The following is a 50,610-nucleotide window of genomic DNA, read 5'->3' as shown; positions in this document are numbered from 1 at the left end:
TGTAGTTTTATATGGACTCAGAATCCCTCCATAAAAGGTGCGATGATTGTGGCATAGCTCTAATACACTGAGATTCTCATTCATTTCTTCTTCCATACCATTATTCAAACCCTCTCTCTGACTTTAGTATTGGAGAGCCAGGTCGGAGCCAACTCCATTAAGTTCTTTGATCTATTACTATTCTGTAGATCGACAGAGACGATCCACATTAGTAATTCGAAGATCCAAGTTTTCACCATAGCAATTTGCGCTTTGAGAAAGAGGGAAACATGAGGAAAGAGGGAGAAAATAAAAGCATGATAAAGGAGGCATATCCTTCTCTCTTTAGGTGAAGGTTCAGTGTCAAGTGGTTTATAATAGTGTGGTACTGGGATAATGCCTTATTGTTGAGTTGGATGAATGATGAGACATGTTTGTAAAGTATTTTTCGGATTCACAGTATCTGGTGATCCATCATCTTCGTGAAAGTGCATGGCTTTCCTTTTTTTTTTTTTCTCTCCTAGGTGAACGATAGAAAGGGGTGGAGAAGTGGATAGACTAAATGGTTTAAACGGCGTTTCTGTTCTTTTTCTTTTTGGATAAATGAATGAACCGATGTGTTGTTAACCGCAGTTTTGGTAGCTTCCATTAAAGTCTATACAATGGTTATGACCTGCCATTATATTGAGATTTTATTTGGCCAATCATCGTCAAGCCTTTTCTATATATTTCTTTTATTTATTTACAGGGAATTATGTAGTAATAAAGGTATTGAGAGTCTGTTAAAATAGCTGCCATTTACAATCATGCTGCTGGGTGCTAGGGAACCAGGGACAAACTCGTTGCTGTTGATGTATCTTTGGAAATTTGCTAGTGTGAGAACTAATGCGGTAGATGAAGGCAGGAACATTTCTACTTGTTTCTTTTAACATGTTTGACAAAATTTCTTTTTGGGAGCAGCTAATTATATTGGTTCTGCTGACTCGAGCTTTACAGAACTACCTTAGGGACATTTGATGATTCAAAATTTAGATAGCTCCTGGGGACTGCAAGCTCCCTAGACAGGGATATCATTGATTGGTTCAAGTGTTCATCTTAGTGTTCGTTGATTGGTGACCATCATCACATGACTTAAGAAGGCAACATAATAATATTCCTCACTCCACATTAGTTTTCATCACTGCTGTTGTAGGTGGGTTGCCACTTGATGGATACCTAGAACCTGTCTTTTTCTGTGGAAGTATAGTGCCCGCTAACATTAATGACAACTAAAAAGTTCTGTGACATATAAATCAGATAATACGTGGGAATAAAGCTAAGATTCCCACAGGTCTTGTATGTCAAAATGAAAGGCCAGAGTTTGTACTACAATACTTTGTACCTCTCCGGTGATTATTGACTTAGGGGTACACATTCGAGTTCGATCTCCAATTCACCACGTTCGACATTTTGAAGTTTGAGGGTGATCTCCTGCTTTACCTTGCCATTATCAAGTGAAATGATACTATCCTTGACTAATGTATTATCATCACTGACCAGGCATTTCCCAAGCTGCATGGACTCGGAAATAGTAGAATTTTCATAAGCTTTGGCTGCTGAGACCAGTGGTTGGATATCTATTTCAGCCTCCCCCATCCGATCATCGGTTGAGAATGTATCCTTGTCATACACTTGCTGCCAAAAGATATACAGAAGATAAGCAATTTTATGCTTTGTTAGATCCATGTAATTGCTAAACACATTGTATGGCATGGACAAATTCCATACCAGCTTGGATTCAGAAAACTAATTTATCCTGATAATAAAAAGGAAATTGATGGTATTTTGTGGCAGATTTCCATAATTTGTGTTTTAATTTTTATTTAATTTACAATAATCTGGTTGATATCAATATACTATCATATTTAGTTTTTTAATTAAAAAATTTATCAACATTTTCTTGTGCCACAACACTGAGCAAGATCTCTGGATAGAGAGAGAGAGAGAGAGAGAGAGAGAGAGAGAGAGAGAGAGAGAGAGAGTTCCCTGATCGTCTGTGTTCCAAGATGCACTTGGAACAACCAAAAACATGACTTCAGAATTGGATTGAGATTATATATTCTACAGCCATGAGAATTCAATTAAGATTACATAACAAATGTACCGGAGAAGACAATTCAACCTCTTCTAGTTTCACGTAGAAGTGACACTTCTACTTTTGTAGAAAAAGACACCTGCGTTCTCCATTTCGTTTGGGCTCCCAAGAATGGGGCATTAATGAACAACCAACATTCTGGTACAAGGTAGATTCAACAACCAAGTAGAAGGGCAAATTAATTAATTTGAATTATTTGGATAATGGTAAAACTACGAAATTAGGATTTATATTATCTCAAATTCACATCAAGTGGTACAGAATTCACCCAAATAGGATTGCTTCGTAAACAGTTGATTGCAACAAAAAATGCTTTCCCTTTCAGCAAGTTAGGCACCAAGAAAATCTTGCAGCTGAGGTCCTTATAAGGGGGAAAAAGTCGACTAGTCTTTTGCAAGATAATTAAATGATGTACTTTAAATGCAAGTGTGGCTTTACTAATTTTATGATAAAGCGATGTCAAACCTGAACCAAGAAGCATCTAGAACATGCCAGAAATAGTGGTACTAGTTTATGGTAAAAAGGCAATATAGACTATAAATGCATATGAATGACTCAAAGCTAAAGCATTATGGAACTGTTTTGAGAAGCATTCAAGCTTCCAAGGTAAGGAATTCAGATAAATGTTGAACTTCTAAAAGCTGGTCCATAACTGCTTATCTTTGACATAATCCACTAAAAATGATTACAATATTGCAGACTGCCCACCATCTTACTTCCTACACTACCACAAATTCACATGAGCAATGAAAATGACAGTACTATGTAAATAGGTGGTTGGCCACTGACCAATTGGACACTCATTTCTGTTTCCTCTTTCTTATATTTGAATTTGTTATTGCATCGAATGATTATATTTTCAACTACTTGATGAACGACAATAACTATACTTTAATAGCAAGGAAAAGAGTGACAAAATAAATGCGGTATATTCATCTGACATTCAGAACTATTTATAAGAAGCCAAGAGGTCGCCCATCATTAGGATCTTTATTTTCAGCGCTCTCTGGTGTAATTTTAGCATCCCAACACTACATTATACCATTTGCACAAGGTCCAGTGGGTAACACTATAGGTCAATTATACCTCTCCCTCCCTCCCTCCCTCCCTCCCTCTATCTTCCCTGTGTGCTTGAGGTAGAATCCTATCCGTAGAGTTCTATCTCATATTTTATTAATGGAAAATCAGTGTAAGGCTATGTCAAAAAGAAAACTAATGAAACTAAAACATGATTTATAACATAGAAAATGCCTATAAGTTAAAACCTACATTATTTATACTTTATAGGTTTTCCCCCTCTCCATCAAGAAAAGGTCCTATGTGCGAGTTTATATTGTAGCTTATGAGAATTCAGCCACTAAATTCTAGTTTTATGTGTGTATATATACAGAGAGAGGAGAATAAGGCTCAGGCTGGCTGGATTTGATGCCTGATCCAATCACCTCCAACCATACGATGAAGCATAGATCTCAATGCACTGATCTACAGTTAATCTCTTTCGCCGTTTACTACAGCGAAAAAATGAAAACGTTGTCACCTCAAAAGGTGCACCTCTCTCCCTCTCCACATTACCTCAAAAGGTTCGCACCGGTTCCACGCGGAATCGGCCAGTTCGGACCGAGTCTGTGTGGTTCGGGATTAGTTCCAACTGGTTCCGGCTGGTTCCGATCGGTTGGGAACCAGTTTTGGTCGGTTCGGACTTGATTCCGAAAAAATGAGTGAATCGACCCGGTCCCCTGCTGGGTCAGCTTGGTATGGGCCGAATCGGGTGGTTCGGGACGATTCAACAAACCATGCTTCTAGAACTAGGTCACTTTGTCCGAATATTTAGTGTCAGCAAAAAAATGCAGGGATATTTTAAGTCAGCGGAAACATTTTCTTTGAAGCACGTGATTTGTTGGTTTAGGCCATGTGGCTGTTAACCACAAGGTTGAAGGTTTAAGCCCTTGCTCCTGTGTTTCTTGGGAAAAAAAGTACCGGTATGGTCCTGAGCATTAAATGCATGCATTAATATGCATTTCCTATGAGGACAAGGACTAACCAAATTTGTCAGTGAGACACAAATAGAACTTCTGATAATATTATAGAGGGCTTATCTAAGAAGATAAATAAAAAATCTGGGAGTACTTGAGCATACAAAATGAAAACTGAACATTCCGATTATAAACATGTCAAAGAACTATCAGTCCAAATATGTAAAGTGAACAAGAAAACTATATAAAAGTGTGGAAACTACAGAATCATGCTTCAGAACATAAGCCTTTGTGCTAGAGTTGTTGAGAAATGACTGATGTCAATTTTGGTCCCAATTACAGCACTCTCTGTTCCTGCAACAGTAAAAAAACTTACCAGCTTCAGAGGTGGGATAGGATCTGGGATTGACAACATCAGTCTTTCATTCCATATGGGATTCAAATTGCTCTTTATTACCTGTGTTTTCATTGACTGCCACCGTAAATAGAAAAGTTTATCATTTCAGACATGAATGATATATAAAAATTCAGCATGGTAAGGGCTTGATCATGTTAAAAGTTCTCTCACTTGGTGTCCCAAATTGAGGATGACATAAGGATCACTAGTCATCACATCTCGAACAGCTAAATTGGTACCTCTTATAATGTTGACCTTGATCAAACCAACAAATTCAACCATACCCATCTACAAAATTAATTTTGATTAAAAGACTCAAGAGGAAGTTGATTAGCAGATTCTGTAGTCGTAAATAAATGCAAATTAGGTGATTTGAGCCAAGCCAAATTCTGTAAGTTTGATAAATTTGGATCATGTGAATCACACCGTTTTTTTAATCGCCTTCTGCTCAGACTCCTTCCTTCTCCAGCTATTTCGGAATGCATGACCTAGTCCATGACGAAGGCCAGTGGGTTGTTTCTCAAAGCTTTTAATGGAAACATTGTTCTGTAAAGTTGTGCTCAAACTACCAGGTGTTGTAGATATAATCAACCCATTAGAGTTTGCAAACTGTTGCAGCTCATATTTTCTCCTGAATATTCAAGAAACGAAATTATAATTTAGAATATGAAATGAATATTGTAGACAAATATGAAAACTGCAGCACTAGAATGTACTTGATAAAATCAGAGCGTTCCTCTATAGAAGAATCTGGTCTTGGCTTTTTGAAATTTTCAGGCAAGAAAGCTTCATATCTCATATTTACCACAGCATTACCACCCCCAGCAGACAAAGAATCAACCTGTTCATCTGTCCACTCATCTAGCTTCACTGATAAGACCTGAAGCAGAAAGCAAATAAACTTGATTTCTATGGAATGTAAAATGTGCCCAAGTCAGCAACATACTTAAATATTTCTAAACAGAGCTGGCTACTCTGGGAACCTCTATGGCTTTGAAGTTCTTGTTTAAATAGGGATGGGCAAGGTTTGCCAGACCGGGCTGAATCGATCGGTTCGGCCTGTACCAAGCCGACCTAGTGGGGGACTGGGTCGGTTCACTTCTTTTTTCGTAACCAGCTCTGAACCGGCCGGAACCGGTTTTGAGATAGAAACCGGCTAGAACTGGTCGGAACTGACCAGAACCGGTCGTGAACCACCCGGACTTAGTCCGATGCCGGATGCTTCGCATCGAGTCGGACTAGTTCCAAACCGGCCCCTCCCCCTCTCTTTCTTTTGCTTTAAAAGATGATTGGGAAGGCCTAAGAAATTTTTCAGGCCTTCCCAACCTATCAATATACTCCCCCCCATTCCCAACGGCAAAAAATACACTGATTCAGCATGATTGAAGGAGTATCCGGCCCTAAATAAGGTATGCTTCCTCTCTCCTATCTCATTTTCTCTCTCTCTTTTTTAATGCCAAAAGATACCTTAAAAATTTGCAAAATAAGAGGGGATCATACCAAAATTTTTGATTTTGGCTTGATTTTATGATATGTTGTAGATCTATGGATGATCTAGTAGAGCCCGCGAGGATACGATTGCATATAGGAGACGGACTCCTCGAAGTCATTCAGGAAGACACGATGCAGTTGCAGAGGACCTTGCACGTGGAGCAGGACCCATAGATATAACAGGTTCTAGGTCGTATACTGGATCCTATTATCCGCAGCCACAAGCAGCCTATGACCCTTATAAATACAGATATGGATATGGTGCATCTGATGCATCATCTTCTAGTGGCACTACCCTACATAGCCCGAAACATCTTACAGATCGGATTTTGCTTCCGGCATATTCGGATAGGCCCCTCCACAGCCGTATTATCAGCCAGAGGACCTCTCAGAGCCAGAACTTCAGTGAGAGATCCGAGAGTGCTTATAACCCAGAGCGCGTTCCTTATGGAATGAACATACAAGACTACAATACCATTTGATTAGAGGGGTGGGTTGATGTACCTCCTAACTATGTTAATGATGCGGATATCTTTGAGTGGCATTGCCACTCAGCAAGATTTTGGATATTGGTATGTTGTACTTTAAATATATATAATTGATCATATTATTTTATATTTTTCACCTCACTAGTAGATTTTAGAATATTTCATGTTGCTTCTTGTAGTATACAATATCTCACTAATTATTTTATGTTTTGTATCACTTTAAAATAACAAGATGCATCATTTAGGTTAAACCGGGATCATAGAAGTATCAAAAAATATCAAAAAAATATCAAATTATACTTAAAATCATTGAAAAAGTTGAAAAATTGATTACCAATTAATCAAACTTGAAAAACTTTTTTAAAAAAATTAAGCATGGTAATTCGGAACTGAACTGCACGCCCAAGCATATCGTGTGTCAGTATGGTACCAAACAAGTACCGTACTGACTCGCCTGCCGACTAGTATGGGGCCCGATAACGATTCGGCAAACCTTGGAGACTGCCACTTTAAAATGCGTAATATGTTGGGAATTATATCCTAAATGTCAATCGTCAGCATATTGATGATTGAATTTTGTAAATAAATTGACAAATTAATAAAGTATTATTTGGCATTATTCATCATTTCATCTTCAAATGAACTCTTATATGATGAAGTTCTTAGGACTTATGTTATGATAAAGGAGGATTTATCTTTGAGTCCTTAAACTTGTTTCCGACCAAATAATATGTTGTTACTAGGACGACAACATTATCGAGATTAGATCGTTGTGTGACATATACGTTGGTTGTCCTCTTAACCAAGGAGTGTGAAGACACTGGTATGCCATACAGGTGAAGTGATGGAGTACATTTCACTGAACGTGACCAATTCCGGAACGCTCTACTGTCGAGAGATGTTCCGAGTGGATATGCGTATAAGTTTGGCCCTCTGACCTGAGACCGCAACCTGTGACTAGCAAGCAACTCACTGTACTTTGGTACCGGACTACCTGAATTTCTAATTCAGTGACGGAAGGTCACTGGGTGCAGTCAAGTACTTGCGTAGTCAGTTGTGAGTCAAGATGGAATTGACCCCTCCTGGAAACAGGAATAATGTCTTGTGATTAATTTAGCAAAACCTTGGCCAGGATAATCCCAGTGAGGAGTCACGGGATATCTAAAGTTAATCACATAATGGATGTACTAATTATAGGGTTGACAGTGAGCTCTAAGTCATCCTGGCATTAAGAGTCAAAGGGATTGAATTATACAGTAACCATAGTTCAGGGTTCCAGAATATTTGCTTCGCATATATTCGGCCTATTCGGACGTCGGGTACCATTGCTAGATGGTCACATCGATTAGTGTAGGAAGTCGTTCCTATACTACCGGCTTAGGTTCGAACCTATGAGGTCACACGCATAGAAGATTCCTGATTGATCAAGAAGGCTGATGAATGATTAAGAATCATTCAGGAATAATTTGGTCAATTCGATTGGCAAATTATCTTATAAAATAATTAAAATAATTATCGAAGGATTAATTAGTAATTAGATTGCTAATGAACTCAATTGGATTGAGTAATTAGACTAAGGATGAGCCAAATTGAATTAGATTCAATTCTGGGCTCAATCAGGGTTTTTGACCTGATTGGATTAGGTCTGAATCAAGAGGACTTAGGTTGATCAAATTAAATTAGATTAAATTTATGCTTAATTAGGGATTGACCTAATTGGATTAGGTTCAACCCATGGTAATTGGATCATTCTAATTATTAGGATTTAATTAAATTAAATGGGTTTGATCTGAAACTGTTCGGATCTTGAAATCCACTTGTCACATATCCATGCATGGCGCCATAAATTGATTTTTAATATGATTAAAAATTAATTTAATTTATTTAATGGTGCCATGGGATACTTGGCAACATCAGGGACCTCTTTCATCATTAGATGGGTCGAAATGGAGAGATAAATTCATGAAAAGAATTGGATAAGATCAAATTCTCTCTCTTCATGACATATGTAATCCTTATCTTTATCTCACTTCTAATTAAGGTTGAATTTCGAATTTAATCATCACAAAATCACCACGTGACCCTCTAATCTGTTTGGGGGCATGGAAATTTCGAAATTGAAAGAGGAAAGTGGCAACATGATGAATGGTTTAGATTAGATCAAGCTTCATCATGTAATGGCACATGAACTTGAATTTTGAATTCAAAATTCAAAACCCCACAAAATCCTCCACAAATATGGGATGGTTGGCATGAAGTTAGGTAGGAGAGCAACATTAAAAGGACCTCCATCATCTGGTGGTCGAATTCAAGAAAAAAAGAGAGAAAAAGAAGAAGAAAAAAGGGAAAAGAAAAGAGAGGAACCCTAGTTCATGCATGGAAAAATTCTGCATTCAATCTAGCTGACTTCTTCCTCCTCTAAGTCCATCGCGCCATTAGTGTTAGGGGTCCCTGATAAGAGTCTTTAGATCAGATCTAAGTCCTCTTCAATCCCTGTAAACCTTCCCTCCAAGTTCTTCCAAGAAGGCAGATCAAAAGTTGATAGCGTTTGGAAGATCAAATTTCAGCCTCAAGAAATTCTGCGCAAGCTAGCACTTCCGCAGGATTGGATCTCTTCAGGAACTTCGCGTGGACTTCTCGTAGAGGCCATTCGTGTGCGTGGCTGCGAAGTCGAGGATCAGATCCACAAGTTTCATCCATCATAAAAGGTATTAATCCTACATTAATCTTTTATTATGGTGTCAAGATCTAGGTCTGATTCCCCGAGGTTTTACCCTCTTTTGGGGCTCCTCACGGAGATATCTTCAGAATCCATTCAATGGATATTCGGAGATTAATCGGAATAGAGTTCTTAAGTTTCAGATCTGATAGTTAATCATGCATGAAAGTTTTAACATAATTGTTTAAACGATTCCGGCATAATCCTATGTGTTCTTAAGGTGCTGATTTCTAGATTTGATCTTGTAAGCATGCATGAATTAAATTGTTTGATTCGATTTTTCCGCTGCGTTTTAAAACTTAAAAAGAACTACGTATGGCTTGATCTCCCTTATGAAGGGGTACGTAGGCAACCCGATCAGGTTCAGCTATAGTTTTTAAAAAAAAAAATCAGCATGCTTAACACCGAAGAACCTAGGATTCACTTTCATAATATCCATTGTACCACCTTATTATGAGGGACCTTGGTTCTGTATTTTGTCATATGTTCTTTCTTACCTTAATAATCTTCTCATTGCTGTTACAAAGTAGGTATGAAGAACATGTATATAAAAGGCTATAACAAAGTGTAACAATATAGTGCTTTCCCTAGTTTAAACTCCAAACTAGATTGATGAATAATAAAACTATTGATGGGAACTCTAGACTTACATAGAAGACGATTTGCAACTCTTACTAGCAAAAAATTCCTCTTTAATAGACTGGTTATATTGTACCAAATAATGTATAACATTATGTCATCATTTGCTCATTCTTTCTAGATTCATTCATATCACGTACATGTATTACTAAGAAATTATTTAAATTTCACACAGAATTCTCCTAGATATATGTTTTTTCTAGTCCAGTAACATCTTTGTTTTGAGTTGTTTGATGGTTGCAGTTTGACATTTGCATTCCTTAAGCTCAAACAACAAATAATAATCATTTGCATGAGAAATTCTTGAGACCTTCCAAAGAGAAATGCAACAAATTGAAACAATTGTACGCTTTTAGATCCTGCCATGTACTTCTCTTCTACCTAACAATAGTAATAATGAACATTAACTGAAGGGTGTTCCAATAAACGAGGCACCTACCCTTGCAAGGTCCAGGGAGACTTATATACACATCCTTATCCCTGCGTGAGGAGAGGCTCTTTTCATGTTTTGAACCCATGATACCCAGATCATGATAGAGCAACCTTACCATTGTGCCAAGGCCGAGCCTTAACAATAACAAACATTAATTAAAATAAAATAAAAAATAATCAAGCAGAATGTTTTTGATGAGTCACATCACAAACTTTATAGATCTGATACCTTTGATATATGCACTCCAAGGCTTCTATGAACTCCAGAACACTTGATACAAATAAATACTCCAAGACTCAACGATCTGGTTAGAGTAATTTGATCTAGTGAGATGCATACTTGTTGAATGAAATATAAAGCACCAAAAATCATCAAGAAATACAAATAATGTATTGAGAATGTAAGAGGCATCTTATCATCCTTGAATAAAGATGAAAATAATTTCACACAGCATAGTGTAAGAATATTAAGCCAATTTTCAAATTAAACTGCTATGGAGTCCCAAATTATCTGGTAAGTTACAAGTCAGGTACTATCTTACTGATGTGATGTCCTAATTACAATATGAGCAGAGAAATAGCAAACTGAAATATAAGTTCCCATCACGTTGATAGGTTTATGAAGACATTCTTATTAAATTATTTGATAATTCAATTACATCCATGCTTTTCAACAAGGAAAATGGGTATCTAAAAGATGGTAACAAACATAGAAAGGAACAAAACTTTTCCAAAAATAGAAAATCCAAATGAATGCATTTTTTTATGGATGATAAAATGTCCGATCAGAAATCCAAATGCTACATCTAACTACTCTTCTATGATTTACTTTCTGGATTCTTCTAAAGATCAACCGTCACACCCCAAATTCGGGATATAACATGGCCATGCTACTGTGAGGTACCGCCCACGATAACACGAAGCCAACAATAGTAAACCTGTATGAAAATGCATCTCAAATAAAATATAACAAAAAAAGTAGTCCACCAATTCCCATCAATTAAGTAAAACAAGTGCCGGTATAGAGCTTCTAAATCTAAATTTAAATGTTCAAAAACCCATAACCTCAAAATCTATAAAATTATCAACTAAAAGTCCACAATCAAGTATTAAACTAAAAATTCTGTGACAAAGTCTCCTAGCACGAAATTCGAGCTTGATCCTTTCCCATTTCCAATGATCTTATTTATTTGTAAAGTCAAAAGAAGAGTAAGCTACATAGCTCCGTAAGTAAATCTTATGCTATCTTATTTGATTGAGCATAAACTTTTTACATGAATCAACGCATCATTTAGAGAAACTTTCATTACAAAATACAATAATTTATAGTATAGTATGATAAAACAAGTCATGAAACCAATCATGTATGCATAAATCATAAACATTTCACAAATATGGCTCCAAGTATATAGCATAAATAAATCCATAAATTATTTTGCCATTTAGCTATGTCACAATACTCTTAGACTAATGCTAAGATCATTTTGTACTTGTGATAGAGCCGTAATCGACAAAATACCAACTACTATTATCTGTTGCTAAGGCCTGTACGTCAACTACTATTACCCTCCGGTAAGATCGTATGCCAACTATTGTTATCCGTTGGTAGGGTTATATGCCAACTACTATTACGTGCTGGTAGGGTTGTTTGGAACTAGCTATACATAGCTATCTAAGAGCCTTTAGCTATATCTATGTAAAACAAAATTTTCTTCAGTTATACTTTCTTAGAACATATTTTTTTAAATCATAAATAAATAAATAAGTTGAAAGACACTAAATGGCTTTGCATAACAAAATGCAAATTTCATAATTTAGAGTTCATTGTTCATAGACAAGCCATTAATATTAAAAAATTCATGGAACCATTCTTTTCATAATACATATGCTTGATCCTTAAATTAAGAAATATATGAAATCATCAATGTTAAATATCATTTTCACATTTTCACAAATCATACGCATTGAAAACAAGTGGTAATTTGAAAGCTAATAAGCAGTGTATGGACTACTTATAAATTCGAAAACAAGGAGCATAAGAATTACTTACCTCTTTCACGTTGAATCCTCACACTAAACCTATTCGAAGCCATTAAAATCTATAATCAACAACCTTGAAACTCAAATATATAATAGAAAACCCAAGAGAACCAAAAACGGGTTAAAATTGGGCAAAACGATCTAATTTGGGGTACTGCAAGTTATGTGGCTTCATGTCAGAACCAAGATGAGGAAAGGATAGGGCTAGCTAGGTGGCAGTGCCTGATGGTTTGGATCAATATGATTAGAGTGAACTCAACTGGTCAAAATTGGCTAAGATTTAGGTGACTCATTAGAGGTTGATAGTGACTAGATTCTAGAGGTACCTGGCAAGGGCTGAGATCGGGGCCAACATGTTGCTTGGCAGCCAACGGACAAAACCCCTTACTATGGTCAACTAATGTTGTAGGGGGTCCCATTGGTAGGGCCCATGAGTCATGAAGAGGGGCAAGAGAGGAAAGGAAGAGAGAGAAAGGATCACAAGAGATAGGATCCATTCTCTTCCTTTTCTTTTCTTTTTTTCTTTAGTAACAAAATAAAGGAGGTGGTCCTATGGTCATAGGGCTGGTCAACGTCGGAGGGCTAGCAACCGAAGTTTCAACAGGGGATGGTGGCCGACAAAATTGGGCGGCCGATGAAGAAACGAGTGAAATAGGGTTGGACAGGGTTAAAAACAAGGGGGGTTTTGGCCCATTCGAATCCAGGCTCCAATTTGCTCCCTGACGGCTGGGGATTCAGCAAAGACTAGGGGTTGATGTGGGGGAGAGGCCAAGGGCCTCAGTGATGAACGCCAGCAACGGGATGACCCCAAAAAAAAAGGATAAAGGAGAACATGGGCAGAACAGTGGAGGGTTTTTCGCCAAAATCCGATTCTCTTCTTAGAAGATTTCGTCTGATGACGGTGGCATTAGGACTGAGGAAAGTGAGGAAGGGAGGTATTGGTCTATCACCTCAAGTCTGGTGAGGTCTCGAGGCCAGCCTGGTGAGGAATTCAACGGCAAAAACTACGAGTATTTGATGATGACATCGATAGTGGAACTAAAGGTGATCGACGATGAGTGTGCCTAGAAGGGTGAGGGTCTTCTTTAATAGATGAACCCTAGGGCCCTTTTCCTATTCTGCTGGCCCTATGTTTTCTACGCCCGCTGGAAGTCGTCGAAGGAGACTTCCATCTAGAGTCTTCCACGGCCCCAACATGTGCTGCCCAGCCTGCAAGCTGGGTTATTCTAGTCCTGGTTGGCCAATGGGCCGAGCCAGCTCAACGCGAGGCCAAGCCTCACATCACCAATATTTGAAGCTCATAGGTCATGAAACTCCTTCAACATCTATTTCCCATCACCCATTTTTGCATATGAAATATTGGCACTTCATGCAAAGATATTGTATACTTTGGATGAGGCGTCAACAGTTCAAGTACTACTTTGTTACATTGAAAGAACAGATTAGAACTCTTCAATCATTGTACTTGAACTATCATTGAAGAGTAAGAGAGAGAAATGACAAGCATAATCAATAGTTGTAGCCGCATAGATGAACTTCCAAATGAAGCAGACATAAAAAAAATTAGCCTTAGTTTTTCATATCATCACAACCATCACAAGAATATTTACCACTAGGGTTCATGAGGAGGGCTTGTGATGATTGATGGAATCTAATTAGATGAGAACATGGGTGGGTGAATGATATTAATATAATGAAAAGAAAAACATCAGGAGATATGGGCCAAGAAATATACAGACATTAAGGAAGCATATAGTATGCAATTTTAGTGAGAATAAATAATGGTGGGATATATTGATGGCCAACATCCCCCCCCCCCCCAAAAAAAAAAAAAACCACAAATCAATTAGAAAGAAAAAGATGCATGCATTTCCCAGAAAACTGGAGAAGTATGAAGGGGATATGTGCTTAGCATTAGGTGATTGATGACATGGGCTTGGTTGGAATTTAGATGAAACAACTGAAAGGTTGGCAATGCAATCTAGCTTAGAATGTTGGCCAACCTAAAAGAGTCTAAGCTTATGAGATGAGTGTTGTCATTATGATAATGATAAAGTAAGTGCAAGACAAAGCTAGAAAAAGATTCTGTCAGAAATGAGAACTTAAGAAAGATGAGAAATTGCACCAAAAAATGACAAAGTGATGGAAAAGTAGTTGAGATAGCAAAAGCATTTGAAACAAAGAAACTAGTAGGTCCTAGAAAGGAAAGGGGAAAAGATATGTGAGAAATTTGGGCATTGGAAACTCAGTTGGAATCTGGGAGAAAGTAAATACGAGCTTGGATTAGAAAATATGTAACTGTTAATATATATGGTTATGGGTTAGCTATAACCCTGTCAAACCCTTCCACACAGACTGCTTAACCTTTAGGCTGGGGCAGTGGAGGGTGGGCCTTCTTTAGTCCTCCCGCTAATATGGTCTGGGTAGAGGCAGAATGTTTGTGACATCATCATAGCTGTTCAGTGTCCTCTACCTGTCTCTCTATAGGAGGAGAACTAAGTTTTCTACATTACTCCCCCCACCCCCCACCTCTCTTGTGCAACCTTTACATATATAGCTATCTTATTTTCTATTAATATTTTTATTTATTTACTCAAACCTTAACATATTAATATATAAAAATATCTTTCACTTGTTTCAAGAATATAAGGCAAAAAAGAAGACAAACATCTTCACCAAATAATCTGCTAAACTTTGATATGGTATTCATAAAACTGCTGAAAAGCATTAGGTACTGTGACTATAAGATCAAGATTTGCTGTTTATGGTACATATTACATATATAATATGGTTTAAATTCTTTTTACTGAATAAATAATATTTGGGTTTGATCTAGTCATGTGCCATCTACCACTATATTCATTCCAATTATAATTCTTAAGGAATTGATCAACTTGTTCACTTTTTGATCCCCCTCATTGAGGTCACTGTGACTTGACTTTCTTCATTACATCACACATCATATTGAAATATGATCTATTTAATTTAGAAGGATAATTATTTTAACTTTCATATTTATTTCCTGGTGCAAAAATACAAAAATAATAACAATTAAGAACTTATGCTTTCAATATATAGGAGTATACATGTGTCTTAGACTAAGTTCGAAACTAGGCATTGCCGCAGCAAACACCCGTCCTCCTAAGAAAGTAAACGAGAGGAAGGGGAGTCTTCATTATACAGGATGGCGAATCGATAGACCTAAAAAGGAGGTCTCATTTCAAGTCTTGGTTGGTTGAACCCCTAGCATACTAAGTTGATTGATCAAAAATACTGTCTAGAAGAAATTATATTTTATCCAACTTTTTCCTAGCAACTCAGCATGTTCAATGCATGTAAGAAAAAGATATAACTAGCAAAAACATTGAATTATAAATTCATAAAATAAACAATTAGATCCAAAAAGATAAAATAAAGATTTAGAATACAAAAAAAGTAAAATTGAAAATCATATTGTATAAAATAAAAAACATAAGAACAATGAAAAGCAAACAAAAAGTAAACAAATTTTAAATAAGATAAACATACAGAACAAGAATAAAATTAAAAAAAATGTTTTTTCATGACGATCAACATCATCAAGGTCATAGCCCACTATTGTCAGATCCCACCGTTGTTAATTATCAGGAGATCATATTGTGACTGCTATTTCCTTACCGACTCCCTCACTTTTAGAGATTAAAAGTATAATTTGTTGGGAAAGAGCTAAAAGAAGAGAATGGCTGGTATTATGGACTGATTATTTAAAAATAAATATGGAGACATTTGTTTCCAAATGAGTTTTTCTTTTTTTTGAAAATTGCAAGGGTACTTCATAATTAACTGAAAGCATTTTGCTTAGAAAAGCTAATAAACAGAGTCCTATAGGGAATACTCCAAAAATAAAAACTTCCTTTAGTGTAACAAAGTTCCAGGAAGAAAAAGGTTCTGTGCATCCAGACCAAGAATAGAAACAGTTAAAATGCCAAATTGCTGAAGTACCCTATAATTTCCTACCATGATGTGTCCACATATGCAAAAGTCTCCAGAATCCAGAAAACTTAAAAGATAGAGGAGTTTGGACACAACTGCTTCCCAACAACTTTCTTCATTCCCAAATTTTTAATTCATATTGTACAAATTTTTTCTAGAAGGAACCTCCATAAATTTTTGTACCAACAACCTTGGGACACTTGTGCCTGTTTCCACACACTCAATCATTTTAGATATGGTTTACTTCATCGGAAGTCATTATAATATGATTCAATTACCCAGAACAAAAGTTGGCCATAGAAAATTCTTCCAAGACCACCTCTAAAACTATATCTAAGCAGCCAAATGGCATGATAGTAATAAATGTGCATTATCACATCTATTTGGAGCTACCTTATACTTCATTACTATTAAAAAAAATTTTGGCCAGGTCATTTATCGTTGCTGTTTTCTATAATCGTTTTATAGAAAAGATGATAACAGCATAAATACTCAAACACAGACAATCTTCCACTGGAAATTTCACTCATGTAATTTGTACACATTCACAGTTCAAGAGCAAAATATTCCAAATAGCCAGAAATTGATATAGCTTAAGTGTATCACCACAGCTTGAGATTTGAATAGAGCCTGTGATAACAGCAAGCATTAGATACAATATTTCTTCTGCTTGAACAGGGCAATTACCATGAAGTGGAGAGCATCAATGCAACCGAACTTCATTGGAAAAAGTTAGCGCACTAAAGGGAACTCAGATATAAGAATTATACCATAATGAGGCACCAAATCAAATTGGTATGTAGTATGTTGAATAATATGTTTAGCTGTGTGACTAAAAAGAAGTTTTCATGACACACAAACCATAGCAAAGATTCAAAACATAACTAAAAGAATCTAAGATTGTTATCAGATCTAGATCATGCTAGATTTTGCCAATGAATTCTTCAAGCCAAATATGGTTCACCAATGAAAGCACAGATCAACCTTTAAAGAGCAGATGAAGTTTTATGTACAGTTATGGAAAATGACACTTAAACTGAAAAGATGATAGATACATTACTATATGAGTATTTACATGGTATTATGGTATGTACATAGAGCATGGAGTTCAATGTAAGATAAGTGCATAATGTCAGTAACTATCTAACAAAACAGAACTTCAAAATTAACTTTAGAACTTTATTAAGAATACCAAATCTGAACATGACAAAAGATTAACAGGTAGCACGAAAAAATAAGTAATAATAAATTAAGATGAAAATTGATACATAAGGAAATCTAATACAACTAGAAAGCCAAGACAAAGTGCTCTACTTAGTCAAAGACATACACCCATTTTGGATCTGGAGAGCCGCAATCAGCGCAAAATCTATTGGCCGGTTGACTCAACAGATTTTCCAGCCTTTTCCATGGACTCAAGGGACCTACAAAATAAAAAACAAACAAAGTTAGAAATAGTTTTAAGTTATAGACAACTAAACTCACTGCATCATGTATACATGTTCTTATCTTGCAGATTTTCACAATCATACACAACAAGATAAAAGCATTCCAAAAAGGGCATCTTAGTTCATGAGGCTCCTGCACTGCCACTGCAGGATCCAAGGAGTGTAGATGAATGCAATCTTACCCTTGTGGAGAGATTTTCTATGTTTTGAACCCATGACACCCACGTTACAATAGAGCAACTTTACCATTTCACAATCATACAGTAAATAAGATAGAAGTATCCTAGAAATAGATAATATTATAAAATCAACTTTGGTCGTCCATGGCCTACTATTTATATGCATGAATTGCAGTACCTGATTGTACCATCTAGTACAGGCATACTATAACCTAACAAACTAATACTTGATATAGAGTGTGTACTGAGTGTTGGAGCTAGAAATCGATCCATGCTGACACTTTACTAGCATGATACCCACATGCGTACTGAAATTGTTACCGCAAACCATGTTTCTATGCTGCCAAACATAATAAGTAACATTTTTTTTCTTTTTTTTGGTAAAAACGGCAGTTCATATAACTCTAACTTGAGTACATCCAGCCATATCAAAAGAAAGTAAAGAGAACAACGGAATGGGACTATCAGCTGCTGATGTCCAAAGAAACTCTCCGGAATGCCTGGCGACGTAAGAGGCGACCCAGTCAGCAGCTCTGTTCGCCTCCCGGTACACATGTATAGCATGAGAGTCACCCATCTCCTGAACCAGTCTCCTAGTCTCACGGATAAGTGGATGACCGTCACCGAACCTGTCCACCCCCTGGATCCAATCGATCACCACCGAAGAGTCTCCCTCGAGATACACCCGGACGGCGCCGAGGACCCTCCTCGCGTAGGATAAGCCCTCCCAAGCAGCCCTCAGCTCTGCTCCAACAACGGTAAGCCCTGGTATGCGACGGCCACCAGCGGCTATCAATCTGCCCCTCCCGTCTCTGATCACAAATCCCACACCTCCAGAGACGCTATCCACCGACCGACTACCATCAAAATTCACCTTGAGATGACCAAGGGGTGGGGGTACCCAAGAAACAAGGGCGAACCTGGGCGCTGTAGCAGCGGAACGAGTACCCCAGATGTCCCTAACCATCCCAGAAGTGAACCACGCAGTAGCCGCGGTAATCTCCCCTGCATGTAGCATAGCTCGATCCACCACCATCCTCGAGGACCACCTCCTACCCTCAAATAGACCAGCATTCCTATCCAGCCAAATATGATAAGTCAAGTGTGCCATCATGATACCCGCCTCAACAGAACAAGGGCTCCGCATAGAGGCTCTCAACACGTGCATCAGATCCTGAACCGACTCCACCGAATGGGGTAACAGAACAGGAGACCTGCTCCATATCTCTCTAGCCCTGGGACACTGCAATAGAACATGGTCAATGGTCTCCTCGATACCTGAACACCGATCACAGCACTGAGAAATCCGCATGCCCCGTCCGGCTAGCATACCCCTGGTCGGTAGGCATCCCCATGCCACCTTCCAGAAGAAGAGCGCCACCCGCGGATGACACCGTAACCGCCATATCCATCTGCCCTCAATCTGCCGGTCTGACACCCTACTGGTCAAAGTGTGGAGATCCCTGGCTCGCACCTGCACTCGGCCCGTCGGCCACCAGACTAACCTATCTGGCACCTCCTACATAGGAATCGGAAGGTCCATGATCATCACTGCCAGTTGTTCCCCAAACACCTCCCGAATCAATCCCTCCCTCCAGCAGCCCCCCTCTGGGTCCATCAAATCACTAACCCTAAATCCAGCGATCCTCGCCGAGTCCACTAAGGTCGGAAGACGGCTGATCGGCTGCTCAGTCACCCACCTGTCCTCCAAAACATCTATAGACCGCCCATCTCCAATGGCCCATCTCATCTCTGGTAGCACCAACGCAGCCCTAGCACACATCTCCCTCCACACCGGGGAATGGAAGCGGCCTCCACGCACTCTAGGTATCAGAGCTCCATATTTGGCCCTCATCAACGAGGACCACATGCTGTCAGGCTCTAGCACAAACCTCACTGCATGTCGAGCCGCTAAAGCCTCCCGCCTAGCCATCAGAGACAGCACCCCCAACCCACCGAACCTGATCGGCTGACACACCACCTCCCATGCCACCAAGTGAACACCACCTCTGCCCCTGCTCCTTCCCCAGATAAAGTTTCTAAAAGTCTGCTCAAGGGTCCTCACAAGAGACACCGGAATAAAGGAATTGGAACATACAAAATGAATTGGAATTGGAACAAGTAATATTCACTTAATTCTACATACAAAATGACTAAGCTGAAACATAATTATAAGTTTTGTGTTTGGTATGAGTTCAGCTAAGAAAAAAAACCCAAATTTGGAAAGAATGCAGAAAATTTGCTAAAATTTGGAAAATGATTTGCACAAGAAAAAATTATATGAAAATTTAACAAAAAACAATGTAATATTGTTAATAACTTAATATATTTGTATGTTTATTGATGTAAGAAAAAGTATGAAAGAGGAAGAACAACAAATAGAATAAATCATCAAAATGCCAGCAACACATAACATCATCATAAGGCTTTCTTAAATTAGCCGTTAATAATGTGGTTAAATTGTACACAACTGAATATTTTTTTATGAATTCTAACTACTCAAGAATAATTTGGAATTGCTCTCCCAAATAATAAGTTGTAAAATACTTTAAGAATTTTTCAATATATTTGAGAATATGTTGCTATGAATAGAAATCATGGTTCGCCGTACTGGCCCGAACCGGATGGTACAAGGCGTACCGTACCGGTTCGGTATCGGTATTCGGTACGGATAGCATACAGACATTCGGTATGCCAAAAAAATTTCGTACCATACTGTCTTGACACAGTGTTGGTGTGATACCGATATAGGGTCTGGTACCAAGACAGCGAACCTTGGTAGAAATAGTTCTAACACCAGTAGGACGTCAAAGATGCTCGTGTGTTTGAAGCTTCCTGCTAAGTATAATGGAGCAACCTGCAGCGGAGGTTTGCGGATAGAAATATCTATTTTTGGACCTGAAGCATTGTTCGAATGTTCAAAAGGTAATTTCCACAAGGATCTTTATTGTAAGATATGTAGATTGTCTTGTTTCCATTATATCAATATTCAATACTATGGGTTATTAATTATCAGCAAACATGGAACAAATTTAGAAACTACGGATTTTCTCCAGCAACATTTTCAAACAAAAAGTTTCAGCAGAGTCTGCCCCCTTCTCCAAGGCATCAAAGTGGAACATCACATACATGCGTTTGTCAGCTCTAATATACAAACCTTTAAGCACTTTAATGGGCTGAAATGTGAAGCTTTTGTTTGATTATGCGAAGGTGATATATAGGTGAAGAAGATGTTGTGAGAAAGCTTATTTATTTAGCAATTACTAGACTTTGTATTGCATTTCTTGTGAGTTTTACAAGTTAATTTATTCCAAAATAAAACCATATAATTTAGAGGAGCAGTCTGAATATTAAGATACAGATACTTCAGTAGTTTGCTGGAAGAGGACCCTTGTATATATCTTCTTATCAAATCTTTTCTTTGTGCATACTAGTTAGAATATCCTCTAGAAGAGAAAAAGTCACCTGCTAAATATTAGATCCTTGTTGGGGGCAATTAGTGACTTTAGAAAAGACAAAAAAAACCAAAATGCTATGGCTCCTTCAAGTAACAAAATGCCAAGCTAAGTTTCATGTCATGTGACTCGATGTAGTTAGAAACTCTGCTAGCTAAATGAAACTAGAAGTGAAGCAGCCAATGGAAAAATATTTTGATAATCAAGCAATCCTATAAGTAGCAAGTCAACCCATTAATTTCATTTATAATTAAATGAGTAGAGGTTCACTGCCACTTCATCAGAGAAATTTGAATGAAAGGAAATACGTATAATATTTGCCAATTGATAAGATGAAGCCTCATATTTGTTTGTTAAAGCACTTGAAAGAGCCAGAGTGTACAAGTAACTCAAGCTAGGATTATTGAATATCTACGTCTTAGCTCAAAGCAAGGTGTTGAAGGATGCAAGTGATTAACATAGTGACAGTATTATTTAGAAAGATTAGCAAGATATTGTTTATTTTTTACTTGTAAAATTATCCTGAATTATTTTTATGTAAATGTGAATTATAAAAAAAATCATTCAGTGACTCATATATTATACATTTATTTATGAATTATTCATGATTAGTTCATGTATTACAAATTAGCAATCCATTCTACTGTTCTTGATTTGGTGTTATCAGATTATTTGCCTTTTCCATGCTTGCTTTTATCACATAGGCAAATACATAATTATATTGATAATTATTTGATTTTGTTATATTCTTTTTAATATTTAATCATCTGAGTGCCTTCCAAACATTTGATAGATTATTTGCATTTTTTCTGAATGTCAAATCTTTGCTTGTATCCAAGTTATTCCCAAATGCCTAACTATCACTATGAGGGTTTGTTTAGATCTTTCTACATAAGTGATCTCATTTGGGCCAAATTCAATCAACCCAAAATAAATTAATTTAGAGTTAAGAATCAACAATGGTGGAGGATATTTTCACCTTTCTATATCCTTGGTACTCACTGTTGATTAAGAGACTGACCACAACAGGTCATTCGTTCAATCCTCGCTACAGTGTCTCTTTCTTTTTCTTTTCTCTTTTTACCCTTTTCTCCTCCATTTCTTATATATATTGTAATGTAAGATGGACAAAAATCTATATGCCACTACTCCAAGAATATGAAAACAACTCCAGATCAGATTTATTAAAATTATACACTGGATCCCAAAATCTTGAAAGATCACATCAAGATCAAAAACTGTACACCTAGGCCTGGAACATTCCTATCCATACTACTTGTTTCTTTCACCGAAATAGTTTCTTGCAAATCAAAATTAAACCAATTCACTCTATAGACTAATTCCAAATTTAGATTATAGCAAAATTTAGCCTTAATACAAAATTTCCTAGGTTTTCTTTACACTGAAAGCCTTGAATAAGTTACCTGCTTTATTTTTTTATCACTTCCAAAGAATTTATTGTTAAATTTTTAGCTTTTTAAAAACTCTAGGTATTTGGTATTTTATGGGTATGGCTTTAATTAGTTCTCAATAATAAGAAATGAGTTTGGGATGGTTGCTACTTTAGTTGGCAGTTCAATACATAAGCATAGTAATTAGCCATATCACCACTATCGAGGGTTAGCATTATGAATTCATATGCCATTAGACACTAACAGGACAATCGGTACCCACCCTTATGGCCTTAGTATTTGTCTCCAACGATCATTTGGATGAATATTTGTTCTGATTGTGTTCAAGAACTTTAATGCAGGGAATTGAGCTTCAAATAACATTTGTAGGTGAGAATTAATGGACTGTACACATAAAGTTCTATGCACACTACTGAGGAGATACTGTTATAGAAACTTATCACCAGCAGAAGAAGAAAGACACTTCTTTTTTTTTCCTGAAAATACAGTTCATTGCTGCTTATCATTATTTTTCTTGATTTTTGTTTTTTGCAACCATGTGTTTTGAACTTTGAATTGGGGGAGATTTGGGTTTATCTATTTATCCTCATTGTGTTCCCATGTGCATTCTGTTCTTATGGGTCAAACAAAAGTAATTCAAAAGTAACAGTTTTATTCCTCTTTTGGTATTTATATTTAAATGCATTCAGGTTTGGATAGTTTTCCCTTAGGACAATCTAGGGACCTCATGCAGTTGGATTCCCTGTTCCGAATATCACATGTAGGTCTGTGTGTGTTTGTGACCTAAAAATAAGATCCTCAGCAGAAGCAGAATATCGTTCCATGGCCTCAACTTGTTGTGAGATTACTTGGTTAAAAAATCTTCTTGCTGATTTGAATGTTCTGCATCCAAACGCAGCTCTCTTATTTTGTGACAATAAGGCAGCTATACACATTGCTGCTAATCCAGTATTTCATGGAAGGACTAAACATATAGAAATTGATTGTCACATTATAAGAGATAATGTACAATCAGGGATGATTCGGACTCTTCATGTATCGAGCACTAGACAGCTTGCTGATTTACTGACTAAGGGCCTTGGAGCTGTTAGATTTCACACTCTTCTTGGCAAGATGGGTGTTCACAATTTTCACACTCCATCTTGAGGGGGAGTGTTACACATCCTTATGTATTATGGATGAAGTCTGACTGAAACTAAACTAATTTCTGTTATTCAGTTAGTCAATCAGTTAGTCAGTTAGGCAGTACTCAGTTAGCTCTTAACAGTTTAGTTCCTATATATATATATGTAACTTCAGCTTGTAAGAGATAGATGCAGAAGTAAGAATAAAGACTCGGCTTAGTCTTTTCTCTTCCTCCAAGATTATTTCCTATGAATACATTTTCCATTTCCTTCTTCATACAAAACTTTACATTGTGCATTGTTATAATCTTCAATTTTCTTCGCCTCCTTTTCATCTCTCATCTTCAACTCTAATGAAGAAAAAGAAATACTTCATAGCTTGGCTGCTGAGCACTAAGCACCTAAAGATGAATAGTTGGTCGTTCCAATTTTGAAGTAAAAGTTCCTATATTTTTGTTTTGGTATTTCAAAGTTATGCTTTAAAAGTACCTTCAACCCGACAATTCCTTTTTTTCTTGCCATCCTTAGGGCAATAGATCGCTATTATCATTCCAAAAGCAACATAAAAGTTCCATCCAATTGATCTTTAATGTCTGAGAATCTCCTCAAATCCGAAGCACATTCCAATGTAAAACATTTCGAAATAACCAGCAAACCAAACACTCCAAATTCAAGTATACAGACCATTAAAAAATAGAGCGACAATCCAAATAAATGCAGCTTCGATCATTTTGTTTCGAACCATTACATTACCTCCCACCCCCAACCCGTGTTAAAATTATCATAACAATAGCGACGAAGATGACATGACAAAACATGATCGTATGAATTAAAAAAAAAGTCAAGAAAATTAATAAAGAAAAAGGAACCTGGCTGGTTGCTGGGGTCGTGATTTTCTTGATGAGTATTCATTTACATAGCAAGCCCCAATCTTCTGAAAACAATCATTTCCCTGTGCTTCTACCTCTCCCCTTCAACCCAAGAAAAATAGCAACAAAAAGAAAATGGTAAGATAACATTGCATAATTATAACAAATTATAGATGGAGATCAATGGATCTCAATTTTATTACAGGACATACCAAAGGTGAATCAACAAATAAAAAAGAGACAAAGAAAGGGGAATTCTACCTTTTTGAGAAGACCAAAGGGAGTCATCACCTTCTACGGATGTAATGACCATCCATGAGATCTAGCTAATAATTGATCCATGGATTACATAATAAAATAAAAAGAAATTATTCGAATATTAGGAGAGAAGACTATGGATGCATTTCCCCACGTCTATTGTTGTTTAATTTTTTTTTTGTCATTTTTTATTGAAAAAAAGAGAGAGAGGAGAGAAAATGATGTGAGCTTGTGGCCAGAAAGTCAAAGGTTGGTTGATACTATGCGGATTGGGCCAGCTAAGGCCCGAGTTTCGCGTTGGGCAGCGAACACATACTTGAATTACAGCCGTCGGATTCACATCTTTGCTCAGCTCGTTCTGGAAACAGTGTCCGGCCGGCATTTGCTCAGCTCGACCAAAGTTTTGGCCCGTCATAACGGGGGGAAATAAAAAAGAAATATAACCCAAAATTTAATTATCGTGCTGACGGACCTCAGCGGAAGAGTTATTGATTGTTATAATGATAATGATAACTATTATTTTATCTAAAATATTTTTAAAAATTTTAATATCAGAGTAGTAGATATTATAATTTTTATTATAAAATCATAGTTTTTTTCAAGACATTACAATCATTTTTGGACAAAAAAGATAATAAAAAATTAACGGTTGCTATATTTTTCATATCAGTTATCTCAACAAAATAACAAAGGATGGCTAAAGCGATGATGATTGTTATTTGCAGCCTCTTATATAACAAATAGAAAAAAAAACAATTGGACCTACTCTAGAGAAAGTACAGGTAAATGATATCAGTTGTTTATGCTATAATAGTTCATTAAAATAAAAATAAATTAGAAACAATGGAAAATAATAACTATTATATTTTTTCTTTATATATCTCAATAACTTAAGGAAAACTATTGCAGTCATCGTTATTTAAAATTACTTATATAATAAAAAAAATTACAGCAATACCTCTTCAACTTTTTGTAAGAAATATTTAAATATCAAAAATTTTAATTTTTTCAATCATAGCTCAAAATTTAGTTTTAGTTATAATATGGCCTAGTTATCCTCCAAGCTTTAACACCATTAACAGCACGTGTGAAATAATCGATTTGCCCTCAAAGGTTACTAGTGGAAAGAAATTAAATTTGGAAAAAATTACAACCAGGTGTGCGCCCAGCTAATCCCTCTCATTTCCTTTTCTATTTCGGCCAAGCGCCCGACATACTAGGCTCTCAGTTCGACTAAGCCCTCCTCTGTCCATCTTTGTAGCCTTTCATTTCCTCCTCCTCCATTTTGACTCCATTTCTCCCATTTCCCCAACTCGTACCCTCCTTCCATCTTCACGACCAAAGTGGAAATTGTGCCCTGCTGGTGTGCTAATGCACTCAACTGAGAGGTTGTTCCCAAAATCGTCAATTAGATAAGAAGAATCTAGGGTTTTGTGTATTTGGTATTTCAATATTCTTTGTATTTGATGATGCTAGTTGTTTCATGAATCAATAGGGGTGTAAATGGGTCGGATTGGGTCGGATCATGGATGATCCCGATCCGACTCGGTTTTTTGTTCGGGTTCTAATTTTGGACCCAGACCCGACTCGGTTGAAGATCGGGTCGGGTCCGAGTCGAGCCCGGGTCAGATCCGGGTCCGCGTCGGATCGGGTTCGGATCTAAATCGGGTCCAATTTTGTGTGCTTTTGGGAAAGGATTTGGGCAATTCTAATTTGGTCATATCATAATTATGAGGTGATGGGTGACCTATGACTTGAAAGACTTGCAATTGACCTCCAGTCAGAACAGATGACCCCCGACTTACTAAGTAAGTCGGTCTACAAGCCAAATTTCATATCACACTATTTTTTGTCCATATGACTGATTGGACGGAACTTGGTGTCTCCCGGCTCCCCTCTCACGAGGGCAAAAAAAATCCCAGACCTTCTTCCAAAATCCAATTCCATTGCAGAAAACTGGCACATGACCCATATTCAGTTCGGTGTTCCCTCTCTTGCTCCCTGCAAAAGTTAAAAAAAAAACAGAAACCAAAAAACAGAAGGAAAAAAAGAAAAAAAAGCCTGCTACCGAGACACCAGAGGTATCAACAGTGTAATAGACCAAGAGAGGATCCTCATGGACCAATAGTGCCACGACCCACACAAAAAAAAGAAAAAAAAAAACTCTGTTTTGCTTTTTCCCCCTCTTTCTTTCTCTCTTCGGATCCATTCGGGTCGGGTCAGATCCGTTCGGTGAACCCAGACCCGACCCAGAAAATGATTCGGATCCAATTTTAGGACCCGACCCGGACCCATGGGTCCTAAAATTCAGGTCGGGTCGGATCTACGCGGGTCGGGCCGCGTCGGGTCTCGGGTCGACCCAACCCATTTACAGCCTTATGAATCAATGACCCTAATGTGTGTTCCTAAAGTTTAATGTTATTCATGAACCAGTGACCCTATTCTTTATGTTATCCATGAATCAGTGACCCTATTTTTTATGTTCTGATTATCCAGGAGATGATGTGGGATCTGCAACGTGCTCCGAAGCGATAGAGCTACATGGCAGTGAAGCTGGATGTGAAGAGAACCTATGATAGAGTCTGTTGGTGCTTCCTTAGGTTTGTATTAGAGAGCTTTGGCTTCCACAAAATCTGGATAGCCTGGGTACTTGGCTATGTGCAGAGGCCGTCTTTTTCCATCCTGATCAATAGGTTATCGTTGCCTTTCTTCCACTTTGCCATTGGGCTTCGCCAAGGTTGCCCCTTGTCCCCCTACTCGTTTATCATTTGTGTTGATGTGCTATCTCGCACCCTACAAGTTGCTTGTCGAGAGCGGGAGTTAGATGCCTATGTGCCAGCCCCTAGTGCCCCAGCTGATCTCCCATCTTTTATTTGCAAATGTCTGCCTTCTCCTTGTCAAGGCAAGGACAAGGGACGCATTGGCCTTCAGAGGTGTCCTGGAGGACTACTACGAGGCATCAGGGCAAAGAGTGAACCTTCACAAGTCTACCATTTGCTTCAGTCTGAAGATGGAGTTCGGGCGAAGGAGAAGATCAGGGGGCCGAGGAGCTATTTGAGCGTCTCTATTACGGAGAGGAGACTACAGGTGTTAGAGTGCCTTAGCATGGGGCAGCGTATCTAGGAGCGGCTGGAGGGCTAGAGGACGGCCTCATTATCCATGTTGGATAGGTTGACACTAGTTAAGTCGGTCTTGAGCTCTACGCTGGTATACCTCATATCCAACAATATTGTCCCGAGGATTATGCTGATGAGAATTGAGCGACTTCTCCAAAACTTTCTCTAGGGCTCACATGGTGGCAGTCATGGAGTGCATCTGTCGGCATGGGAGATAGTCTGCCAGTCGACTCACAAGGGAGGGCTGGGTGTCTAGTCTTTTCTTACGAGGAGAGAGACGCTGATTGCTTGGAATACGGCGAGACTTGTACTTGAGCCGTGGTGCTTTTGGGGTGAGGTGATGACTGCCCTCTATGGATCGGTGACGGCGAGCAAAGTAGCTCAGAGTGGCCGGAGGTGTTCCTTCCTTTGGCGGAAGATCTGTAGGTATGTACCCATTGCCTTGGCTAACTTCAGGTGACTGATCGACGATGGGTGCAGTGTAGATGTAGTGGAGGACCCTTGGATGGACACTCTTCTAGTGAGGCTCTGGCCGACCATGGTCAATGTTGAGGACACGGGCGGACTTCGGATTTGTGATCTTCTTTGCCCTAAGGGGGCAAGATGGGATACCAGCCGGATTAGCTATCTGTTTGGGGAACACCTCGCAGAGAGAGTCTGGTCGCTGCTAGTTCTAGGGAGTGCTTGTCTAGATGTGAGGGCTTGGAATACATCATGCAACCCTAGAGTCAGAGTGAAAGATATCTATTGCATCCTTCATAGTGGGCAGCATTCGAGGCAGGACTGTGCTTGGATCTAGAGGTTCGGTCTTCATCCGAGGGTGGCCCTGTTCCTCTGAAAGGTGGGTTGCTGACGAGATTGGTGCTATGCAGGTGGAAACTAGGCATCCAACCTCAGTGTTGTGGGCGCCAGTTGGATGAGACCATGGATCACGCTTTGTTACAGTGCGAGCGACCTAGGAGGGTCTGAAGGCTCGTTGATATCCTGCCAGATGCTCGGTGCCATTTGGGCCCCTTCATGCAGGCACTTAGATAGCAAGAGGATCCAACTTTCTCACCGCTATCGCCGGAGAAAAGGGCTTCTTGGCCATCGCAAATCAATAAAACCATAGATTCTGCGCACATATCTGGCTGAATAGGAACGACAGATCTTCAAGAGTCGGAGGGGCCCTTTGAGGGTTGTGGTGGATAGAGCTATCCGGTTGGCCGAGGAGGTCATCGAGGCTACTGTGACTGTTTCATCTGGGTTAGCTAAGGATATCTGGGTCTCCCCCACTGCTGCTTTAGATCCTAGGTATGTGCTCACATCCTAGAAGCCCCCATCCTCTGACCATTTCAAGGTGAATTTTGATGGTAGTTTGACTGATAGTGGAGACGCCGGTGTTGCCTTTGTGATTAGGGATTGCAAGTCCAGGCTGATTGCGACAGGAGGGCGGCACAACTTCGAGCCATCTGTTCTGCGGGCGGAACTTAGGTCCGCATGAGAGGGTGTCTTTTATGCGAGAGTAATGCAGTTGGATCAAGAAGGCTGAAAGCTCGGCAGGTGAGTTCTGGAGGCTCGATGCATCATTCTGGAGGGGGACTCAGTGGAGATGGTTGAGAGGATTCTACGGAAGGGGGCGGGGTTCACCGATCAGCCGATCTCAGGGGATGTCCGACGCTTACTGTATGAGTGTGATATCTTCCAGGCTATGCATGTGTTTCGAAAGGTGAACAGAACTGTTGACCGAGTCACCTCCTTTGCTACTCATCACTCTGGACTGTTTCTCTAGACCCTAAATGTACATATTCCTTTAGGAGACATTTGGTAACCCCAACAGGATCACCACGGTAATCTAAGATTCCCGATGATCTAAATGCTGGGGTAATTTGATCTCCAGTGATCTAAGATCAATATGTTTGGTAAGCCATAGTCCAATGATTAAAAATCTCCAGGTATCCATAAGTAACTTATTTAGTATATAGTAAGGAGATCCAAGATCTCGGACCACATAATACCACAAATGCCCCTAATATATCTTAGATGAATTTTTTATGTATTTTAATTCTCATGAATCAAAAATGTAAGTCTATATTTTAGTTCTTATAATAGGCCCATAATTTTGTCGCATATTCTACTTTTAGTAGCCCTTATCATATATTGATTAATCATATAAAATATATTAATTATTAATATATTCTATAAAAATATATTTATTACTCTTATAAATTATTAATCTTATAAAAATATGTTATTTTTCATTATAGAATTAATATTTTTATTTATGCTTATAATAGATTTTTTAATACTAATAATTATTTTGATTAGGAAAATAAGATAAAAAGGAGTAATATATAAAATATTTTCATTATATAAATATAAAAGAAAATAATATATTTCTACTATAATTTAAAATTATCCTTCAATAATAATAGAATAATAATATGATTAGTAATATATCATAGTATAATATATAATATCAATATAATATTATATATATATATATATAACATTTACATTGATGGTATATTGATATATCAATTTTTTGGCTAAATTAAGGGGTATTTTTGTCTTTAATTTTCAACCCAGGATCACTGCCCTGGGATGATCTTGGATTCCTGACCTCAAGGACGGGTATAATATTTTTGCCCTGGTGGGTCTTTCTCTTATTTAATAAATGTCTGGAACCTTGGATTACTAATTGGTGGAATACCGGGAAATCCGAAACTTTTTGATCCCATCACCGGGTTGGGCGGTGATTTGAGGAGTGGAGGTGATTTAGAATTACCGCTACGTAGGATTACCGTGGTGCAACCAAACACGGTGATCTCATCACCTCCACTCACATCATCTTTGATCCTGGGACGATCACCCTATATCAAATGCCGCTTTATCATTATGGAGCATTTTAGCTTTTGATTCTGTAGGCAATACTTATGCGAGGTTAGTGTAAGTTGTCGGTAGAGAAAAAAAAAAGAAAAGAAAAAAAAAGGAACGAGTTTCATTTGCAGCCGAAGGGGAGTGGAGAATCCAACGTGGCAGCACGCGGCGCGTTAGCCGTCCTCCGCTTTATTCCTCACAAGAAATAAGCCCATGGTGCCCACTCGATAGCCGCCCGGCGCCCCACCCAGTCGCTCTCCCTCTCCTCCTCCTATCTTCCCCTCCCTCGTCTTCTGCGTCGGCCGGGATACAACAGTGAGACGCGAACCAAGCACCAAACTCGTCAGAATGGAAGCACTTATATTGGATCTCCACGAGATCGGGGCGGTCAAATTCGGCAGCTTCAAGCTTAAATCCGGCATCACCTCCCCCATCTACATCGACCTCCGCCTCATCGTTTCTTTCCCCTCCCTCCTCTCCGGCATCGCCGACCTCCTCTTCGCCGCCTCCTCCTCTTCCGCCCCCGCCCCCGCCCCCGCCGCCGCCTTCGACCTCGTCTGCGGCGTCCCGTACACCGCCCTCCCCATTGCTACCGTCCTCTCTGTCTCCTTTTCCGTCCCCATGATCATGCGCCGCAAGGAGATCAAGGACCACGGCACCGGCCGCGCCGTCGAGGGCGCCTTCCGCCCTGGCCAGATCTGCCTCATCGTCGAGGACCTCGTCACCAGCGGCACCTCCGTCCTCGAGACCGCTGCCCCGCTCCGTGCCGAGGGCCTCGAGGTGCGCGACGCCGTCGTCGTCATCGACCGCGAGCAGGGTGGCCGCGAGAACCTCGCTGCCCAGGGCATCCGCCTCCACTCGCTCACTACGCTCACCGACGTCCTCCGGGTTCTCGTCACCCACGGGAGGGTGTCCATGGAGAAGGCCGCCGAGGTCCGGGCGTTTTTGGATGCCAACCGAAGGGTCGCCGTCGTGGCGGCGGCGGCGGCGGCGGCGCCGAGGTCTAGGGTTAGGGTTTCGTATGGGGAGAGGGCGGGGATGGCGAAAAACCCAATGGGAAAGAGGCTATTTGAGGTGATGGAGAAAAAGCAGAGCAATCTCTGTTTTGCGGCGGATGTCTCCACTGCGAAGGAACTGCTCGATATCGCCGACAAGGTGCGAACTTTTGCATTAAGTTTTCATCTTTTTATCCATATTTGTCCTACCGAGATACCAACTGGTATTTTAATTATTGATTCTAGCCTGCTGAAATTTTAAAGAACAGAACTGTATAATGGATGATTTGAAAGTCAGAACCTTTTTGTAATGCATTATGTATACTTGTAGTGATGATCTAGATGTATGTAGCATTAGCACAAACGTATGTGGCCTTTTCAAACGATTTGTTTAAGCTATTCTTTTTCCAAGAGTTAACGACAATTTTTAAATAGTTATAGTAGTCGTCTCATTTCGGGTTTCATTTAATTTGAATAATGTTATTAGAATTCATTTGATAGTTTGATTCATCTGTGATTACTTGTCATGTGGATTATCAATTTTTAGTTTTTCCATCGCAGATGTCTCTTTTGCATGATTGATTCTATTGGATTAGTAACAAACAGAGGAATCATTCTGATACTAGTTAGCTTAGGTGAAGCATTGTATGGTTGATAAACGTACTTCACTTGTTCAATCTGTTTGATTTTTCTGCAGATTGGACCAGAGATTTGCTTGTTGAAAACACATGTGGATATATTGCCTGATTTTACATCAGATTTTGGCTCTCAGCTCCACTCAGTATGTCTCCCTTCAACAACATAAACCACTATAGTTTTTGAACTCTATGTAATATTTTTGATTCGTGTATGTTAGATAATATTCAAACAGCATGTACAGCCATACAATCATTCATAGATTCAATGTAGTTCTGATATTCCTTTGGAAGGTGTGATCGTTGTGCTCATTTGTGAACTAACAATTGATGCACACAAATACAACACACATATATTTAACACAGAAACCTGTATAAACTAATCTCACTAATGTGGACCCATAACTGCCCCATGTAATTGCCCTTTTTTTTCTTATTTTTTGATGCTAATGGACATGTCTTTATTTATATACTATATAATAGCTTCAAATGTGGGATCCAGTGTTCTTCACCCTGTTTTTGTTTCCAACCCTCCTCCACAGCTGCAGGACTCCTAAGTCTTATTTTCTCTCTTTTATGTTATAGTTACCAATTCTATCTATCTTTTAATCAAGTCATGTATAGAGCATGTGGCAAGGACTAGTTTGTATTAATTGTATTTAGTTTGCGTCAATGAGACCAAAGAATGTATATATATTCTTTAACATTTCTTATACGTGCTGAAATGCTAATATTATTGCACCCTTCATCCATTCTTTAATTTGCCAAGCATAACTTGTAATTGTTTATATGCCTCTGTAGTGATTCATTCTCTTTGATTGCCATACACATAGCCAGGGGCTTTATTTGTCCTTTAAAGCTGGTTTTATGAGTCCTTATCAACAATTGCTACCAAGGTTTCTATATACTGTTGAAATGGACCTTGTTCTGTCCCACTGTTTCAGTTGGCCATCTAGCATGAGATCTTTGTAAGTTTATGACACTTTGGCCTCAATATTATCAAAGCTATATATATCGGTCCACTAGCATAAAATGTTAAAGGCAGCAGATACGTATCTGACACTTTAAGTTACTGTAACATCTACGTGGTATCTTCACTTAACCTATTGAACCACACATACTCTGACAAGAATTTTGTTAATTAAACAAATAACGAACATCTGCACTATCTAGAAAGAGCTGGTGATATAGAAATCCAAAATTCTAGCTTGTCATCTTGCAGTTCTTGTTTTATTGCATTTTTATAGGTTGATCATTGTACTTAAACATTGCAAGTAAAACAATCAAGGTCTCAAATAGCTTCAACGAGGTGGATGAAGGAGGAACTTTTTTGGTGTAAAATTTACTTCATGAAGCATGATGTCTCCCATGGCTCTTGCCGTCCAGTTTGACCTGGTGATAGTTTGATTCAGACTTTTGCTAGAAGTTTTCTGTCAATTGGAGAAAATCCTTCTAGATTTCTTGGATTTTTCTGTCAGTTGGAGAAAATCTTTCTAGATTTCCGTTCTTTAGACGTGTTTTGCACAAGGAAAAAACAGGTGGAGACACAGTTTGAGTCATGGGACATGAATATAAATATAAAACGCAAGAGCTTTATTTGTAAATATTAATTCATTAATGTGGGATGCAAAACTCTTGCCCAATAGTGGCTTCCGCTTTTGGGTATTGAGGATGATAGTGTTATTTTGATGATTAACAAGCAATAATCGAGAGTATGTTATAAGTTAATTCGATACTTCATTTATAAGTCTGTTACTCTCAGTATATTTGTATAACAAGTTAAAGATGCATTTCATTGTTTACTTGGATGAATCTAACCTTGAGTTGCAGCAAAGTGTGGATTGAGTCGACCCCAAGGTTGATTGGGTCGACCCCGGCACATCAAGAAAGCATTTGGCACACTTATGCAAAAATGGCACATATGAACAGTAAGTTGGGTTGACCCAAGGAAAGCATGATTCGACCCAAACTTCAAGCTTCTCAACAACTCAGAAAATGGTTCTCTGGAAATACTGAGAGGGTCGACCCAAGATGAAGTTGAGTCGACCCAAGCTTGAGTCGACCCAAACCCTGAGAGGGTCGACCCAAAGGCAAGACAGAACAGATGATAGAAAAGGTTCTCTGGAAACCCTGAGAGGGTCGACCCAAGAAGAAGTTGAGTCGACCCAACTGAACCTTGAGTCGACCCAAAGAAATGTTGGGTCAACCCAAGTGAAGGAAGGCTGAATTGCAAGTTTCTGTGGTTCTGAGAGGGTCGACCCAAGGAAAGTTTGAGTCGATCCAAGTGAAAGTTGGGTCGACCCTAGGACAGGTTGAGCCGACCCAAACACGGGCAGAAGCATAACGGCTAGTTCTGCAGAAGTACTTTTTGTCCTTCCAACTGTGAGTAACGGCTAGTTTTTGAATTCTAACCATTGGGGCTTGTCCAATGGATGAAGAAAACTATTTAAAGTGGCACTATTCATCATAGGGAACATCCTTTCCAAAGAATATCAAAGTGTATACAAGAAAGAGAAAGTGCCCTAATCTTCTTCATCCAAGTGCTTCATTCAAGAGTCAAAAGAAAGTGGTTGAGCAGATTCAAAGAGTCATTAAGAGCTCCATCCACCCTTGAAGAGTGAAGCATCCTTGACAAAGAAGAGAGAAGTCACATCAAGCGATAACTATTCTCTAAACTCTTCTTTGTAGATTATATTGTTATATTTGCTCATCTAGGAGCTTAAATCTTCTTTCTTTGTTTATTAAACTCCTTGTAAAGGTTAGTTGGTTAGCCCGCAAAACCAACGGAATAGGTTGATTGGTGAACCCGTAAAACCAATTGTAAAGGTTCGTTGGTGAGCCCGTAAAACCAACATAGGTTCGTTGGTGAGCCCGTAAAACCAACATAGGTTTTTGGTGAACCCGGAAAACCAAAGTGTAAAGGTTTTTGGATTGTGAGCCCGGAAAACAATTCAACTGTAATCCGCGGGATTATAGTGAATTTCCAAGGGGTCGCTTGGGGAGTGGACGTAGGTGCTAAGGAGAGCACCGAACCACTATACTTCTTATTGTTTGTATTGTGATTTGTTTATTTCACTAACTCATCAATTAACATAAGTAAGTTAGTTAAAAATAAGAGAAACCAATTCACCCCCCCTCTTGGCTTGTCACCTTGGGCAACAAGTGGTATCAGAGCAAGGTGCTCCAATAGTACTTATTGATCTCACAATCAAGAGTTAAAGATCATGACAACCCAAGTGGGATGTTCTATGAGTGAGGGGCAATCCACAAATAGACCTCTATTTAATGGCACAAACTACACATACTGGAAAGCTAGGATGAGGATATTCATTTAAGCTTTAGACTATGAATTATGGTACATCATTACTAGAGGACCTCACACACCCACACTTAATATAGAGGGCGCTATCATACCCAAACCAGAAATGGATTGGAATGAAAGTGATAGAAGATTAGCACAGTTAAATGCAAAAGCAATTAATGTACTTTACTGTTCATTAGATGTAAGTGAATTTAATAGAATATCTACTTGCATCTCCGCAAAAGAAATTTGGGACGAACTTGAGGTAACTCATGAAGGGACTAATCAAGTTAAGGAGTCAAAAATAAACATATTAGTACATAAGTATGAACTGTTTAAAATGGAATCCACTGAGTCCATAACTGATATGTTTACTCGTTTTACTGAAATTATAAATGGGCTTAAGAGTTTAGGAAAGTCTTATACTAACTCTGAATTGGTGCGAAAAATTCTCAGGTCTCTACCAAGAGTTTGGGAGGCCAAGGTAACTGCAATTCAGGAAGCTAAGGACCTCAACACATTGCAATTAGAGGAACTTCTAGGATCACTCATGACCCATGAGTTGACCATGAGGCAAAATTCAGAAGATGAGGTCAAGAGAAGAAAGCCTATTGCCTTAAAGTTTACCACCCCTAAACAACAAACTGAGTCGGAAGATTCAGATGATGATGAATTGGATGAAGAAGGAATGGCTATGCTTGGAAGAAAATTCAGAAAGTTTATGAGAGGTAAAAATAGATTTCATAAAAAGAAACCCTTTTTCAAAGGTAGCTCAAGCAAAGAAAAGGGTAAGGACAAAGAAAAGGAAAAAGAAACTCCTATTTGTTATGAGTGTAACAAACCCGGGCATTATAAGATAGATTGCCCAGAATTGAAATGGATGGCAAGAAAACTGAAAAAGAAGAACTTCATGGCTGAATGGAGTGAAAGTGAGGAGTCAAGTTCAGAAGAGGAAGATCATCAAGAGACGGCCCAAATGTGTCATATGGCCAATGACGATGAGGTAGATTCTGAACTTGAATGTGATTTTACTGTTGATGAATTACATGATGCATTTTTAGAACTAATGGAAGAACATAAAAAAACTAATCAATAAAAATAAAGTTCTAAAAGAAGAAAATCAATCTCTTATTAAAGATAAGTTAAAACTATTTCATAACTATGAAACATTAAGTAGGAAACTCACAAATGAAACCAAGAATCTAATTGCTGAAAATGTCAAGTTAAAAGAAGATGCTGAAAAATATAAATCCTTAGTAGATAAGTTTACACTTAGTTCAACCAAATTAAATATGATTCTTGATAGTCAAAAAGCTGTATATGATAAGGCTGGATTAGGTTACAAAACAAATAGGAAACAAAAATACTTAAAGAACATTTTTGTTAAAGCTAAAAATGAAAATATTACTTGTCATTGCTGCAATAAATTAGGACATAAAGCATATGAATGTAACTATAGAAAGTCCAGTCAAAACAAATTGAGTAATAATCATAAGATTAAATTCAAGAAAGTTTGGGTTCCAAAAGGAACATCAAGTACTAACCCTAAAGGACCCAACATAGTTTGGGTACCTAAAGCTCTTTCTTGATCTTTATTGCAGAGGTGTCCTGCAGCTAATAAAGTGGAAAAACGATGGTATCTAGATAGCGGCTGTTCAAGACACATGACCGGTGACGTAGACCAATTTGTCACCTTGGAATCTAAGAAGGGTGGAGTAGTAACCTATGGAGACAATGGTAAAGGGTATATCATTGGAAAGGGTAAAATTTTCATTACTCCATCTATTTTCATAGAAAATGTCTTATTAGTTAAGGGTTTGAAACATAACCTACTTAGCATAAGTCAATTTTGTGATAAAGGATTTAAAGTCACATTTGAAGCATCAGTATGCATAATCACAAATTCTAAAGATAATAGCATTGTACTTGTAGGACAAAGGCAAAGAAATATTTACATGGTAGATCTACATGATTTAGGCAAGAAAAATGGATTATGCTTAATTACTAATGAAGAAAAGAAAAATGAAACAAGTTGGCTTTGGCATCGTAGACTAGGACATGCTAGTATGGAATTAATATCAAAACTAGTCAATAAGGAATTAATAAAAGATGTGCCAAAGTTGATTTTTGAAAAGGACAAAATCTGTGGACCATGCTCATTGGGAAAACAAACTAAATCATCCTTCAAATCAAAGAATATAGTATCAACAACTAGGCCTTTTGAACTCATACACATGGATCTATTTGGACCCACTAGAACTGCGAGTCTAGGAGGGAAGAAGTATGGACTAGTTATTGTAGATGATCTCTCAAGATATACATAGGTTTCATTTTTGGCACATAAGAATGAAGCATTTTCAGAATTCTTGAAACTTTATAATAATATCACAAATGAAAAGAAGCTCACCTTAGTAGCAATTCGAAGTGATCATGGTACTGAATTTGAAAATCAACACTTTGAAGAATTGTGTAATAAAAATGGTATTTCACATCAATTTTCAGCACCTAGAACGCCTCAACAAAATGGGGTTGTTGAAAGGAAAAACAGGACATTGGCAGAAATAGCACGCACGATGTTGTGTGAGTCAAATCTTCCAAAGTACTTTTGGGCTGAAGCTATAAGCACTGCTTGCCATATTCTAAATCGAGTTTTAATACGACCAATAACCAAGAAAACTCCTTATGAACTTTGGAAGAATAAGAAACCAACTGCTAAATATCTTAGAGTATTTGGATGTAGATGTTTCATCTTAAACAATGGTAAGGAGGATCTAAGTAAATTTGATGCCAAGTCAGATGAAGGTATCTTCTTAGGATACTCCACATCTAGCAGAGCATACAGAGTATTCAATAAAAGAACCCTTGTAGTCGAAGAGTTAGTTAATATCATATTTGATGAGTCTGATAGTGAGTCTGCTAGGAAAGAAAATATTCTTGATGATGATACAGGAATTATTAACTTTGAAAAGTTGAATATTGATGACGTGCCAATTCAAGATAAGGGAGATGATTGCGTGCCACCACAATCTCAAAACTTGCCAAAGGAATGGAGGTATGCATCTGGACACCCTAAAGACTTAATCATTGGTGATCCATCTCAAGGGGTAAGAACTCGATCCTCTCTCAGAAATTTGAATGATTATCTTGCTTTTGTTTCACAATTAGAACCTAAGACTTATGAAGAAGCTGAAAAGATACTAATTGGATAAATGCCATGCAAGAAGAATTAAATCAATTTAAAAGAAGTAATGTATGGACATTAACTGAAAGACCAAAGCATAACTCTGTAATTAGAACAAAATGGATCTTTAGAAATAAATTAGATGAAAATGGGTTAGTTATAAGAAATAAAGCTAGACTTGTAGCTAAGGGATACAATCAAGAAGAAGGGATAGATTTTGATGAAACATTTGCTCCTGTAGCTAGATTAGCGGCTATTAGATTACTTCTAGCATTTGCATGTTTCATGGATTTCAAATTGTATCAAATGGATGTAAAAAGTGCATTCTTAAATGGTTTTATAGAGGAAGAAGTATATGTAGAGCAACCTCCTGGTTTTGAGAATCATGAATTGCCAAATCATGTGTTTAGATTACATAAGGCATTATATGGATTGAAGCAAGCACCTAGGGCTTGGTATGATCGATTAAGCAAATTTCTGCTTAATAATGACTTTAGTAGAGGAAATGTAGATAAAACACTGTTTCTCAAAAGAAAGGACGAAAATCTATTAGTGGTACAAATATATGTAGATGACATAATCTTTGGTGCCACAAATGATACTCTTTGCAAAGAATTTGCTGATCTAATGCATGGAGAATTCGAAATGAGTTTGATGGGAGAACTAAGTTTCTTTCTAGGATTACAAATCAAACAAACTAAAGAAGGTATATTCATTCATCAAACTAAGTATACAAAGGAAATACTAAAGAAGTTTGGGAATGAAAATCATAAGGGAGTAGGCACTCCAATGAATCCTACTAGTAAGCTAGACAAAGATGAAAAAGGAAAGAGTATTGATATTAAGCTTTATAGAGGACTAATTGGATCCTTGCTCTACCTTACTGCTAGTAGACCAGACATCGTATTTAGTGTAGGAATATGTGCTAGATACCAATCAGATCCTAAGGAGTCACATTTAAGTGCTGTTAAAAGAATCCTTAGATATTTAAGAGGAACTACGAACATAGGATTATGGTACTCAAGAGACTCCTGTCTAGATTTGCTTGCATACTCAGATGCTGATTTTGCTGGATGCAAATTAGATAGGAAGAGCACTAGTGGAACATGTCAATTCTTAGGAAACAACTTAGTATCATGGTTTAGCAAAAAGCAGAATTCAGTGGCACTGTCAACAACTGAAGCTGAATATATAGCTGCTGGTAGTTGTTGTGCTCAAGTACTATGGCTTAAGCAACAACTAGAGGACTATGGAGTTAAGCTAGATAATATTCCTATTAAGTATGATAATACTAGTGCCATCAACCTTACTAAAAATCCGGTTCAGCATTCTAAAGCCAAACATATAGAAATAAGATATCATTTTATTAGGGATCATGTGCAAAATGGAAACATATGTATTGAGCATATATGCACTGAAAAACAATTAGCTGACATATTTACAAAACCCTTAAGTGAAGATAGATTCTGCACGCTAAGGAGGGAATTAGGCATATGTGATCATTTCTATTGAAGAGATATAAAAGGGAGCAAGCAGTCTCATGATACATTCCTCCCATTTCTAAAAATCCATGAAACATGAGTCAAAATTGTCATCTATAGATTCCCAACTCATGTATCATTGTCCCAGAAAGAATTCATAAGGATTGGAAGCAAGAAAAAATTTTAGAAGCAAAAAGGAAGAAAAAAAAAATTCTGAACTTGGGTCGACCCAACCCAGAATAGGGTCGACCCAACGTTGAGTCGACCCAAGAAAATTCTTGAGTCGACCCAACGTCGGGACCCCACTGTTAAAAGGGGGACCCGAGAGCTTTTTTAGGGCACTGTTTGCCCTTATCCTCTTCTGAAAACTCTATTCCCCACACTCCAAACTCCTCCAATCAACTCCAAACGCTAGATTACTTCAAGATCTTGGAGAAATGGGACCCAAAAGAGCCGTAGCCAAGAGATCCGGAAGAGTCTCACGGATCCAACGTGAGGAAAGACATGCTACGGAGCCATCTACAGTGTCTCCACAACGTGAGGCACGTGCAGAGCCACCTCCTCCTTCCCCCTCAGTACAACTTGCAAAGTTTGCGGGGAGACTGGTTACAACGGGGAGAAGGATCCATTCCGAGTTCTTTGATCAAGAAGGGTTCCGTTTGGGGGAATGGATCCGAAGGCAAGGTTGGCAGTATCTTTGCTCCCTAGATGTGATGATCTACCCCGGACTAGTTCGGGAGTTCTATGCCTTCCTCAAAACTGGAATGGGATGGCTCATTTCGGAAGTTCGAGGAGTTAGGGTTCGAGTTTCCGAGGAGAGTTTGAGTGAGTTGCTTCATCTTCCCTGCGAAGGAGCCACTCCAGAAAAGTCTGAAAACAAGATGAGAGCCCTGCAGTTGATAATGGAGAATGAAGACTTCGACTTTTCGGAGAAGGTAATAGCAAGCTCTCTTTCTGCAGAAATGAGGTTATTGCTCAGCATCATAAATAGGATTTTATTTCCGAAGAGCGGGAGATTCGATCTCATCACAGAGCGAGATCTATAGTGATGGAGCATATTATTCAGGGTATTCCCCTGAATCTCCCGGCCATGATCCTGAGGCAGATGAGGAAGGTGATCTGCAACTCCAGAGTATCCCTGCCTTATGGTATGATACTCATCTTGATCTTCCGACAGCACGACATATCTGTCGAGGGGGAGATCTCCAGGCAGTTACTTCATACTGATACATACACTGCACGATCACTTATACGCATGGGCTATGAGAAAGTGAACGGGCAGTGGGTTCATACTGGAGCAGGGATTCAGGGTGATGCACCAGAGGGTGATGCACCAGATATTGGAGACCCTATCCCTGAGGATGAGGAGCATATGGATCATCCTACTGCACCTTCAGAGGCTGGACCATCGTCATCTGTTCCTGCGGGAGATACAGATGAGTTCTGGAGTAGGATGACAGAGCTTTTGTCAGCTCAGGCGAGGACTATCACTGATGGGCTGACGAGCAGATTAGACATCATGTCTGCTGATATCAGTGATCTGAGGGAGCAGATGGGAGCTCTACGGAGAGAGAGACTCATGGACCATCTGTGCCACAGGCTGCTGAGTCAGAGATTTCGGCACAGAGTCATCCAGCTCATCGTGCTCCACGACAGACTCAGTCTCACCAGGCTCGACCTCCCCTCGCCACGTACACTAGGAGGATGAGGACTAGATCCCAACCATTAGATACTCCCTAGGCTGATATTAGTATTTCTGTTTAGAGCCTAGGATAGGTATCTAGTTCTCATATGTATTTTGTGTTTATCATGTACTTTGAACTTTGATTGAGGAACATTGTATTTGCTTTTGTTTTTGGCATGATTGTACTAAAATGTTCCTATTTTGATCAATGAAGTTTGAATGTTTGTTATTTATTGTGTCTATTCCCATGCACCTATTTGATGATAACAAAAAGGGGGAGAAGTAAAGAAAGAGAAATAAGTTGTGTAAGAAAAGAGAAATAACTTGTAAAACAAATTGAAAATTATAATGGAAAAGCATATACATCTTAGGGGGAGCAATTTGTAACAATGAGAATGATCAAATCTAAAATTTCTATTAAATTTCAGAATTTGGCACATAGAATTTCAGAATTTGGCCGCACCTTTCACACCTCGATACATAACCTGAAACTCATGCTTTATCTCGAATTTTTGGAGTTTCATCTTTAATGAAATATAAATGAAAGAGGGAGCAATTCAAAAAGTTAAATTGGAAATATTTGGATGAAATAGGGGGAGACTTCACTCTCATATTTGAAAAACTGAAATTCAGCAACTTGAGCCCTTTTAAAACTGATTTTAAGATAAGTATCAATAGGCTCATACTCTATATTTTGTAATCATCAAAAAAGGGGAGATTGAGGATGATAGTGTTATTTTGATGATTAACAAGCAATAATCGAGAGTATGTTATAAGTTAATTCGATACTTCATTTATAAGTCTGTTACTCTCAGTATATTTGTATAACAAGTTAAAGATGCATTTCATTGTTTACTTGGATGAATCTAATCTTGAGTTACAGCAAAGTGTGGATTGAGTCGACCCCAAGGTTGATTGGGTCGACCCCGGCACATCAAGAAAGCATTTGGCACACTTATGCAAAAATGGCACATATGAACAGTAAGTTGGGTCGACCCAAGGAAAGCATGAGTCGACCCAAACTTCAAGCTTCTCAACAACTCAGAAAATGGTTCTCTGGAAATACTGAGAGGGTCGATCCAAGATGAAGTTGAGTCGACCCAAGCTTGAGTCGACCCAAATCCTGAGAGGGTCGACCCAAAGGCAAGACAGAACAGATGATAGAAAAGGTTCTCTGGAAACCCTGAGAGGGTTGACCCAAGAAGAAGTTGAGTCGACCCAACTGAACCTTGAGTCGACCCAAAGAAATGTTGGGTCGACCCAAGTGAAGGAAGGCTGAATTGCAAGTTTCTATGGTTCTGAGAGGGTCGACCCAAGGAAAGTTTGAGTCGACCCAAGTGAAAGTTGGGTCGACCCAAGGACAGGTTGAGCCGACCCAAACACGGGCAGAAGCATAACGGCTAGTTCTGCAGAAGTACTTTTTGTCCTTCCAACAGTGAGTAACGGCTAGTTTTTGAATTCTAACCATTGGGGCTTGTCCAATGGATGAAGAAAACTATTTAAAGTGGCACTATTCATCATAGAGAACATCCTTTCCAAAGAATATCAAAGTGTACACAAGAAAGAGAAAGTGCCCTAATCTTCTTCATCCAAGTGCTTCATTCAAGAGTCAAAAGAAAGTGGTTGAGCAGATTCAAAGAGTCATTAAGAGCTCCATCCACCCTTGAAGAGTGAAGCATCCTTGACAAAGAAGAGAGAAGTCACATCAAGCGATAACTATTCTCTAAACTCTTCTTTGTAGATTATATTGTTATATTTGCTTATCTAGGAGCTTAAATCTTCTTTCTTTGTTTATTAAACTCCTTGTAAAGGTTAGTTGGTTAGCCCGCAAAACCAACGGAATATGTTGATTGGTGAACCCGTAAAACCAATTGTAAAGGTTCGTTGGTGAGCCCGTAAAACCAACATAGGTTCGTTGGTGAGCCCGTAAAACCAACATAGGTTTTTGGTGAACCCGGAAAACCAAAGTGTAAAGGTTTTTGGATTGTGAGCCCGGAAAACAATCCAACTGTAATCCGCGGGATTATAGTGAATTCCCAAGGGGTCGCTTGGGGAGTGGACGTAGGTGCTAAGGAGAGCACCGAACCACTATACTTCTTATTGTTTGTATTGTGATTTGTTTATTTCACTAACTCATCAATTAACATAAGTAAGTTAGTTAAAAATAAGAGAAACCAATTCACCCCCCCCCCCCCCCCCTCTTGGCTTGTCACCTTGGGCAACAGGTATTCATATCAAGAAATTTATAGATTGGAATTTAGGAGGTGATACATGGAAGTATTCAGTATTTGTTAAAATAGGAATTTATATATGGTTTCCCATTTATCAAGATTTTTTTATAGCTAGTTTTGAAAAGTTATGAGGGGCTTAGGTATAAATTCAACAAATATTGGGTTTATTGTCAATATAATCTTAAATATATCATATCATGTGGGCTTTATTCACTTATCAGGTGCCTTGTTGCAAAGAAGGGTGGGTAGATAGTTGAACTGGCATATGAAGACATGGGGGTTTGGGTTATGGAGTAGAACATAGGTTGATTTTTGTGCAGAACGTCATGTAAACAAAATCAGGAGCAAGGCCTACTGTAGCTTCTTGGATGTGGTTGGAGGAAAGAATTTGAAGGGACACAGTATTTGATTGCGCATTAGTTCTGAAGTGGCTATTACTATCAATTTGGGGGCTTACCATAATTTCATTGATAATAGATGATATGTGTACTTACCATAGTTTCAGCTGTTTTTGCCCTTAATACAAGGGAAGTATATGTTGCCTCTTTCTAGATAACCTTTTATAAACTGATTTTTTGGGGGTTAGTTTACATTTTTAAACATTGGATTAGCTCTTAAGCTTTCTAAAGGTAGGTAAATTGGAGTTTATTTGACTTACAGAGGAACTTATATATGAGCTAATCATTCTTATAGTTTCCAGTTTTTACCATTAGCAATAAATGACTCTTTTTGTCATAATCCAGTAAATAACCATTAAGTTATTTGAATGATGTCAAATTATCTCTATCTTAGAGTGATTCCTATATCAAGAATGTACATATTATTTTTCCAAGTCGGCTATGATGAGTTATTTGTATCTGGCTGAAGATTGCAGAAAGGCATAACTTCCTGATATTTGAAGACTGTAAGTTTGCCGACATTGGAAATACTGTAACCATGCAATATGAGGGGTGAGATAGATTCTTGTTATTGTAATGCATATTACTTGTTTATCTTAATTTTCTTTGACTCGTAATTGTCAATATTTTCTGTTTAACATTAGATTCTTGAATTTATTTCTTCAGAGGCATATTCCGCATTTTGGACTGGGCAGATATTGTTAATGCGCACATAATATCTGGGCCTGGAATTGTGGATGGTCTGAAGTTGAAGGTTGTCTGAGCCTACTAACTGATCCTTGCCTGTGTTTTAAGAAGTAACCTGCCCCTAATTTTATTGTGCATATTTTTGTTTGATGTTCAAAGGGCTTACCTCGAGGTAGGGGACTCTTGTTGCTTGCTGAAATGAGCTCATCCGGTAACCTAGCTACGGGCAATTACACATCTGCTGCAGTCCAAATAGCCGAGCAACATTCAGATTTTGTCATTGGATTTATATCAGTGAATCCAGCATCATGGCAAGGGGGACCAGTAGATCCAGCATTCATCCATGCCACACCAGGAGTTCAAATGGTTTCTGGAGGGGATTCATTAGGCCAGCAGTACAACACACCTCATTCAGTGAGTTTTACCCTTATTGTGTTATTTTCTGATTTATTGTGGATTGATTGTACTCATTGGCATATCAGAACATTGTTGGGATTGATTTTCTTATGCTTCAAATATTTTGTCCTCCTGCCTTGTAAATCTGATACTAGACCAGCCATTAGAAAAGGAGCTTTATACCAGAGGAAGAAACCTTAGACTAGAAATTAAATTAGAACTTTGAAGTATAATGTGCCTAGATGTGTAGATTTTTCTTGGATGGTTGGTTTACTACATTCCTTTTTACATGGCAGGCCTGCCTTGTTGGGTCTTAATGTTTCCAAAGATGTTGCCATTATGGAGGCTAAAACAGATTCTTTCAAGTACCATAGCCTACCTCTATTGGGTTAAATATTTTCTTTTGGCTTGCATCATTGAAATAGGTTCTAATACCTCCTGAACACTATATGGAAATCGCACAGGATACAAAAGTATTCTGGGGTTTATAGGAACTTTATGGAACCCTGAAGAAGCAACTTTTTTGATTCTAGTGTTCTTCTCCCACCCTCAATGATAGCAGCAGATTAAGCAGACAAATCAGAAATATAATGTGTTCAAGCAGGTTCTTGATTCATTATAATTTTATTTACTAGAATTTGATTTTGCTTTGAGGTTGAATTTTTTCCCCCTTGCGTTACTGAACAATCAGCAAAGAAAATTTTGCCTTACTGGTTTTAAGGTCATGAGTGATTTATTTGATGACATCATATAAACAGAAGTAACAATAAGCATAAAAGAAGTTATTATCTGATCCAGGTGCAGTGGTGAAAGTATTTTTTTTCTATAGGTTCTCGAGCTGTTTAGGAACTTATAATTGTAACAAATTTTTTATTGTGGAGTTCTTATTTGCTTCTGCAATGAATTTTTACTGCTTTGCAGGTAATCCATGATAGGGGTAGTGATATCATCATTGTTGGCCGTGGAATTATCAAGGCGGCCAATCCAGCTGAAGCAGCTAGAGTGTATCGAATTCAAGGCTGGGATGCCTATAAGGCCAGTTGCTTATGAGACTTCTGGCTTCAAATTTTGCTCATATATTTTATACACGATAAACTTTTTCATGGATGACTACATCTTTGTTTGTCATCCAGCTCTTGATTCGGTATCATTATGGCCCATGCTCATCATAACAGCAGCCAGAAAACCTGCAGCCTGATGATTCATGTTGTTTTTGATTGACTTATCTGATGCATGTTAATGTTTTACTGCAAACCTTATCAAAAAACGGCTACTTGGGTTAAGTAATATCAGAACTAATTCCATGCTCAGATGCCAAGTGACTTGAGTGCTTTCTAACCTTACCAGCATGGACCTCATTTTATTTCTAACTGTGTTGCATGCAAATATTTATTTTTACTTTGTTTTGTCAAACGTGGCTATATTTTCATGAGGAGAATTGAACTTTCCAAAGCCTATCCACTGGAAATTTTGTTTCTTGGGAAAACTCATTGTTGCCAACCGCATGGAGGGGGTCATATTATGGTTATTTCCCCCCGCACTTGGTCCTTGATAAGCATATGTTAAGCTGATTCATCTGCAATCCTAGCTTTTGGTGTATCGTACAGCCTTTTGCTTCCAGGCATTCTGAGATGCACCATTCCAGATGTTAGCATGTGTGGCCAAATTTTGACTTTGCCACAGTAATAGTTGAGTACTTTGGTCTCCCTCTTGTGGCTGCTTTGCTTTCTTTCCAACAGATTGCCCATTTTACCCATCGCTCTTGATGGTTAGCACTGCCACCTCAACTCTGGCCAGCTAGCTGCTAGAGAGCTGCAATGACATTGATCTGGGTTCAGAGTTTCTGGTGCTGATGGTGTCTGGTGATGATGGAGCCAAAAGGACCTCATTTATGCAATGGAACGGATGTTGCAGCAGTGCTACTGTGAGTGGGAACAGGCCACACTTACGGCTTGCTGAAGTTATAGGCTATTGAGCTCTAGCATTAGCTTTTTCCTCTCCTTTCGGGTTCTAGCTCCCGTCTTGCATGACAATTATTTACAGTGCGGTGGGATGTAGGTCGATGTAGGTCTTAAAAGCTGATATAGGTGTCAACACTGATCCCATGTAGAGTAGCATTGAACTGCTCGTCAAGAGACCATCCTCCAGATGGCTTGTTCCCTTAACCAACACATGTTGCAAATTCTTCATCCTTATTTTATTTTATTTTTTTTTGTCGTGAAAACGGCAATTCATATAGTTCTTAGGTGAGTACATTCTGTCAGATCAAAAAAAAGTAAAGAGTACAAGGGAGAGAGAATATCCTCCAAGAAAGTCCAGATGATCTCTTCGGAGTGTTGGACAACAAAGAAGGCGATCCAGTTTGCAGCACTGTTCGTCTCCCGAAATACATGTAGTGCCAAAAAAGAGCTCAGCTCCTGAATCAGTCTACGGGTGTCGCGGATAAAAGGATGATCATCACCATATCTGTCTACTCCCCGCACCCAATCAATCACCACTGAAGAGTCCCTCTCGAGGCATATACACTCAGCATTCAGTACCCGCCTCGCAAAGGAGATGCCTTCCCAAGCCACTCGTAGCTCAGCACCAACTGCAGTATGACCAAGCGTACGACGACCGCCCGCTGCTATCAACCTGCCGAGGTGATCTCTGATCACAAATCGGACCTCTCCTGACGTTCGGTCCCTTGATACACTGCCATCGAAGTTCACTTTGAGATGATCAAGGAATAGGAGGACCCAAGAAATAAGGGCAAATCTGGACACTATGACAGCGGAATGAGTATCCCAGATGTCTCTGGCCCACCCATAAGTGAATTTAGTAGTAACAGTGGTGACCTCCCCCGCATGAAGCGCTGCTCTGTCCACCACCATCCTCGGAAATAACCTCCTGCCCTCAAATAGACTGGCATTCCTGGCCAACCATATATGATAGACCAGGTATGCTCATAAAATCCCCGCCTCCACAGTGCTAGGACTCCGCATGGAAGCTCTCAGTCGATGAATCAAAATCCTGTACCAACTTCACCGCGAGGGACAGTGGAACAGGTGACCTACTCCATATGTCCCTAGCCCTGGAAAAGCGCAAGAGGACATGATTAATAGTCTCCTCGGTATCCGTACATACCTCGCAACACTGAGTGATGCGCACCTCTTGTCGGGCTAACAAACACCTAGTCAGTAAGCAACTCCATGCCACCTTCCAGATAGAGATGGGCATCGGGCCGTGCCGGGCCCGGCCGAGGCCCACCGGGCCACAGACCAAACGGGCCGTGCCTGGCCCGGCCTGTTACTAAACGGGTCGTGCCTGGCACGGCCCGCTTAACCTAAAGGCTAAGCCCGACACGACCCTAGGCCCGTGAGGTGGCGGGCCATGCCGGGCTCGGCACGGGTCGTGCCGTGCCATGGTAGAAGCGGTCGTGGAGGTCGGGGGGGAGGAGGACGGGGACGCAGTGAAAGTCGCGGCGGAGGCGGGCAGCGAAAGTCGCGGCGGAGGTGGGCAGCGACGGCGTCATGGTGGGCGGGATCGAGGCCATCGGGGAGGCCGCGGAGGGTGCTGACGTGGAGGACCTCGACGCCGGCGGGGAGGCCGGAGCGGAGTTGGAGGACGAGGGCGTCGGGATCGTAGGAGAAAGACCAGCCGGAGGGAGCGGCGGAGTCGGGGGTCGCGCGGATGGGGAGGTGGTGCGAAACAATGATTCGGCGCTGCGGCGGCCGCGGCGACGGCGAGGCCGGCGGGGAGTCGCGGCGCCGGTGGTGGAGAGTATGCACGGATCCACCATGACACGGGGGAGGCGGGACGGGTGGCGGGGCGACGACGGGAAGTCCGAGTCGGCGGCGGCCAGGTCCAGAAGGTTCGCTGAGGACCTAGAAGGCATCTCCTCGTCTCCTAAACGTCGTCCTTTTCTTCTTCTTCTCCTTCTTCTATTCCTTTTCCTTCTGTTTGGGGATTAGGTTTAGGGTGAGGGTTAGGGTTTGGCTATCGATGGGTGTTGCAGAGGAGGAGGAGGAAGGAGAAAGCGGGGTTCATTTGGTGGGGTCTTCTTTAACTCGATCTCCTTCTACTTGCTTCTCTCTGGGGATTAGAGAAACGGAAGGCAAGGATAACCGGAGGAGAAGTCTCGGCTTTCCTCCTCCTTTTTGGTCCTCCGGACGGAATCGAGCTCGTCGCGGGCCATGCCGTGCTTGGCCCAGCCCAGGCCCTTATGGGCCGTGCCGGATTTGGTCTGTGGGCCAGAAATCCTTAACTCAGCCCGACCCCCTTTTATGAGCCGTGCCTAGCACGGCCCGTTACTGTTTTCGTGCCGGGCCATGCCGGGCCATGGGCGGCCCGGCCCAATTCCCACTTCTACTTCCAGATGAAGAGCGCCACACGTGAGTGAATCCTCATCCTCCAATCTAACCTCCCTCCATCCGCCGCACTGGCTCCCTGCTCATCAACACCTAGAGATTCCTGGCACGCACTTGCGAGCGCCCTGTCGGCACCCAGACCAGCCGATCCAACCTCTTCCTGGAAGGAGCCGGTAGGACCAGGATCATCTTTGCCAACTGCTCCCCAAAAATCTTCCGAATCAAACCCTCCCGCCAACGACCCCCACCAGGTCACTAACTCTGTAGCCAACTAGCCTCGACGTATCT

At 39.4% G+C, this 50,610-nt stretch overlaps 2 protein-coding genes across 8 annotated transcripts; one reads left to right on the top strand and one right to left on the bottom strand.

The window, feature by feature from the left end:
* Window positions 1-1,244: 1,244 nt before the first annotated feature.
* LOC103722443 (probable ADP-ribosylation factor GTPase-activating protein AGD11) lies at window positions 1,245-25,260 on the bottom strand. Of its 6 annotated transcripts, XR_003388602.2 has the most exons (10): window positions 25,013-25,259; window positions 24,752-24,853; window positions 17,595-17,688; window positions 10,482-10,557; window positions 5,200-5,363; window positions 4,910-5,114; window positions 4,655-4,771; window positions 4,544-4,558; window positions 4,350-4,440; window positions 1,516-1,653 (listed from the first exon to the last, which is right to left on the bottom strand). XR_003388602.2 is itself a non-coding variant. In XM_008813002.3 (9 exons), exons 2-9 carry the CDS (start codon window positions 24,792-24,794, stop codon window positions 1,372-1,374), a joined length of 1,077 nt encoding a protein of 358 aa, XP_008811224.2. In that variant the 5' UTR covers window positions 24,795-24,853; window positions 25,013-25,260; the 3' UTR covers window positions 1,245-1,371. The 6 variants fall into 6 exon arrangements, 5 of the variants coding, with proteins under 5 accessions (XP_008811224.2, XP_026666335.2, XP_038972958.1 ...); XM_008813002.3 differs by lacking the exon at window positions 4,350-4,440 and having other exon boundaries at window positions 1,245-1,653; window positions 4,463-4,558; window positions 25,013-25,260; XM_026810535.2 differs by having other exon boundaries at window positions 4,350-4,558; window positions 25,013-25,260.
* A 5,929-nt stretch (window positions 25,261-31,189) lies between these two features.
* Window positions 31,190-47,291, top strand: LOC103695627 (uridine 5'-monophosphate synthase). 2 transcript variants are annotated; one of them, XM_039117024.1, is made up of 6 exons: window positions 31,195-32,139; window positions 32,677-32,760; window positions 45,360-45,442; window positions 45,557-45,644; window positions 45,737-45,991; window positions 46,895-47,291. In XM_039117024.1, the coding sequence occupies exons 1-6, from the start codon at window positions 31,333-31,335 to the stop codon at window positions 47,021-47,023; spliced, it is 1,446 nt and encodes a 481-aa protein (XP_038972952.1). In that variant the 5' UTR covers window positions 31,195-31,332; the 3' UTR covers window positions 47,024-47,291. The 2 variants fall into 2 exon arrangements, with proteins under 2 accessions (XP_038972953.1, XP_038972952.1); XM_039117025.1 differs by lacking the exon at window positions 32,677-32,760 and having other exon boundaries at window positions 31,190-32,139.
* Window positions 47,292-50,610: the final 3,319 nt, after the last annotated feature.

The sequence above is a fragment of the Phoenix dactylifera genome, unplaced genomic scaffold (genome assembly GCF_009389715.1).
Source record: "Phoenix dactylifera cultivar Barhee BC4 unplaced genomic scaffold, palm_55x_up_171113_PBpolish2nd_filt_p 000164F, whole genome shotgun sequence".
Classification (NCBI taxonomy): domain Eukaryota; kingdom Viridiplantae; phylum Streptophyta; class Magnoliopsida; order Arecales; family Arecaceae; genus Phoenix; species Phoenix dactylifera.
Note: the sequence above shows the minus strand (reverse complement) of the source record. Positions and strands in the feature narration are given on the sequence as shown.

Excerpts from the sequence above, each read along its gene's own strand:
- LOC103722443 (XM_008813002.3), bottom strand. The coding sequence starts at position 24,794 with ATGAATACTCATCAAGAAAATCACGACCCCAGCAACCAGCCAG. Across the intron at positions 17,689-24,751 it reads CGACCCCAGCAACCAGCCAG|GTCCCTTGAGTCCATGGAAA; the intron begins GTTCCTTTTTCT and ends TTTATTTTGTAG. Across the intron at positions 4,559-4,654 it reads TCCTCAATTTGGGACACCAA|TCAATGAAAACACAGGTAAT; the intron begins GTGAGAGAACTT and ends TTACGGTGGCAG.
- LOC103695627 (XM_039117024.1), top strand. The coding sequence starts at position 31,333 with ATGGAAGCACTTATATTGGATCTCCACGAGATCGGGGCGGTCAAATTC. Across the intron at positions 32,140-32,676 it reads TGCTCGATATCGCCGACAAG|ATTGGACCAGAGATTTGCTT; the intron begins GTGCGAACTTTT and ends ATTTTTCTGCAG. Across the intron at positions 45,443-45,556 it reads GTAACCATGCAATATGAGGG|AGGCATATTCCGCATTTTGG; the intron begins GTGAGATAGATT and ends TTATTTCTTCAG.